This window comes from Amphibalanus amphitrite, unplaced genomic scaffold (assembly GCF_019059575.1).
Source record: "Amphibalanus amphitrite isolate SeventyFive unplaced genomic scaffold, NRLGWU_Aamphi_draft 000388F_arrow, whole genome shotgun sequence".
Lineage (NCBI taxonomy): Eukaryota > Metazoa > Arthropoda > Thecostraca > Balanomorpha > Balanidae > Amphibalanus > Amphibalanus amphitrite.
In genome coordinates this window covers 381,930-454,018 of record NW_024881882.1, presented here as the reverse complement: position 1 = coordinate 454,018, position 72,089 = coordinate 381,930, and the positions used below count along the sequence as shown (strand labels likewise).

The following is a 72,089-nucleotide window of genomic DNA, read 5'->3' as shown; positions in this document are numbered from 1 at the left end:
CAGTCACAGCAGAAAGCGGGTAGAAGATAGTGGACTGCGAACATTGGACAGCAGGCAGCGTGAGCGGACAGCAAACGTTGGATAAGGGATAGTAGACAACTGACGCCTGACAGTGGACAGCGGACATGTAGCTCGGACAACGGACAATTTAACAGTGGACAGTGGACAGCAGCTAGTGGACAACATGCATCGGAAAGTGGACAAGGCAGTGGATAATGGACAACGGACAGCCGACAGCGGGTAGCAGACGGTGGACAGCGGACAGCAAGCGTCGGACAGGGAACAGCTACCGTCGGACAGCGGACAGCTACCGTCAGACAGGGAACAGCAAGCGTCGGACAGCGACCGGCCGACTGCCGGCCGCCGCGTGCCGATACCATCTCGGCGTAACAAGGCGCCTTGTTAGGGGTCCGCGCCGCGCCGCGCCGGCTCGACTGTGCCGCACGACCCGCCCGTAATGAGCGATAATTTGTTTAGCGGTCGACAGCAGTGTTTCGGCGCCGACGGCGTGAATTATTCACCGGCCGACGACGCGGCGGCGACCGACACACGATAAGCCGGCGCTGCGGCCAGTGCGGCGCGCCGGTGACGATTGTGGCGCGGTAATGAACTGACACGCACCGGCCGCCGGCTGCAGCCGTGTGTGGCACTGCTGCACTGCCAGCCCTGCTGTCCCAAGTGATTGTTTGCGACTGAAAAGAAGCAATTATTTAGCGTGAAACTGTTAGAGGGACATTCGATACGGGGTGAAGTGGCGCTGTTTGGGGCGTTGTTTGCACTAAACACTCGATGTTTGCTCTTCAATAATGACGATTCAGATAATACCCACATACAATCACAATCAATGCTGAGTCATTATCTGTTTGTAGAAACCTTTTACCCTGTAATGCTGGCGTGATTTTTACTTACTCTTTCCAATTTTGTCACATTTATGTCGATTGCTGCACGGATTGCCAGCCATTCCTTTAGTCACTACCTCTCTACTTTTACTGAATGCTCGAAGAAGGAAACTCTGAAATTACCGTGTGTTATAGAAAAATTCCAGGTGCGCTGGCGATGCTGCTCGTAAGGCGGTTACTTAGCGCTCGCCGTATACAGGGTGTCCCATAAGTTTTAACACCTATTGTTTCACATCATTGGCCATTATTTCCATTTGGAGAACAGCGAGAAACATCGGATAGCGCTATTGGCATGAAGCTTAGTATGTCTCGTACAAGAGACAACCTTTTTTCGCCGCTATTTCAGAGACGTCCCAGGCTGGTCGATCTCACACCCATTTTCAGACAGGACACAACAGGAGAGGTATGCCGATTACAGACTACATTAAATTGGGCCAATAGTTGCAAAGACGTTCAATGTATCCCACTAACCACGGTTGATAATAGGAAGAAACGGGATTCTTGCATAACTGATCTTGAAAGAGAATGGCGGCCCGACCGGCCAATTGTGGTTGCGAACGTCATGAAAATTATATATTATAGGATTAAATTGGACTTACTCCACAAGAGAATCGTTTTCGGTCTCAGCACGGTGATTCCGAAAATCATGGTCTCTAGGGTGGAAATATTGACCGTTCTCGAACGTCATGAAAATGTCAAGTTGCGAACGTCATGAAAATTATATATTATAGGATTAAATTGGACTTACTCCACAAGAGAATCGTTTTCGGTCTCAGCACGGTGATTCCGAAAATCATGGCATCTTTGATGTACACCTGCTTAATGTAATGCGTACACATGCTTAATGTTAATGTACACCTGCTTTAGCATCTTTGTAGTTTTTAACTTTTGTGGTATTTATAGGTATATATAACGTTTTATATTTCTGTACCGAGATATAGTTCGTTTTTCTTAAGTTCGACCCTCACTGTAATCGTCTCTTTGAACATAGCACGAGAATTGCTAGCTGAATTACTTAGAAAACTGGCTGGCGCACATTGATTTCACAGACGATTAATTTTACTCAAAATTATTTCTTCCTGGCTCTTATTTCCCAGACTCCTAGATCGTATTCGCCTTTATATACAACCCCACAGAGACGGACATCTTGTCAGAAATTATAACTGAACTGATCAATAGATCGTACGGCGTTTAACAGAACGGTATATCATCGGTTTTTAAAACTTATTTGGAAAATATTATTCATGTCTGCAGTACAATGTGCGCTAACCAGTTTTCTTAGTAATTCAGCTAGCAATTCTCGTGCTATGTTCAAAAAGATGTTTACAGTGAGGGTCGAACTTAGGAAAAACGAACTATAGTAGGTATGTATTGATTTCTATATTTTTTAGGATTTTATTAGTGTGGTATGCGTTCGTGTTTTTTGGTAGACTTTCTCATTGAGTGTACTCTTATTGTCGTCACGTGTTTCAGGCTTGCTTATTTTATAATTCAAGCGGCCTGAAATAACTCTGCGCAGCTCACCGACATCTTGTGCGATTCGATTCGACCCGAACGTTTTATTTTCGCCCCGATTACCGACCTTCGCTGAAGAGGACATGTAATACATGTCGAAAGCTCCGACCGAAAACGATTCTCTTGTGGAGTAAGTCCAATTTAATCCTATAATATCTATTTGCTCTCCACACTAACATGTCTCTAAGTCATGAAAATTGTTAATTTGGAGGCTAAGGGCAAACGGAGACTCAGTGTGCGGAAATTTGCAATGCAGTTATCAAGGAAGGGATAATAAGAACCTAACTATCGAAGCTATACACATATAAATACAAGTTTTTATTATATTTCTTGCTTTTGGAACCGTGCACATGGTTCCATCAGCCACAAAAATAACAGAAAACTAACAGTACTTGCAGATTGTGAGCTCTGCAAAACAGTTATGACAGAACTTCATATAGTGCCAATAAAGCACTAAATAAGTTGATGTTAAAAAGAACGCCTCTCAAATACCGTGAAGGTCATTCTTTACAGCGATGAACTGTTTTACAGAACAACTGCGTACTACCAAGCTGAAAATGTTCGAAAGCAGTTCGGGGGCCCTGTTTGGTAGCACTGGGCGTCATCAGGCACGCGTCAAAACGATCCCTAAACTGGCACAAAGTACAAACACTACTTTCCTAGCAGTACTGGGACGAAGAGGCACAGCTTGAGGAAAAACCCAATTAAAACCCATAGCAAATTTACAATTTACCTTGGGGCACAGTCCGACTGATCGGGGGCTCGGCGCCCAGACTGGCCAAGCTTGCAGGGCGGCGTCGGCTAAAGTTCACATCGTCGGAGATTTTCGTTAAAGGGACCCTCCCACCTTCAAAAAAGTTAATGAATTGGCATGAAAGTGATGTCCCTTGGTTCAGAAAGAGCGAAAACGAATATCTACCAAATTTCACCGAAAAATATTCACTGGTTTTCAAGATATTAGGCTTTTACTTTTGTTTACTTTTTGGGATCTCCCCTGTTACTAGCGACTTTATTTGGAAGCAATAATTTGGCAGCCTTAAAGTGCGGCAGACGTTGCGCGCAAAGCAGCGTATACCACCACGTGTTAACGATGGTTTTAGTCTAAGATTTAAAAATCGTTAGATCTCCGCTGACGTCACAAATTCTAAGGGGCATTCCAATGCATTAGCCCCTTAGAATCCGAAAACTGCAAGTTTGAAATTCCATATCTTCGAATTAAAGCATTTTTCGATGTTGTGAGTGCCCAAACCGGTATTTGCAGGCCATGGCCACCAATTTGGCTATCTCAACTCAAAACTAATGTTAAGGTGGGAGTGTCCCTTTAATTGACTTCACTTTTTTTAATCTCGCTTTTTTGTGTTCGATGGTACAATAAATTTAACGACGATTCTTCAAGGTGTAAATAAACGACACCGGTCCCCAACACTCATGGATTTTATGGGATTTCAAAAGAGTGCAAAACAAATATGGAACACCGTATAGGTGCTTTTCCAGTCGCTAGCGTACATATGTATGGGGGGGGGGGGTCCGTTGGACCTCCCAGTGCCGGTCTGCGCCCCTGATCGATCTCGAGCTTCACTGAAAAAAGAGGCATGGGACAGTCCCTTTTAAAGGGACTGTCCCACCTTTGCATTAGTTCTGAGTTGAGATAGCCAAGTTGGCGGCTAGGTTCAGAAACCACTATATATCCTGGTCGCAATATCCTCAGTTTCGTGGTGTTAAAGAAATTCGTTCCCTTCATTTGAAAAGTGTGCCTTAGCTAAGGCCCTATCTCTTAACTATTAACGGCCATTTGATGACGTCATCAGCCGTTTCACGCGTTCGACCTGTTTTACGAATAAGTTGAAATCGGCGCCGGGGAAATCTTGTTACTTGTTATTGTATGAGCCGCGTCATATTTGAGAGCAAATACCTATATTTGCTGCCAAATTTCCTCCACATTGACATGGAGTAAATCCTTCATTACGTCAAAGATCCGATCTAAATGACGTCACGATGAAATATAAAAGTCGCAATATCTCAAAAAGTATACAATGAAAACGCGTAAAAACTTGCAGAATTCGTCACAATATCATGAGTAACAGTTCCGAATCCTAAATGGTACTTTTTTGAAGGTGGGATAGTCCCTTTAAGACAGGAAGCCGATGCTACCCAATTTTAAGGTCCTTGGTCATTGGTTGACCTTTGGGGTCAGGTCAATGACCCAAAAGTCTGGAAAATCGGGACCTGCTAGAACTTTGTTAACCCTCGCCCCGTTGGCGGGGCCATTTTGGCCCCCCCTGTGGTTTTTCCTGAATAGCAAGAAAACGGCGGCGCGCAGCGCCGCCAAATTTTCAGTACCTTCCCGGGCATCAATTTGACACCTTCACACCAAATTTCAAGTCTTAGGTCACCTTAGGTCAGGAGTTATTGAGGTCAAACTGAGGTCATGTTCGAGCAAAAATGAGCAAAAAACATGCAATCTTGAACCGCTCACCAAATCTACAATTATCAAGCAATTTCAAAGTTCTTTATATGGTCTAGTAGAAAAAAAAGCGGCGCTACAAAACTGCTATCTCGGATTTTCAAAATTTTGGGTTTTTGACCCAAAAAAATTCAAAAAATTGATTTTTTTTGAAAAACTAAAAAAAAATCCAAAATTTTTCCGAATTTCGAAAAAACCGGAATATATGTGATAGTCCTTGCGCTCTTCTATATACATACCAAATTTCAGATCGATATCTCTTTTTTTGGCCAAGTTATAGCGAAAAAACTGTTCAAAAATGATGACGTCAAATTTTTGAACTCAATTTTTAGCGATTCTAGACCTCGTACGGCAAAACAAAGACCACCATTGAACTCCCCGTGACGAGCTGCATCGATTCGATACCCATTTTATGCAAAAATATCAACTTTGAAATTTGACCTAATTTGACCTGACCTTGACCTGACCTTGACCTGACCTTGACCAAAACGTGACCTAAGCTGGCCCCAAAGGCTGCCTGACCCACATAATCGCATTTGTCATGTAAAATGGACCATAAAACATGTATCACACGACACTTTCATATTGTGACCCCCCAGTGACCTGACCTCTGTGACCTGACCTGGTATCAGTGACCTCAACTAGCAAAATATGTGTTTGAAGAACATTTCCCCATCGATGATTTTCAATGAAATGCATTTTACTCGATTGTACAACGCATTTCTTGATATGCCTGTAAACGGTGAAAATTGGACCTTTGACCTGACCTGTGACGTCATCGGTTTGACCTAGGTCAATAAAATTGGGTCACAAGGTAGTTCCCTGATAGGGCTATCTAACACCGTTTGCCGCTTGTCGCTACGTTGCGTGGTTCTCGAGATCTTAGGGGGGGCCAAAATGGCCCCCCCCATTGCGTTGCTCGGCAGAGCCCAACGGGGCGCGGGTTAATTGAAGTTGTTATATGGGTTTGTCGGGTCCTGATTAGTGATGCCAATTGCGGAAAATCGGAATACCGATACCAAACCAAATACCAGCCAAAACCACGGGGAAATACCTACCGAAACCAAGCCAATTTGGACAAATGAGGGAAATACCAGCTTTTACCGATTTCTTAGCCTCTTATACATTAGTGGGGGTTCATGATACTAACAAGATACCAAACACAATACGGTTGAAATACCAAATATCAAGTTGGTATCGGTTTGGTATCGGTATACCAAAAAGTTGGTATCCGATTGACATCTCTAGTCCTGAGTAGGGGAGAGTGGAGCAAAACGTCCACCCTAACGCTTGTCACGATGCCAACGCTTGATTTTTAAACTTGGAAAGATCTTTCTATACCAATGTGATCCCTATTAAGTTGCCTTTTATTTCAACTGCGTTTTATTTCCAAAGGCGTTCACATATGGACGATATTGACAAAAATTTAAGCCTATGCACATTGGCCACTTTGCCCCATACCCTGGGGCAAAGCGGCCACTGGCGTGTTCTCAAGTCCCGATATGAGAAACAAAATTGTTGCCTCATGTACGACTAGGGTATTTGATGGTGACAAAGTTTAAGCGAGGATGGATATTTACTTTATCATCTTCCACCTGTAGGTAAACAAAGAAAGGATTTTCATGAAAAAAAAAACATTTAATTGCATTATTTGGTAACTCATGCAACTGAAAAGTGGCCAAGATGAATGCCTGACGAAACATTTGAATATAAATAATGTTTTTATCCAGATGGAAACAACTTATGGCCAATTGGGGGGTGGCCACTTTGCCCCGGCCACTTTGCCCCGCGCATACCATCCGAGACAACAATATTCTAGCTTAGCTATTAGTGGGGTAAAAAACATTAAGATTGGTAGAATACATGTACGATAACCATGCAATGAATGGTCAAGAACGCTTATAAAAATTCCAAACGGTTATGGAATAACATAACATTTAAAAAATGTAAACATAGTTGGTAACCTGGCAAGAAATGCTTTTCCGTGTTTCACAGAACAATGGTGATGGGCCTGAAACCCCGGTCTGGCTAATTCGAACGACCGTAAAGAGAAGTATAATTGGAAACCATAAATTGGAACTGACGCCAGCTATGAAGGGCTAAAACGATGGGTGGCCGCTTTGCCCCGGGTGGCCGCTTTGCCCCACTCTCCCCTACGAATTTCATGTTAGTTTTGATGAAGGATGATCTATTGAGGCATCTGGGGTAGGCCGGGTCAGGTCAGGTCAGGTCAACCAATAGGCGTCCTGCCGGCTATCCATATAAGTGTCAACCACCACTGACTACGTAACATGTTACGGTACCAAAACTACTTCTCGAATGCTCAAATGTATGCCAAATTTAAAATTAGCTCCAAAAACTTCCCTGATAACATATACAACTTAGCAAAGATAACCTAGGTCATTTAAGGCAATGACCTTGACCTGAACGTCACGTGGCACCCACCTAATGCATGGGACCATTACTATTTCACATGTTGAACAAATGCAACCACAAAAAGACAGGAACCGCAAGGAAGGTGCGCTGACACGCCGAATCGCGTTGCCGGCCTGACATGATCTTGAGAAATTTTGGTAGAGGTCATGGATCTTCCAGGGTATGTGTAAAATTGGTTAACTCGAGGGTATTGAAAGTTTCGTCGCAACCAACGACATTTTTACGATTTACATATTCACGAAAAAAGGGGGCCCGGCCCACCCCCTCGAAGAACAATGGCTAAGCCGGTTTCCTGTGACCGAAATTAGCTCACCCTATGGATCCTCAGTAAGTCAGCCTCTCAGAGCACGAGCTTGGCTAACCATATCACTATTATATGCTGAGCTTTGTCGTACTTAAGTTCTAACCCACTGCAGATTAGGCTAAAGGAAGGGATACGCCGCGCCGAAGAGACGCCATGTCGGAATCGGTACAGTGATTTGAAGCGCTGGCTGACGCTTCGCGGGATCATTAGTGCTTTTTTTGTCCCGTAGTGTCCACTGGGCATCGCGCGAGTTGACTAGTGAATTGTGCATTGACTTATTAGTGATTGCATGCTTAACTATTCATTTGGCATGAATGGTTGCTTGCATGCCATTTAGTTTGCTGCTTCTCATTTCGTTTAGACATTTCAAAATTTAATATCGACCAATATATATGACCAATGTAATATGACCAATGTAATATCGACAAAAAAGCTCGCGCTGAACAGAACTTATGCACAGTTCATAACATCTTCTGTTTTATCGGAGCCTCCAGTAGTCGGATAGCTGTGGAGTGCAGTCTTATTGCGTAGCGTACCCACATGCTCGCCGGACGGGATCTGCCCTATGCTCATCGCTCACGTTCTTCAACTTACTGCGGATGCCCCGAGAATAACAGAAAATCCCTTTTATGCACAGACTGTTGTCACAGCGTTTAATTCTGAACACCGCGAGTACAGTGCTCAGCCCACCATGCGGTGCACGAGAGCAAGACAAACTGTACGTGCATAGGTATCTCTGAAACATGTGGACTGTGGAGTGTAGCAAACCAACTGCTGCACGTTTTTGCTTTTAGAGCTCATGTACACTGTTCGTACAGCCGCTTGGACAACCTCCATCATGACTGCGACTGCTGCTCTGACTGTAACTCTGCCTGTGACTCATGACTGTGACTGGTGTCTCACCTGGTGACTGGCGGGGCTGCAGCCGCTGGCTCAGTCCAAGTATCGCTGCGATGCTGTGTCGGTTTGTGCTGACCTCCGCTGGCGGCGGCTGGACCGGACTGCTGCTGCTACTACTGCTGCTGCCGCTGCTGAGCTGGGCAGGGGGACTGCCCAGTCGTGACGGAGCCGCCAGCGACTCCTGTCCCACCTCGACAGACATGCCCGCTTCAGCCGAGCACATGACACCCAACGGTCTAGTGGAGAGGGTCAGCCGTTCGTTCCGACGGGACTCACCCCTCGGCAGGGTCAGGGGTCCGGAGATTCCTGGTGCCCGATGGAGCAGGAGGGTACACCTGAGCCGCAGGAGTCTCAGAGGTTCCGTATCGAGTGTCTCACACGCCAGTCACTGAGTTCGCGAGTCTTTCACTGGTCACCCGATGGTCTATAAACTGCCGAAATGGCCCCTCGGATCGTTTACGATGATGGAGTGTCCAGCTAACTCACACACTCGCCTATTAAAGAGTTGTGGTGCGGCCTAACCGGCGGCCGTGGAGTGGGCCGACGGGCCGCCGCCGCCGTCAGCCGATGCCCCGCCCACCGGGCCGCCGCCGTCGCCCATTGGTCGCCGCCTCAATTATCACACCATTACCCGGCGGCCGCGTGACGTCAGCCGTCCAATTAACCAATCACCCGCGGCTTACGGACGTTCAAAGTGATTTCGCCGGCACTGAAGTAGGTTTTAATGAACTTCTGTCAAATTGAACAAGCAGCTGATAATGAAATCAATTTGGCGGCGGCCGCCTCCTCCAGTCTGACAGTGTGAAAACAAATGGCGACGGCGAGCGGCAGGAAGAAATTGCTCAACAGCCAGAAATGGCTCGGTGAATGAAAAATACTGTCTGGAAGAGAGGCCGAAGAATTAATGTTAGGTACCGGCGGATGACAGAAGTGCTAAATGGTTCTCATTTCATGGGCAGAGACAGAGTACGTGAAACGAAAATCTGCACTCATGCTTTGAAGTCGAACGCTTAGCTTACGCAAATAGCATTTACAGCAAAGGTTTGCAACGAAGCTTGTTCCTTGATTTATTACAAAACAACTTAGGTACATTTATCACGCATACGTACGTAAAAAACTGCTATTTCATTTATTAACCCGCGCCCTGCTGGGGGTCCTGGATTTCCACGCCCTGCTGGGGGGGGGGGGGGGTGTTTGAACACCCCCCCTTGTAACTCGGCTCCTGGGCCACGTAGCGATACGCGGAAGGCGGCGTTCGAAAGAGCGTAAAAAATAATGACGAAATCACTTCGGTCAATTTTTTGGTCAGGTCAAAGGTCAGGTCACCAGAGGTCATTGAAGGCAAAATTTCGCCGATTTCCAGGTCAAATGTCGAAAATTTCCAAGAAGCCAACGCATAACTCGGGAACCAATAGAGCTACAGCGCCGCGGAAAAGCGCATTCGATAGCCCTATTAACGCCCTTTCTGAGTAATTCTCTCAGATTTGACCTAACGTCAACGGTTTTGCCTGCAGGGGGCAAAAACTGCAAAAATAGCCGATTTTTTCGAAAACAGTTTTTCTGCAATAACTTTTGACCCAAGCATTGTACGAGCTTACTTTTACCGGCATCGTGTTCCTCTCGTCAAGACGCATCGAATGAACTATAACTTGACCTTGAAAGGTCAACTTGAAAATTTGACCTCAGGTCAAGGTCATGACCTGACCGGAAAGGGTCATGTTGCATATCAGTCGATCCGTATCGTCGAGCTGAACACATCTAAGGCGTTTTCATCGCTCTAGCATGCCTCTATCAAAAGTTATTTGCGAAAAACTGTTAGATACCATTCGTGACCTAAGATGACCTCAGGGCATAAACAAGGGTCACGGACACCATTTTCAAGTTCAGTGTGTCTAAACCACTTGTAATTCGGTGTTTGGGAGTGTTTATAACGTCTTTCATCCAAAAGAGGCGCATTTCAATTTTCTCCCATTGACTTATAATGGGGAGGTCGCAAAATTGACCTGACCTTAGGTCATCGATATCAAAATTCTGAGATATACATTTTGTACATGCTATTGCTCTTAGCAATCGCTGAAAGTTTCAAAGCGATCGGTCACTCGGTGTAGCTATGACAGACATTGAAAGTTTTTATGAGGTGAGGTCACTTCAAGTGACCTGGTGACCTGACCTTGAATGACCTTGGTCTGAAATTTTCACAACATGTGTAGAATTGATGTATGATAAGGTGTATCAAAAACGGCGGCGCTCCGCGCCGCCGTTTTTGAGATATTCGCGAAAAACCACAGGGGGGGGGGGGTGTTCAAACACCCCCCCCCCAGCAGGGCGCGGGTTAATAATATATTTTGGCCGAACCAGCTATACACGAACCAGCTGTAATATCTTTTGGTGAAGGGTGAGTAACCGAAGATTGGAAACAAAACAAAAACTGACCAAGAATGTGCGATGCGTTGATTTTAACCATTGAACAATCGGGCTATTTTTTTCTGACAGACATGTTCTTAAACAGATTATAAAGATGACTTGGGTCACATCTGATTTGGCATTGCCGACATGGACCCATTCTGAAATGACACTTTATGCATAAAAACTAACATGGACCCTTGACACCATGGACTAAGGTGAGCAAAGAAAATCGGACACTTTGTGAATCTAAATAAGCCTGTCTTCAGTAAAATGTGTTTCGTGAATCGTATACTTTTTAGGCTAGATACATGTTCATTATGCAACCTGCACCATGTGATGCTTATCTATAACTATAGATAGGCAGTAAAAACCTTGTGGGTTTCAGGGTGGAGAAAGTGGATGGCAAGCACCCGGGAAAATTAAAAACAGCATTGCAGACGAACACCAACGCACAATGGGACCGGAGCGAAAATTAGCGCGACATCGGTACCTTTTCGTATTTCGTGCCCGCTTTTCACATGAAAAGGATGGTAGAATCATAAAAATGGTAATCGGTGTACTTTCTAAGCAATTTCTGATTAATTTAATTAATTAATTAATCATTAATTAATTCATTAATTAATTGATTAACTAATCGGTTGACCTGCCCTGACCTCGACTCCGCTCGGTCACGTGATAAGACGGCAGCACCTGTCAGGCCAGGTCATGACGGCACCGGAAATTCCGATAAGCAAATAATGTAGCCACCAAAACCGTGAAGATGGGAATCTGATGGCCTACATGACTATATAACAAATTTATTACGGGTCAGAAAAGTGTATCTGAAGCTCCGATAGAAGGTACGGATATGTCCGGACAAAACTTTAAGATAGTTGGTACTTGGCAACCTTGTTCGATTCCTGAGGTTCTGTTACTCGCGGCTCCCGGCCGCCGCGACCTGGAGTAAAAAAATGCCCCTCATTTTCGCTGCCGCAGGCTGACGCAGCTAAATTATACATTTTCTGAAAGGCAATTGATTGGTAAACACCATATTGATAAAAGAACAGCGGGACCTAGCGGGACTTTTTATATCGGCATTCCAGAATAGCTATAACAGTAAAATTAACTCACAATTTTTAAAGCACCAAAAAAACTTAACATTTGAAGCGTATTTATATATTCCGCTGAGTTTTTTTTTCTTCCATCGTGTAGCCCATGGTCTAAACTATCAGGTTAGACGTCGAAAATATTGATAAAGCCGTCTAATATAAATATTTTTTACCTACATTAGCTGCTATTTTTCTCCGTACGAAAACGGGTCTACGATGCTTGGCACAAAACTTTGTGTTTGGGCTGATGTGGCGCGGACGCTGTACACTATGGACGAAAAATATTTGCAGATTCGTGGTCCATGGACATTTCTTAACTACGTGACACAGTTTAACTCAATTTGGGAAAGGTCGCCAAATCCACCAATGTCGCGCTAATTCCGGCCGCGGTCCTATCGTGCAACGGTGCTAAATTTTCACTTCTGCGATAGTTATGCAGGCTTTGTTCCTGGTACTGTTCTTAGTTACACTAACAAATGACAACCAGTGCCGGCCGGATAAACAATATTCTTACAGCATCTGCAATGTTGAAAAGCCTTTCAGGATACCGTAATTGTATAAAAATGTGAACTTTTCTAGCCTGCAACAATTTTTGGTCGGCTATTCACCTTGTTACTTATTGGTGATGTACTAAAGTTAAGCGATCCACCGACCATTTTACAACTCCTAACTGTGAGAGGTGCTAATGGAGCCGACGATGATAAGGTCGTTTGAACAATTAACGCGTTAAATGGAGTACATGCTAGCACTTTTGGGTAATGTAATTACATGTTTTATAAACAGCTCCCTAATTTGCCTAATGCGACGTTGAAAACATCGTGTGTAAACCACAGAATCCTCTTTAGGGAGTAAAAAATGAAAACAGATCAGGCAGTTTTCTGAAAACACAAGGCTGTTTCCTAAAAGTACGTGATAAGATAGTACATCTTTCTGCAACATTGTAAGAATTTCAAGGTACACACGACGTTAAAAGACCACATACAGTGATCGGCGGCGGAAATTATTGATGTATGGCGCTTTCACATTCATGGGCCCCATACCTAAGGGAAACTGGTGGCAGACGCCATGCCCTGTGCAGAAGACAGCGTGTCGCTTGAATTTTTGTCCATCAATCTGCCGTAACACTGAGCATCTCAAAATATTTCAAATATAACTATTCACTAACTGGTTATTGACTAAATAACAAAAACTACTTACAGTTAACATCTACCCTCGAAGCTGCTGTCATGTATTCTATTACCAGCTGCTACAACTGTCATATGTCAGTTGTCACACCCAGCTGTCACAGCCCAGGGCAGACCACCCTGCCAGGCCACCAGTGCACCACTTCACCTCCAGCTCACCCGGCTAAAACGCCTCCTCAAATATGCATCAAAGTGGCGGCGGGCACGCCGTCGGCACGGAGGGGTAGCGGATCCCCTACCCTGGCGCGTGACATCCCCTCACCCGTCCCCTCTGCCGGCGCCCCACAGCGCGGCGGGCCCCACAATTCCCTAATTAAGTCGGCAGGGATAATAGTTAATAGAGTCTCCTTATTTGCACGGGCGACATTCTGCCCGTAATTAGGTTCAGTTAGATTAATTTGTTTGTAATGTGTGTTAATTGCCATAAGTTGTGGGGTCGCAGCGCGTGGCTACACTGTTTAATTGCGTGCTGGCGCCCCGCAGCCAGAGACGGGGATCATACGGTACTCGCCGAGTGTCCTCAAAGGAGCGATCACTCGCGGCTGGCTGAGTGTCCTCAAAGGCAGGATCACCCGCGCCTTGTCGGGCGTTTGTGGAGGTGAGATCACGCTCGTGACTCCTTGAGTGCTTGTAGAGGTGAGATCACTCGCGGTCGCGAGTCATGACTAATCTGGCATTCGTAGAGACAAAATCACTCGACGAATGTCCTTATTTAGTAATAGTATCATCTGTCTCCTCATTGGCGTAGAGCCCTCGCCTAGAGCATCTACATTCTACATCCTACATATAGATCTGGACTGTTCACCGAGAAATCACTCACTGAGTATCCTCCAAGTGGCATCACTCACCGAATGTTTTTAAAGGCGAGATCGAGCGTCTCTAATTGCTTGCTACAAGCCGGCGAACTCTGGCTGGTTGTGTGCCATGCAATGTGTCAAGGCTGACTTCTAAACCTGGAAGTCTTATATGGAATTAAACTGAATTGAAGTTCGAGCATTAATCGAACTAAACTTTGAGAGCGAGAAGTTTAATGAGAGTAACTCGAGTGTCATTGATACGAAAAAGAAACTTAGCAATGAAATATAGCTGGTTAGTGGGATAAATTTCCGATCAATTTCAGCATATGAATGTTTGTAAATAGATGGACAGAAAGCTCATTTGATATGCATTTCACTCAATGCTACATCCATGATATCGCAAATCACACCGTGGCGAGTTCTCACGAAGTTTGTATGGCAGAGAAACCAAATCCTCCAGAGAGAAGAGGAGTGACGGCTGGAGAGCAGGAGGGGAGGGAAGACACCTCCCGTGTGAGTGGGGAGCCGCTAAGCCGCCGACGGGAGGCGGGCGTGACAACACGGACGGCCGAAAACAAGCGATTATCACATCTGTAAATAGGATGCCGACCGGAGGATAATCACCAGCACATGCTGGCTGTCATCTTGAGCCCGCCGCCGGCCGCCAGTGATGAGTGTGATGTTTGTTTGGGAGGGAGAATATTAGAGCGGCATTCATGGGAGCGTCGGGCGAGGTTGGAGCGTCACTGGCTGCGCGTGATTGTCCCAGGGGAGAGGAGGGAGAGAGGGAGGGGTGCCCCGTGCCCCGTGCGGCGTCGGGAACCGTTTGTCGCAGCCCCTCATCACCAGCTCCCAGCGGTGCTGATATGATTTAGCACGCCGGTTCAGAGTGTCCATTGTGGTCGCTTTTCCAAACGAGCGCTGATTTCCACCCTTCCAACTGTGTGTGCGCGATTTAACCGGCCGCGCTGTGAAAGGAGACGATCTCAGCTTACAGGCGATCAGCTGCCCACCAAAGACATGACAGTTCACAGATAGCTTATCGCAAACACAACCATACTGCTCATGTATCTAACTCAAACTTTCCCTTCGTTACAAAATGGCGTGGGGTTACTTTTTAACTTCTTTTTAAGAGGCTGTGGTTGGTAAAATAATTTGCGTTTTCTCATTTTAAGCATAAACAACAAACGAAATAACGACAAAATCAAACAATTCATTCCATGAGACGGCTTACATGACTGGTCTCTGCTGTAGTTTGTGAGTACTTTCCACCCACACCCTCATCGTTTTCCTTATCCGCGCATGTCTGTGAACTACATGCCACATGTCATTTCACTCGCCCGCACGGCTGCACCGACTATCCCTGCAGTGGTGATAACTGTCCACTATCCACTTTCCATTATCCTCACTGCATTATCCCAATGCCCACTCACCTCCACCCTCCCCCCCCCCCCCCCCCGTCTTCCTTAGCCAGTACCCTCCGACCGTTCATCAGTCCCGGCGGCGGCGGCGGCGGCGGCGGCGGCGGCACGGGTCAGCCAGGTACCGGCACGCGCTCTCCTCCAGATGCTATCTCGGACGGCTCCGTTTGTGGCGTGTGCGCGGCGTGATTGCGCCGCTAACACCTCAGACGCGCCGGTTCCGAGACAAATTAGTCAGCGGTCGGGCCTAATGCGGCGGAACGATGAGTGTGCGCGCGTCGCGATTGTGACGAGAGCGCCGCAATTGTGGCTAGAGCGCAGCTATTGTCACCGGCGGCTTATGGCGCCGACACAGAGGAGGGACAAACTCGGGACAGAGTCCAACCGAAGAGGTGATTGTTCTGCCGGTTCGGGCGCTGTACAGATGGGGATCTGGAGAGTGCGACCTGACGGACAGCGGTGTTGGAGCGGCACCACCGGACGGAGGCAGGAGGCGATTGAGCGGACAGCGTCAGGCAACGGAACTCCGTAGGTACAGCGTCCGGAAAAAGTTGGTCATCTGAGACGGAGTTTGGGACCCGCTCAGATGCAAACCAGTGTTGAGAGAACACAGAAATGCTGGCAGAGGATGTCGGAATGTCGTGAAGGGACGAAGAGATGCTGGAGGAAGTGCTAGAAAGATTATAGATACATATCCTCTTGATACACAGGTCCGCTATGGGAACACGAGATGATCGCAGTTGGTATGTCAATTTCAAGACAATGTGTGGACTGATCCGCATCATGCGGGAGCTGGGTCGAGTGCGGTTGACACCGAAACCCTCCTAGTCCTGCTGTGTAGGAGACTTGTGGAAGGTGAGAGGACCGTCCTCTGCTGAGGATAAGGCGGGCTCCGGAGTCCCGCTGCGGGCGGGGGCGGGCCGGGAGCGGAGTCCCGCTGCGGGCGGGGCGGGGCGTCAGCTCGTGAATGCCCGCTCAGACCGTGATCTCATCTGTCGCCCTCTCACGTCAGGGCGCTGCGTGGCTCGCCTCGGTTTACAGACACCCGCGATTTAACACCACGGCACCTGAATAGAGCGGCCGGGTAATTGGCAACAGTGTCGACCGCTTACACGCTCGTCGGGCATGTGTAGTTTGTTTTTCAATCGATAATCCTCTTTGGCCGGACATTTCCATGACAATGCCGCGCCGCCATGATCCCGACTGATGAACTAATTCAGAGAGGTGCGAGGGACGCGTCTATTTGCCGGCCGGCGGGGGGCCTTTCAGGCGGGCTCAGCCCACTCGCCGGCCGTATATCACATATTGATTGGGCCCCAATGATGAAAGGATCAAAACCACCCGCCGGATAATAGACCAGCGCCGCGCCGTCGCCTGGCTCGGGCAGAGCGAGACGGACCAGAGGAGAGGGAGAGAGGGACACGAGAGTGAATTGGAGGCAGCAAACCGTGAAACAGAGGGATGGCGATAATACTCTTTCTCGAAAACACAGATTAACACCTCTGCATGAGCTTCACAGACTGCAAATTGAGGTTAAAACGTTCAATGATTACTCTGAAAATATGGACTGTTTGACCATAAATTCGCAGTGTATCAAGTAATCGGTAAAGTGATCAGCAATCCAGGCGCGTAACCACGAGTCTGAAGTTACTGGGGACCACATGGAGGGCCGCAAAGACCAAATATTATATTTCAGGATCAGTCTTCGGGGGGATAGAGTAGGGAGAGAGGGTGGGATGGGGTGGGGGTGCGTTTTTGGCCATACCTGCCAGTTTTTTGTTGTTGTGCATGTTAGGAAAACCGCGACGCACACCGCCGCGAAACTTGGTATAGTATATGATTACTCAATTTCGCATCGTGTGTGAACATTTTGACCCCAGGTCACCTAAGGTCAGGTCACCAGGTCAATTAAAGTAACCATGCCTCTAAAAAAAAAACGGTTTGACTCTGTCATTCCTACAGTTTACATTCCAGAAATTTGAAACTCGAGCTTTTGCAGGAGGAAATCAGTATGAACAATTCGCATATCTCAAAGTTTTCATATCTGTGACCTAATGTCAGGTCGATTTTGCGCACAATTTTCGTGACACAGGTAAACATGACACACTGAACCGGAAAATTGGACCTGTGACCCCTTCTATGCCCCTGAGGTCATCTCAGGTCATAAAACATCTCCACGAGTTTTTACCATAACTTTGGGTAGAGACATGCTAGAGCGCTGAAAACACCATGCATGTGTTCAGCTCAACAATACCAATCGAATGACATGCAACATGACCTTTTCCGTGACCTTGAACAGAGGTCAAATTTTCAATTTCATTCGACGCGTCTCAACGAGAAAAGCGCGATGCCGGTAAAATCAGTGTCATACAAGTTTTGAGTCAAAGGTTATGATACAAAAACCTTTTCCGCAAAAACGCCAACCTGAAATCTAAACCGTTGACCTTAGGTCAAATCTGAGAACATTTCTCAGAAAGGCCTTTGAAAGAGCTATCGAATGCGCTTCCCCGCAGCACTGCAGCTCTATTGGCTCCTGACTTATGCGCCGATTTGTGAAAAGTTGTCGAAATTGGGAACAAAAGTTCGTGAAAATTTTACCTTTGGTGACCTCCAGTGGCCTCAGCGATGACCTGATCAAAAATGACATAGGTAATTCTGAACGGTACTGTAGCGAGCAATCTGTTGTTTTTTTCCGCGTCTTTCTAGCCTGCGTACTTTCCGAGATAATCTGTTGTGGCCAAAAAGCCCACCCCCACCATGGCTGTTTGCTGAGAGGCACACCCGGGCGCTAGCTAGACAAAACATCCATAGTTTTGTCTTCCGTTGACTACATAATACTTATTACTCTTCACGTTGATTTAGAGACAATATTTCGCTAATCAAGCAAATTGAGGAGGTCGTCGGTTTTACTGGGGACGGTCCCCAGTAACCCAAAAGTTACTGGGGACCGGTCCCCAGTGTCCCCAGTGGTGGTTACGCGCCTGCAGCAATCAATGACATGCTGAAATCTACGCATAGCCGTGCTTAATTATTTCCTTTCTTTAACCCGCGCCCTGCTGGGGGGGGTGTTTGAACACCCCCCCTTGTGGTTTTTTGCGAATATCTCAAAAACGGCGGCGCTCCGCGCCGCCGTTTTTGGTACACCTTATCATACATCAATTCTACACATGTTGTGAAAATTTCAGACCAAGGTCGTTCAAGGTCAGGTCACCAGGTCACTTGAAGTGACCTCACCTCATAAAAAGTTTCAATGTCTGCCATAGCTACACCGAGTGACCGATCGCTTTGAAACTTTCAGCGATTGATAAGGGTAACAGTATCTATCAAATGTATATCTTGGAATTTTGATATCGGTGACCTAAGGTCAGGTCAATTTTGCGACCTCCCCATTATAAGTCAATGGGAGAAAATTGAAATGCGCCTCTTTTGGACGAAAGACATTATAAACACTCCCAAACACTGAATTACAAGTGGTTTAGACACACTGAACATGAAAATGGTGTCCGTGACCCCTGTTTATGCCCTGAGGTCATCTTAGGTCACGAATGGTATCTAACAGTTTTTCGCAAATAACTTTTGATAGAGGCATGCTAGAGCGATGAAAACGCCTTAGATGTGTTCAGCTCGACGATACGGATCGACTGATATGCAACATGACCCTTTCCGGTCAGGTCATGACCTTGACCTGAGGTCAAATTTTCAAGTTGACCTTTCAAGGTCAAGTTATAGTTCATTCGATGCGTCTTGACGAGAGGAACACGATGCCGGTAAAAGTAAGCTCGTACAAGGCTTGGGTCCAAAGTTATTGCAGAAAAACTGTTTCCGAAAAAATCGGCTATTTTTGCAGTTTTTGCCCCCTGCAGGCAAAACCGTTGACGATAGGTCAAATCTGAGATAATTACTCAGAAAGGGCGTTAATAGGGCTATCGAATGCGCTTTTCCGCGGCGCTGTAGCTTTATTGGTTCCCGAGTTATGCGTTGGCTTCCTGGAAATTGTCGACATTCGACCTGAAAATCGGCGAAATTTTGCCTTCAATGACCTCTGGTGACCTGACCTTTGACCTGACCAAAAAAGTGACCGAAGTGATTTCGTCATTATTTTTGGCGCTCTTTCGAACGCCGCCTTCCGCGTTTCGCTACGTGGCCCAGGAGCCGAGTTAGAAGGGGGGGTGTTCAAACACCCCCCCCCCCCCAGCAGGGCGTGGAAATCCAGGACCCCCAGCCGGGCGCGGGTTAAGAGCTAAGAATGTATTAAATAAGCTTGAAATATTTGGAGATCCTATGATATAATGAATAATGAATGAAACATATATAATAAGCCACATTGGAGCGTGGGATGTTTTGGACCCACGCCCCGCTCGGGGGGGGGGGGGAGACTCCATGCCCTCACATGTTTTTCTCCAATAGCTTCTAAGCGCGTTGGGCCAGCAACGTCAAACTTTCAGTACCTTACTTTACATCAATAGCTATGCTCCTTGAAAATTGGAGCAAAATGTTGATTTTTTTCAGAAGGCGACGTTTTAGTGACGATATATCACGCCGCTTTCGCTTCAGCAACTGCAAAACTTCAAACGCCTCTATAATATTATATTTTCAGGCCTTAACCCTCGCCCGTAAACGGCGATCTGCCACCTTCGCCCATGCAGGGGGGGGGGTTGGTGCGACCCCCCCCCCCCCTTGGCGTTTGAAAACGGAGCGTCGTAGAGCTTAGCGAAAAAGACCAACGGATTGCTCTCGCCGAGATCTCGCGATTGGTGGTACTTTTTGGTCCTAGGTCAACATTTGACCTACTTTTGACCGGTCAAAGGTCAAATTTTCGGAAAAATAGACTTTTTTCAACTCTCCGCGGCGATTACGGCAAAACGGTGGGAGATATCGACTTGAAACCTTCACTATCGTGTTCCTTGATCAATTCTCTATCGTTTGGTATGTATTTCGTTTCCCTAGCTCTAAAAATGGCGCGTTGGGAGCGCCGGAAGTCGGCAAGGTCACAGTCGGCGGCAGAAATTCGAAAAATCAAAATTTAAATTTTTGAAATCTGATTGTATTTTTGGATTTCGGAGGTCCATTTGCTCCCTATAGAAGGTAATATTGCTGCATATTCCCATTGAGTTGACAAGAATTAGCAAAATAGTGGTTCGGGCGCTTTTCAAAAATAGTACCGGACGCTGTTCCTCTTGTGACGTCATAGCTCCGTGACCTGACCTGACCGGGTCAAGTTTCTTATACCATATGATAGCCAATACTTGCCCCAACATGCATGGGAAGTTTCATCACGATCCATCAACCGATGTCCGTACCACCGGCAGGAAACCTCGGGCGTTGGCACTCAGTTTGTGAAAATCCGGCCGGAGGCTGTTCCCTTTGTGACGTCATAACTCCGTGACCTGACATGACCCGGTCAATTTTTTTATCAAAAGATGCGCAAGGTTTGCCCCATAAGGTACCCAAAATTTGGCGGCGCTGCGCGCCGCCGTTTTTGCACTATTTCCGAAAAGCCTCAGGGGGGGTTGCACCAACCCCCCCCCCTACATGGGCGAGGGTTAAAGGGAGATAATGACCTTTTTCCACAAAATCTGAGTTAGGACCATTTTCTGACAAAACACAACAAGTTATAATGTAAATTAAAACCATTTTGCTCAATTCGGTACCTTGCCGCAAATATCTCAACTTGAAGTCACGTTAGCGGGGAGCACTGAAAATGACCGTTGAATAAGTACTTACATCACTTTTTGGTACTTGCATGTAATTTTGTAAAATGAGCATATTCCTTACATTTGATCTTCATCACATCTAGTTAGTTAATGGTCGTCTATAGTGCCTTCAAAAGATATTCATGGTTTGGGGGTGGTTTATGTCTAAATTTACGCAACTATTTTTCCTGTTCATCATCTGACGCCATATGCTGCTATTTTAGTAGCAACGACTCAATTTTGAATCGGTCCCGCCGACTGCACAATAAAAGAAGATAGATACAACACTTTTGCGGCATCACTGAAAAACTTATGCAGTACTGTTATCAAAATTCTCATAACACCGTTCGACAAACCTAAAGTCTTTTTGAAATAAATATGCTTGTATTTTTCGCTTCAGGCTCTGACGCCAAAATAATGAATTTCGTAGTCGCAATCGCAAGATTTGGCTGCGTTTCTGGCGCATGCCGTTCATTTGTGGCGCAAAATAATACTTGGAAACAAAGAAGAGTAGGCACTATGTACCCCCGAATTAGAATCTAATTAATTCTAAACCGAATTAACTCTAATTCAAATTAGAATCCTTACAACCAAGCAACGACAAGGCGATAACATAAACAAAAACCCAAGCGTCGCTGTTTGAAACAAAAGCGCCATATACTGCGACTTTTTATAGAGAAGGACAACGCATTTCGGTGGGTGTTACAAGTACTGCAAGTACTGCTTCTTTTTTGCAAAAATAAAAACCTTTTTCACATACGAAAATGTGCTAGGAAATTTTCATATTTTATAGAAACTACAGTAGAAATAGTATAGATGTCGAGTAATTTTTATCTAAGAAAAAAGAAAGCTCATTATCTCCCTTTAAGAAGTAACAAGAAGTTTATACGTGATTCCACTTTGTCTTTCAAATGGCTTGTTTTTTATTTTGGATTTGACCTAAAATATGAAAACTTATTTTTTGGATTTTTATCATCAAATCCAAAATTTGGGTTAATAAAACCGAAATAGGTCTGTCCAAGATTACTTTACTACTCGGTCTGTCTATGCACCTACATTCCATTTTTTAGAGGAAGCGGTTAAAAAATATAGGAGTTATTCATACGATGCACCAAGTTTTTACAAAATGATTTTTTGACAGTTCTAGGCAATTTGTACGGGAAGAAACATAGCACCATTCGACTCGCCGTGAAAACCTGCATCAGATGCAAACCTTTCTTAGTCTTTTAAATCAACTTACTAATTTGACCTCTCTTGAACTGATCTTCACTTGACTTGGATGTGGAGTTCATCCAAATATGATCCAAAACTAATAAATGCACATTGGGTTCTAGCTTCTAAGAATGAAATGTCCCATAAGCACGTGTCGCACATATCCTGTTCTATAGTTCGTAGTGACCTGGCCTGACCTTGATCTTGAACTTAGCGTAACATTGTATGCAATTCGGCTTGCCTTGGTAGCTTAAGAACGCGTTTTGGGTAATCAATCTCAGTCCATTATTCGCTAACCGCCTCTAAGGGTGATAATGTAGCAACTTGAATATTTTTCCTTGGCTTGACCTTGAATCTGCCTCCAACGCTGACGGGGCGCGTATAACTGAATACTGAATACTCCCCTGGGTGCGGGTTATCTGTTAGCATCCCTTTCCTTCACATGCATATACGAGTCAGTCTTCTTTCAATCCTCTTTCAATTCCCTTCCAATCATCTTTCATCCTCCTTGACCCAAGTTGTTACCACCTCATGCAAGTTTTCTACCAACGATTTCGTAGTTCGCTAAATAGGTTTTTCCCCTCCCAGTGTTCTCTGACTGTGTCCCTTTTTCGCACCTCTTCAGCCTAGCTGGAACGCTAGGTAGTACTTAGGGTACACGGTGCTCAGTACCCAGTACTGCACCATTTCCGTCCAACCACTGCGGCGGCGCGCAGGGGTGTCGTATTTCGCCCAGCCAACTACGCGGCCTCTGTTGGTGCGCGGGGCCACTTTGGACGACAAATTAAACCGGCTACTATCTGCACGCCGTGTATTAGTCAGGTCACGCGAGCGGTCCCCAACGGTGACAGGCGGGGCTGACGGCAGTAATTGGCGGGGTGACAGACAGTCGTGGTGTGTTGACGGGTCGCGGGAGGGGGTGGAGGGAGGAGAGGGGTGTAGAGGGGGGAAGTGGATGGTGAAACCCTCTCTGCCCTCTGGTCACGGACCGTGCCCGTTCTCCGAAAGATTGCGTTTGGTATTGAGAGCTTGGCAAATCTGTATATTTTTTAGACCATGCAGAGGCTTACATGTCTGTCGTCAGTACTTAAATACCTAATCTGATCTAATAGTACAAAAAGTAGGCATAAAGATGAGACAGAAATGTCAAAACGTCTGATTTGAGTAAAATGTTAGGCATCCTAAATATATGCTAAGCGTCGGTAATGCAGTAACGAGCAACACAAAGAATTGATCCTACTGGCTCCATATCGACCGCATGGTACATCCCAAAACAAAAACAACATAAACTGAACTTTGTTACACGATTGACACTAAATTCCCGTGAAATAATATTTCGCATATACATGTACATATACATATACGCATATACATGTACATGTATTTCGCATGTATGCATACATTATTGACTGCAAGACAGTAAGCGAGGATGCAGCTTCATAGCTCAGATTATTCAAAATTTTAAACAAAAAGAAAAACTGAATTATATAGTGCGAACACCTACTAAAACTACATAGAAACCTATACTGTTTATGCGCAAGAGCTTGGAATATATAGAGCCCCAGTTCCATCTTCCAGCCCTTTCCTAGTTTGTGGGTTTTCACGGCATCTGTCGCTCGACTGTGCTGACATTTTTAATCGATGCTCCCTCCGCGGCTAACAGTTCATTACTGACACTCCAGAGCCACGCCAGATGTGTATTCACACGCATGCAAATTGTGTTATTGAATAACCACTGGTCTACACAGCTCACCAAAGAATCCCTTTGTGGTGGTTTCCTATTCATCTGAAACAAGCAAACAGGCATCGCTCTGTACTGATCTAATGGTGCAAATCAGATTAGTTGCCCAACGATGCACAACTGTTGATGTTCCAAAGATATGATGATCCATTTGTCTCACATCGTAGACAATAATAGACCTGACAGTTTGGTGGAATTCGGTTACCCGACCAATTCTTGTCAGCCAGACTTAGCATTCACCACAATAGATTGCTTGTGTATTACATCAAGATGATCAATTCCAAATTAACATTTCACCGCATATTATTGAAAGAAGAGTAAAAGCATTGGCGTTAAACTCATTTAAGGTAATATTAAATTTGTCAGCTTTCACGAGAAAAACAATTTTATTCTTTATTGATATCTGTACGTTGTAACGCATCTAAGTGATTGCTGGTTGCATATATAACATAAGTCATGATAAATATGATGATGTAACCTATGAACACAATTTATGTTAACTATGCTGGTTGTTATTTTTCAGTGCAAAAATGATTTCCACACGACATCCTAATTGACGAGTAAATATTAGATGTAAAACGGTGATGCATATACGACACTATGTACTATATATTTAACATTTTTTTAACGAATCCCTCATTGTTTCTTTAGTTCTGCCTTTTTCTCTCTGGGGTATTTCAGACATTTGTCCCTGCGCAACAGGCCAGCCCCGTCGTGTCTCTATCAGCCCGTGACCTGGCCGGCAGCTGCGCGACCCTTACCCATCCCCATCCCCGGATCATCACACCTCTGCCGGAGCCACTCTCACGCGCCGGCGGCTCACCAGGGCAACCACTCGAGCCCGGCTCGGATTAGGCAGGTGGTGGCAGCAACAAAACAGCGCGGAGAGAGCTACCCGAGCCAGCCGCCATTAATAGCTCGTGCCGCGCGGCCATGTTTGCCGGCTGCGACCGCTCCTCTCATAGAGAGTGCGGCTTCCGGTGAATCGGTGAAGAGGCGAATGTGAACACAGTGTATCTTTACCAAAGGAGTGAGCCGTAAATCCTCTCCACTGTGCTGGTGTGGATGGGCTTAGTCTCACGCGGCTGGAGAGGTTATTTTAGGGGTGTCACCCACCTGGACTGGCCGGTTCGGTCATACGATAACATTCACCCGCTCCTGTACAAACTACAAGGACAGGTATCAGGTAGATCTGAGGCGGATCTCTCTCTCCCCTCTCTCCCTCTCTCCCTCCCTCTTTCTGTCTCTTTGAATGCCCTACCCAATGGTTAAGGCATGCAACCATGGCATTGGGGCATTCAAAGATCCTCCCGCATCGCAGATATATCTGCAAGATACAACACAGAGTTATCTTTGCAGCCCTCTGAGATGCAAAGATAAGGTCTCGAGGGTTGACAGCCAAAAATCAAGAGTTTAAGTTGTGAAGCGTCAAAACTGCAACATTTTTAACCCGCGCCGGGCCGGGGGGGGGGGGCAAACACCCCCTCCCTGCGGTTTTTCGTAGATATCTCAAAACCAGTGGCGCGGAGCGCCGCCGTTTTTGGCACACCTATTTATGCATCTTTTCCGCACATGTTGTTAGAATTTCAGACCCAGGTCGCCTTAAGTCAGGTCACCAGGTCACGCCAAGTGACCTCACCTAAGAAAAAAATAAGAATGCTCGTCATCGCTACACTGACTGAACGATTGCCTTGAAACTTTCAGCGATTGATTAGTGCAACATTATCTATAAAATGTATATCTCGGAATTTTGATATCGGTGACCTAAGGCCAGGTCAATTTTGCGGCCTCTTCATTATGATTGCCAATGGGAGAAAATTGAAAAGCGTCTGTTTTGCACGAACGCTATTTTAGACACTCCCAAACATCGAGATGTAGGTAAAATTTACACACTGAACTGGAAAATGGCAACTGTGACCCCTTGTTATGTCTCCGAGGTCATCTCAGGTCACGAACAGAATCTAACCGTTTTTCGCTAATAACTTCTGATAGAAGCGTGCTAGAGCGCTGAAAACGCCTTAGATGTGTTCGGCTCGACGTTGCGGATCGACTGATATGCAAGATGACCTTTAACGGTCAGGTCATGACCTTGACCTGAGGTCAAATTTTAAGGTTGACTTTTCAAGGTCAAATTATAGTTCATTCGACGCGTCTCGACGAGCGGAGCACGATGCTGGCAAAAGTAATGTCATTGCTCTTTTGAGTCAAAAGTTATTGCCGAAAAAAACGTTTTTCGTAAAAACGGCTATTTATGGAGTTTTTTCCCTCTGGAGGCTAAACGTTGACCTGTGGTCAAATCTGAGAACATTACTCAGAAAGCTCTGTAAAAGGGCTGTCGAATGCGCTTTTCCGCGGCGCTGTAGCTCTATCGGTTCCCGAGATGGCCGTCGGCAGTTTCCAAAATGTTGAAATAGTCAACATTTTACCTTTGGTAACCTCTGGTGACCTGACCTTTCACCTTACCCGAAAAATGACCAAAGTGTTTTGTCCTTATTTTGGACGTTCGTTCGATTGCCGCTTACCGCGTGTCGCTATACGTGGCCCAGGAGCCGAGTTAGAAGGGGGTGTTCAGACCACCCCCCCCCCCCCACCGGCCCGGCGCGGAATCTCCGAGCACCGGCCCGGCGCGGGTTAATATAACGGGTGGTACGTACATACACACAGTGTACATTGAACAATCAGAGATCTGCACAACAAACACTGTTTAGCGAGGACTTCTTTAGCATATTGGCGAGGGAGGGGGATGTCTCGGATGTCTCAGGTCAACCGGTGACCTCTGAGTTCACCGGTTGAGGTCAAGTGGCCATTGGCCAAGGCACGGATTCAGATTTTCATAAATAACTTCGCAAAAAAGGTCGCAGAGCCGCGATTTTGGGATAACTGTGTTTGCCTCGCTCAGACGCGTCGATAGCCATACTTTTTGTTCGGGTGAGGTCAACTGTTTAGTTTAGTTTAGTTTAGTTTATTGAGAGCATCATCAACGGGCATAGGAGGCCCAATTACAGATGAAGTCGAAGGTTAAAAATACACTTACATATGCCGACACACAGATAAATACACTTATAAAAAAAAAACAAATCAAAACATAGCAGTACCTACTTACGAACATGGGCAACTACATGAGAAACACGCAGTGCTGCTCGTCCACACGTCTATCTCACGGTTGCAGTCCAAGAAGCCATTGCAGAGCTTTGGCATGCGACAGAAAGGACTGTTCATCACTGTGTTCACCCGTGCGTACGGTACATGGAAGAGAACCCTTTTTCGCAGGGGGCGATGCGGCACGGCCAGCGGGAAACACTCCAGTAGATACGACGAATCCACAGCATTACGGTGAACATTGCAGATGAACATAATATCATGCTGCTGACACCGCACCTTGAGGGGTGACATGTGATGGTATTTGAGCAGGGCATCGTACTCGAAAGACACGCCCTGGACACCACACCTGCCAGATAACCATATTGAAAACTTATGCTGTACGCGCTCTATTCGAGTCATGTGCACCTCTGCGGCTCCTCCCCATACCACACTAGCGTACTCAAGAATGGAGCGTACATTGGCGCAGTAGGCAGCCAGCACAGCCTTGACATTGATACATCGTAGTGACTTGCCACCTTTGCCAGTTTGGAAGGACCTCATAAGTACGCCTAGCGCCCTATTCGCCTTACGAACAGCTGCATCTACATGTTCACCGAACGTGAGCTTCTCATCCAATAGGACCCCTAGATCGCGCATCACGCTCACTCTCTCAAGCTGTTGGCCTCCCACGCTGTAAATACTGATTGTTGGGTTGCGCCGTAAAGTTAGGGTAAATACTTTACATTTACAGGGTTCAACTGAAAGTGTTGACCTCGGGTCAAGGTCAGGTCAGCGCCCCCAGGTCACGAAGTTGGTCGAATGAGTCATGTCGCATATAATTCGATTCGGCAGGTCTTCCGAAGTCCATTGGTGACTTTCCCAACTCGATAACTCTATTTGATCGGGAGTTATTGACGAAAAACTAGTATGATCCTAGTGACGTCACAAATGACGTCACACAAGGTTAACAATGCAAACGTGAGGCATCGGACCTCGCTAGGAGTGCAAAAATCACGATTCCGTGTGCTGGAAATAGTTCGAGATCATTCCCGTCGCTAAAATAGCACTTTTCATTTTCCCCATTGACATGATGGTGAGGTCACTTGACCGCCCTGACTTCATGTGACCTATAGGAAAAATCCGAGATAGGTATACAATTGTGAGACCTCTGGAGGATACTAGCATCCTGTAGGCTCATCTCCCCGTGAAAGTTCCTCTGGCACAGAAGGCGTTGCGTTGCGAAGTTGCGACACCTGAGGACCAAGTAGAAGTTCACTTATGACGTCCCCGGCCCCCTCGGCTGGTGAGGGTTAACACGCGCCCCGCTGGGCTATTCAGCCATACGCGCCCTGCTGGGGGGGGGGGGGCAGATTCTGCCCCCCCCCCCCGTCTAACTTCCTAACCAATGGTCATAGAAAGACGGGGAAAACACGGCAATCGAAAGCTCTCAACAAGGCGGATCTTAAAAACCGATTTTTTTTTTGCTTAAGTAGGTCAGAGGTCAGGTCAAGGTCAGGTCAAGGGTAAGTACAAAATGCAAGTTTCTACAGTATCGGCTTTGCACCGTAGTTGCCGAAGAGTGAACTGAGAGTGATTGCCCAAAACGTGTTCTTAGGCTACCAAGGCTAGATTCGTTGCATACAATGTCATGTAAAGGTCAAGGTCAAGGTCAGGTCAGGTCACCAAATACGAAATATAGAAGAGGGCATGTGCGACACATTTTTTTATGGACCAATTTATTCATAGAATTCAATGGGCACACTCAGTTAATGATATGGACCACATCTAAATGATGTGTACCTACATTGGTCGAGGCCAGGTCAAGGTCAGGTCAAGTGAGGTCAAATTTTGAAATCAATTGTTAAGGCCTCAAATGGTGTCTACCTGATGCAGTTTTTCACGGCCAATCGAATGGTGCTATGCTTGTTTCCGTAGGAGGTCTAGAACTACCAACAAATTAATTTTACTAAAATTTTGATTGTTGTGACGTCATAAAAGTTTGAATAACTCCCACATTATTGAACCGATTCTTATACAAATTAGTATGTAGGTGCACATAGACAACGTCCCTATTTCTTATATCTATTCCGGTTTTATTAATAAACTCAAAATTTTGGATTATATTGATTTTCTAAAAAGTCAGTTAAAAAAAATTGGACCAAAATCCAAAATTTTCAAAAAACCGAGATAGCCATTTGATAGACATAGTAAAATAACGTCTAACCGTTTTGCTACGTCTTGATTCCTTTAAAAATGAAGATGTTAGCGGCGCTTGAAGTTTTGCAGTTCTTGAAGCGAAAATGGCGTGACATGACGTCACTTAAACGCCATTTTCTCAAAAAAGCTTCGGACGGATTTCGCTCCAATTTTCAGGAAACGTGTTAATTTGATGTATGATAAGGTTCTAAGAGTTTGACGTCGCTGGCGTAGCGCGTTTAGCAGTTATTGGCGAAAGACGGGAGGAGTGGCAGATTCTGTCCCACCCCCAGCGGGGCGCGGGTTAAAGGGACTATCCCACCTTCTAAAATGTTGTTAAAACCAGTTAAATTGTGCCCGACTTTATAGATTTGATGACCAGGAACACGGTTCTGGCATTGATTTTTCATTAAACATCTTAGGCTTCCCATATTCCAAACACAAACTTTCAAATATGTGACGTCACAGCCCAAAATTACCTCCTTCCCCAGGCCACATTACTGTCATAAAGCTGATTCTTTTTACTCTGTAGGCACCACAACAAAGCTCAGACCAAGTTTTAAGCGATTTTTCAACGAACAAACCCATTTAAATCAGAATGACTAAACGAGGTGACGTCACACTAACGGTCGCTCCATGCTGGAGATAGGGCCTTGCACAAGGCCCATTTTCAAATGAAGGGAACGAATTTCTTCAACACCAAGAGGCCGCGGGGGTTGCAACCTAGATAGATAGTGGTTTCTGAACCTCGCCGCAAACTTGGCTATCTCAACTCAAACCCCATGTTAAAGGTGGGATAGTCCCTTTAATGGCCATCGCCATTGCATTGGTTGGCCATTGGCCCTTTTCGTGATTAACACGGGACTGAATACATTGAAAGGTGATGTTCATTGATCATTCACCATTATCTAATTACCTACATCACCTATCTGATCAGCGCTCAATGCTCATGGCCAGCCGGCAGCCTGACTGACACTGGCTACTATCCTGACACCTACCGAGCATAGCTATTACCAGTAGTACGCTTTTTCACCGCCAGACGTAGCGGTGGCCGACTACCAGACTGCCGCCAAGTGGCGATGAACAATGAACTGAACAGGCCGGGATTGGCAGGAATGACGAATGAGGGAGTAAGGACCTTCGCCCGGGTGGGGGGGTGGCCACACCTGCCAGTTTTTGCGTGTGCAAAGAAAATCGCGGCGCGCAGCACCGCGGTACTTGGTATAGCTTATGCATCAATTTCGCATCGGATTCAGATTTATTAACCCGGCGGCCGCTGGGCCTCCGCGCCACCACCCGCCGGCCGCTGGGGGGGGGGGGGGGCATATACATAGTTGCGCCCCCCCCCTTTACTTCCGCGACGATATCGTCGCAACGCGAAGAGATAGAGAAGCGAAATTTTGCACACGTCTTTCTGAATACCTAGCCGCGGTTGTGTCCAAATTTGGTGTCGATCCCATTTGAAATGACGTCACAGTGACGTCATAAGCCAAATTATAGATTTGCGACTCTCAGTTTCCTCACGATACATCAGATGTATGGGACCGAATATAAAGAGCCGATTATTGGTCAGGAACTAGATGGAAGTGTGCTTAGATGTTTTAGGATGACAGCAGGTGCTGTCTAGTTCATTTACAGTTGAGTTTCATGCTCAGCGTCATCAGAAACGGTCCATATCGGAAAACGGAGACGTGATGCACTAATGAGTTTTAGTGGGGGAACGGCCGAAAAATTACCTTCCGCTCTCATAAATGGGAACGCCCGTTCCCATATTTGGGAACTCCGTTCCCAAAAATGGGAACGTTCCTATATTTGGGTACTCATGACCATAGTTCCACCTACTGATATGACTTTTATCAAATACACACTCCGGACATTCCATTTCTCTGGATTACAGTGCGTTACCAAATCACTTCAGGGTGCAGTCATTAGCTTCACGTCGAATTCAGTATGATCTGATTTTAATCAGAAACGTGTTTCATGGGAGACACGACTGCTGCCACATACTAACTAAACAGCTTTGGACTGCACATACCATTACCCACTCGGTCGACCCGCACACAAAAACTGTTTTATTAGCCCCGTGCACGCGTCAACAACGTGAAGCGGGGTTCATTCAACAGATGGTACCATGTCTAGTCAATTCGTTTTATGCAGTGTTCCAGGGGCAGACTTTTTTACCGATGCCACTGGGACTTTTCTTACAGGACGTAGTATCCTCCAGAGGTCTCACTTTTGCATCTCGGATTTTTTCTTAAGGTCACATGAGGTCAGGTCCGTCACGTGACCTCACCCAAGGCCCTAAATAACAAGGTTGCACGGACTTATTTCTACTAAACCTACCAGAATATAGTTTAACGGTTGAATATTTTAATAATTATTCAATCAAAATTTCTTTACAATTATATGGTAATTATTCATAAGCGATTTTATAGCCTAACTTTCAATTTGCTTGTCTTTTACTGGCAGAATAACTTTCTAGTATTGGGTCAACATAGTGGTAGCAGTAGGAACCATATCTGGCAAAACCGCAATGCCTACATAAGTACAGCCCACCGCTAAAGTAATGTAGGGTTTTACCAATCTCAACGGTTGGCTTTGACTGGCGATTGTTTAATGCAGAGTGATCGAAAAGAAGATGTAAATAGCTAAAGCTGCAGCTGCAAGGGTGACGATACATATAAGCTACATTCAAAGTTTCATTGTAGTCTGGCTAATCGTTCCTAAGCTTCATAAGCAGAACATACCCATGACTGAAACCCCACATTACTTCTGCTGTGGACTGTACATAGTACATACAAAAGAAAAGCAGTCACCAGGTGCGCCACAGTCGCCAGGCACGTAACCACCACTGGGGACACTGGGGACCGGTCCCCAGTAACTTTTGGGTTACTGGGGACCGTCCCCAGTAAAACCGACGACCTCCTCAATTTGCTTGATTAGCGAAATATTGTCTCTAAATCAACGTGAAGAGTAATCTGTAGTCAACGGGAGACAAAACTATCCATAGTTTTGTCTTCCGTTAACAAAACAAAACATCCATGGATGTTTTGTTTAGCCAGCGCCCGGGTGGGTCTCTCAGCCAACTTCGCCATGGTGGGGGGAGGCTTTTTGGCCACACCAGATAATCTCGGTAAGTAAGCAAGCTAGAAAGATGCGGTAAAAGCAACAGATAGCTTGCTACAGTATCTTTCAAAATTACCTATATCATTTTTATCAGGTCATCACTGAGGTCACTGGAGGTCATCAAATGTGAAATTTTCACGAACTTTTGTTCCTAATTTTGACAACTTTTCACAAAACAGCACGTAAGTCAGAAACCAATAGAGCTGCAGTGCTGCAGGAAAGCGCATTCGATAGCTCTTTCAAAGGTCTTTCTGAGAAGGTAATGTTCTCAGATTTGACCTAAGGTCAATGGTTTATCTTCCAGGCTGACGTTTTTGCGGACATGCTTTTTGTATCATAACTTTGGACTCAAAACTTGTATGACGCTGACGTTACCGGCATCGCGGTCGTCTCGTCGAGACGCGTCGAATGAAAGAAGAGCATTTCAATTTTCTCCCAATGACTTGCCTATAATGAAGAGGTCGTAAAAATGACCTGACATTAGGTCACCGATGTGAAAACCTTGAGATATAGAAATTGTTAATACTGATTTCCTCATGCAAAAGCTCGAGTTTCAAACTTCTGGGATGTAAACTGTATGATTTTTTAAAATTCTTTTAGTAAATTTAGTCCAATCAGTTATCCGAAAGGAATAACAGAGCCACATTTTTTTAGAGGCATGGTTACTTTACTGACCTGGTGAGTGGTGACCTGAACTTAGGTGACCTGGGGTCAAAATTTTCACACACTATGCAAAGTTGGGATATCATAAGCTATACCAAGTTTCGCGGCGGTGCGCGCCGCGGTTTTCCCTACACGCGCAACAAAAACAACTGGCAGAAGTGGCCAAAAACGCCCCCCGTCCTCTTCCCTCCCCGCACTCGGGCGAAGGCTGATCTTGAAATATGATATTTGGTCTTCGCGGCCCTTCATATGATCCCCAGTAACTTCAGACTCGTGGTTACGCGCCTGACAGTCGCCGCACAGAGGTCGCGCGCGTCGCCAATCGCCACACTACCGATTTCCATAAGGACGCACATGTACGGATATGTAACGGAAAGTCGCTCCTAAGGATTACACTTACATCCTTTGGTTATAAGGTCGATGGTTGGAAATTGGGAGGGGCTCGGCTGTTTTCGACCACGGATATGGCTTTATCACATGAGGAACATGCTGATAAGCGTTTTATGTGTCATTTAACAGCACAAAAGTATTCTTGATCATTTTTCAAAAATAGCCGTTCTGCCGTATCTTTCAGTGCAGGGTCCCGTCGGTCATCCCCGACGTTAAGTCACGCCAGGGATTGCCAGATTTTCCTACTAGACTTCGACGCCCCCTACCTTGTACCATCTTTCACGAAAACCCAGCCGATTGTCTACGGCGTACAGGTTAAACATCTCTGCACACCAGCAGCCGCGCCGCGCCACGCAACCGGACGGCGGTGCCCGGTCCCATGCAGCGCGGCCGGTAGCGTATCAAATTTCGGACCCGTGGGTCGTGATTTCGTGAGTTTACAACCCGGAAGCGCCGCATGTTTTTGACTTGACTTATAATTTCGACTGTGTTTACTGTTTATGTTCCAGAAATGTTAGAAATAGATGTCATGCGTGCGCTTTGACTGCCTACCATAAGTGCTACCATATTCTAGTTAAAACCGATTCTAGTTCTAGCCCCGACCAGGGCCCAATCTTACCAATGCCGTAAATATGATTTGGCAACACTGGCCGGAGTTAACGGCACTGATATCAAAGATATCCTTTTTATTTACCTCCAGCTAATTTTGTTCAATGATTTTGATAGCGTGAATGATAGTTCATGTTCATGAATGATAGTTCCAATGAATAGTTCTGAATGTTACCAAATGCCGTGAATGCGCATTCACGGCATTTGGTAACATTCAGAACTACTCCACAGTCACTTATTCATTCGTTCAGGCAACATTCGTTAATCATTCACGCTATCAAAATCATTTGACAGGATCAGCTGGATGTAATTAAAAAGGATATATTTGATATCAGTGCCATTAACTCAGGCCAGTGCTGCCAAATCCTATTTACGGCATTGCAATGCCGTACCAATGCATGCATTGCAATGTACCAGTGCATTGGTAAGATTGGGCCCAGGTGGGTGACACTGACGGCACGTGATCGTCTGAGGCGGTGGGGGTGAACATATTTTCGTCCTTTATTGCTCAATGCATTCGCTGCGACTCCACAAAACCTCGCCGCTATTTCTTGCTTTCAGCTGCTGGGATCCAGATGATGACTACCCTCACGCAAAATTAAATAAATGGAGCTAGTTAGCAAGTTAGCCCATAAAACATATTAAAAATGTTCGGAAAGTGAAAACACTTTCTTTGAATGATATGAAAGGAACAATTTAAGAGCCCCACAAAACATGCTTCAGAAATGACGCGGCACAAACTGATGCACAAACACTATGTTCCAGGATGTGATCAGCAGCTTCCCAAGCACTCGTTGACGAATGAAAAGCGTATATGCTTCCCAGTCACCATAGCAACAAGAAGGCACCCGGAATTTTGAACACAATCAATTGCGCCGAGCAGGTGGGTGACGGCAGCCGGCACGTGATCGCCTGAGGTGGTGGGGGGGGTAAAAATATTTTCATTTAATGCTCAATGCAATCGCTGCGACTCCTTACAAGACCTTCTCGTCGTTGTTTCTTGCTTTCAACGACTGGTCCCCGAGTAATGACTATCCTGACGCAAGATAGGATGAATGGAGCTATAGCAATTAAGCCCAAAAACATCGAAAATGTTACAAAACACTTCTTTTGAAGGAGATGAATTTAATGGTTTTGGAGCATCACGAAACATGTTTCAGATATGACGCGTCACAAAAACTGACGCATAAAGAAAGACTGTGTTCAAAAGTGTGAGCGGCAGCTCCGCAAGCACTTGTTGACGAATAAAAAGCGTAGGTACTGCCCAGTCGTCATAACAACAAGTAAGCGTCACAAACTTCGAACACTATCCTAGTGCGCCAAGTTCGACTACATCAAGGACGATGGGTGATGGTTGCCAGCTGATTAAATTAATGAAACGCGAATAAATTTCAACTTTTGTTTGAGATTGCGAGTAAAAATGTGTTTGTTAATTTCAAATATCATTGGATTAGCTTTTGTGAATAAATTAACTACAAACACCTCTGTGCAAAGTGTTTCAAGAATAAATCAAGGCTTATGAAACTCGTGAGTAGGGTTGGGAAAGCAGGAAAAGGATCGCGTGACTAGCGTCCCAACCTCATCTGTAAGAATCTTGGCACCGAGATCGACGACAGCGAGGACGGTAGGTAATTGTTGCCAGCTGATTAAAAATATCCAGGGATGAACTTTGGCTAGTTTGTGTGTAAAGCCTATGGTGAATGGAAAACTTCACGCCCAGCTGTCACAGACCTCGGCTACCAAATCGTGTCCGGCGGGGGTCGCTCAAAACCTTTCGCAAGAGGACGAGGCAGAGAAAAACAGAGAGATTTAGCTGATTATTTTTAAAATACATCGATCAGAAATAACATACTGACCTCAGTTAAAAACTAAGTACAAAGCTAGTTGAAAAGCGTGTAGTTGATACTAAGATGGAAGAGATTGCTACGTGGAAGTGCCGCAGCTGTTACATTTCTGAAACGTGCTCTTAAGCAAGATTTACGTGATACTAGCGACATCTCATAATGTAAGCTCGAATGCTGATTTGAGCCGAGTTGGATGAGTCCGAGGGCAGTATCACTCACCTTTCCCCACCAACAATCGCTTCAGCTTTTTGCCCAATGATTTATGTGACGCTCGTCTGAGAGTGAAAAAGGTCGATTTAACGTGGGAACCCAATTGGGTAGTAGTTTTTGACCGCCCATTTGGCCTAAGCTACCAACTGTTACTGGCTGCCCCCGATTGCACACGGCCTTGATGCGCGGCGAAAGGATGCGACTCTTGCCTGGAATCGTGTCTTGTGAATTGTGCTAATCCCGGTCGTTGAGATGACAACAGACGCGCAATCGCTGTCACCCCTACTGCGGTGCAGTGGAAGATAGTCGCCAAATGAAATCGCTCCTGTCTGAGCAAGCTACCGCCCTTCACGAGCAGGCCCTCGACTAAGGCGCCATACGCTCGTATATTAACACGTTTATAGCTGAACGCCTTCTCGAAGACGAGCAAGCACTACGGAGCTCTGAACGCTGCCGATTGCTCAGCTCAGGTCTCGCGGGTTTTAAAGGGACTATCCCACCTTTAATATGGGGTTTGAGTTGAGATAGCCAAGTTTGCGGCGAGGTTCAGAAACCACTATCTATCTATAGGTTGCAAACCCCGCGGCCTCTTGGTGTTGAAGAAATTCGTTCCCTTCATTTGAAAATGGGCCTTGTACAGTAGGTCTACTAAAAAAGTCCCCCGCTCCAGAGGCGGCCGGCCGGCCGAACCCCCGGATTCCAGCCCCGACTCTATTGTGCAGGCCGCGGCAGCGACACGGGTCAGGTCGCGGCGCCCGGCGAGTGCAAGCGAGTGGGTCAGTTGGCGGCGGCCGGCCGTGGAGTGAGGACGCCATGTGTGGGGCGCAGAGATGCCGCAGTGCAGAGGAGAGGAAGATAATGACTCGCCACGATGCCGGAAATGATGCCTTTGTGATATAAATTAAACACCTGCAGTGCTTATCCTCCCTTGCCCCATTCCTATTTTATCATAATCCTTCAATAATCCGTAATGGCCATTCAACGCAAGCAAGCAAACAAAACAACTCGTTTAGCGGCGACATCATCTCGGATAAAAAAGCGACAGTGATGACTGATTAGAATAGACTTAGCGCGAGGGCAAATCGAGGGGTATATATGTATCACATACCGAGTATTTTATTCTCATCTAGCGAATTAATATTGGGGATCTTGTCCAACAAGTCAGCGGCCGTTCTAGACAAAGATAAATGCTTTGTTTTCCGTCGCATCATTATCTGCAATAATTCGAAGCGAGGTTTAACCCTCGCCGGCCGAGAAGAAGGGGTGGATGCTGCCACCATGTATTTTTTGCGGTAGCTCAAAGCACACTGATGATAGAAGGCTGACATTTCATATGCCTTGCATTTGATTCAAGCCGTATCATTTGACATCAACCACGTTTTCAGGTCAGGTCACTTAACTATGACGTCTTAAGTAAACCTCTGCACGGTTGTCGGTTGTAAAATGATGCAAATCCGCAATGTGCACTTAGTATCATATAAGCATAATGGGGAAATATGGAAACTGTTAATTTGGCGTCGGAAATGATCTGAAACTATACCTCAAGCACATGAAATCGTGACTTCATACATTCTTGGTAAGGTCTAATGCTTCACTTTTGCATTATTCACCTTGCGTGACGTCATTTATGACGTCATTAGGGACATAGGAGTGCTTCGTCAATAATTCCCGAGCAAAATGAGCTAGCCAGTCGTGACAGCCATCAATGGACTTTGCAAGACTTGCCGAATCAAATGTTAATATGCATCATGTCCTCCTTTCAACAGCTTCGTGGCCTGTGTTGCCCTAACATGACATTGACCTGGGGTAAACATCCTAAATTGCTTCACCTAAACAAAAAAGCATATAAATCGACGCGTCTGAGAACAGAAAACACGATTGTATCGAAATGACGATAATGCGACCATTTTTGCGAAGTTATTTACCAAAAACCGATCACATGCCTTGGGGCCCTTGACCTGCCCTAAGAGGTCACTGATAATTTAAAATGGGGTACCAGCCGCTGCGTCACGTAACGACGCCATCGCTCGTTTTTTTTCCGCGAGGCTCTAGCAGCTAGCTCAATTATAGGAGCTAAACATGGAGTTGGGGAATCGCTCCCTTCTCACTCACTATTTGGCCGGGATAGTGTTTGCAATTATTGTTAAAATCTAGCATTTTAAGATTTCAAATGACCCATTTTTGTCACGCCCAAGTCTTTCAATTCAAGGTCATAACGCCAGATCACGTCAAGTGACCTTACCTCAAGGAAAGTTCCTGTGCTCATCATATCTAAATACACCGACTAACCGATCCCCTTAGAACTTTCAGAGATTTCAATGGGCAACAGTATATGTATTTGAAACGCTTACTTTGGAAGTTTGACATTGTTGACAGAAAGGTTGGGTCAATTTTGAGATCGCTCAAGTCAATGGGAGAAAATTGAACTGCGCTTTTTTGGACGGAACGCATAATAACACTATGAAACATGTGGTGCTTGATGAGATACAATACTGAATGAGAAAATTGTTTGTTTTGTTGGGAGCCATCTTTTTCAGTCTGAAAAGGCCCTTGTGGAGATATGACATAACTATGCTCATGGTGTAGTAATTGGGTTGTGCGACCCAGCGACAGTGATCTGCGGAAGCGAGACTGTTCCCGTGGGACGATTGCCAGCTGTCGGGACGGTCCAGCCGTCTCCCAAACGGTCACCCGAAGAGGATTATGTGTCCTGGAATGGATCCGACATCAACTACAGGTTGGCTGGTGGGGTGACCTCCAGTCCAGAAAGGGAAGCATGAAGACTAGGGGCGATGCGGATTGGTTTTTCCTAAGGATAGCGAGGACGGAAGGAATCTAGCACCCTTGACCCTTCCTTATACTGAATGTATCTCAGGCTGTTAAATCTCCTGAGCGTTTTTTTTTCTCGACATCGTCAAGGTGTCATTAATAAAAATATGAAATCCGGGAGGATAAATTAAATATAGAAATTGTGGCCGACAGAACATTTCAGTTGCGTTCAACATATAACTCGTAAGTAATAACATATTCGCCATGTAATAATTATTTTTGATAGACATGCTCAAGTTATGCAATCATCTGAAGTGTTTGTAAAGTTCCACGATACGGATCTAACATCCTGCTATGCATCATAACCATTTCTGGTCAGGTCATGTCTTTGAACATAGACCATTTTTTTTCAAATGGCCTTTAAAGATCAACTTTTGATTCGTTCGAAGCGTTTTGAGGAAGAGGAACACGAGGCTGGTAAAATTAATTTCATGCAAGTTTTAAGCTAAAAACTTTTAAGGGTTGGTGGAAAAGTAATTGGTTTTCTCATAATACCGATGGTGGCAGTTGTTGTTATTTACATGCTAAGCCGTTGACCTTAATTAAATCTGACAATATTATTCAGACATAGCGGTAAACGAGCTGATTGTTGTGTTAGGTTAGGTTCTTTCGGTCGATTTCAGAGTGGGAAGGATGACAGGAATTAGGGGGAGACAGGGGGCCTGGGCGGGAGTCCTGGACCTCATGCTCCGCTGGGGCCGAGCCCATCACATGGTGGGTTGGATTGCCCTGACACATGGATAGCCCTGATGGGTGGTTCACGGCCACGCGCTGCAGCTGCATTATTGCGGCGGTTGTAATGAATTCGGCTCCACGCTAGCGTTGCGAGCTTCCGAGTCTGTTGATGTTTCCATGAAAATTGGAAACCCAATGCACAGGTGTGCGCAAGGCACCCTGTCCAAGCAAAATTTTACTATCGATGACCTCTGGTGACATTACCTCTGGCTCTAACCCGATCCAAAATTGGCTAAGGTATTTTTTCTTCTTTTTGCTACGTTTGACGCTACTTCGAATACCACTTAAATGCCCAAAGCTGAGTTAAAAGAATGATGCTCAATCCCCATCTCCCCTCCAACAGGGCGTGCGAGTCTAGGCATTCCTGTGGGGCACGGGCTAACAATGACTATCTCATAATCATTGTGGCCATGAACATCTACTGCCATACTTTAACACCGGTTTCGCTGCGCTGAGCGGTGGCCGTCCCGTTTGTTGGATTCTACAGCTGACTGGCGGAAAGCGTTACCGGCCGCCCGTCCACCGCCCGCGGGCCGGACCGAGCGGTCCCGCTGACCCTACCTGACCTGAGCCCGGCGCGATATGGGACAGGCAGACGGGGGTTCGGCTCAGCGAATGCAGCGCCCACTGGTGCTGGGGACTTTTTTAATAGACCTACTGTACAAGGCCCTATCTTCAACATGGAGCGACCGTTAGTGTGACGTCACCTCGTTTAGTCATTCTGATTTAAATGGGTTTGTTCGTTGAAAAATTGCTTAAAACTTGGTCTGAACTTTGTTGTGGTGCCTACAGAGTAAAAAGAATCAGCTTTATGACAGTAATGTGGCCTGGGGAAGGAGGTAATTTTGGGCTGTGACGTCACATATTTGAAAGTTTGTGTTTGGAATATGGGAAGCCTAAGATGTTCAATGAAAAATAAATGCCAGAACCGTGTTCCTGGTCATCCAATCTAATATAGTCGGGCACAATTTAACTGGTTTTAACAACATTTTAGAAGGTGGGTGTGACGGACCAGATACGTTTATATATCGATAAATATCTTCCAGTGGAAGAGCTGATGATGAATCAAATATTTCGCCACATTGGAAGAACCTTTAAACGTGTATTTGTCTCGCGGATTTATATTTAGTTGTTTGGTGCGACCGCTGAACTTTGCAAAACAGGCGATCGATTTTCATTCTTTATTATTATCAGTATAAATTTGCATACATTTGGTTTAAAACGAATAAACAGATGTGTTGCGCAATTTTGCTGGTATGATGAATAGAAGAAGATCGCCTCGGTGGACAAACGAGTCCGCTACATCATGAAAATCGATCATGAATTGCCAACTAACTCATGACCTCAAGATGGATGCCAACGATGCCAACAAGACTAATGACGAAACTTCGAGCTGCAAGTCTCACCGATCGAGCTATACGACGGTATCACGAGCGTCTGCGAGATCGGTCAGAGCTGCTAGTACACGACTGCGGCAGCTAGAAGAGCAGCAACGGCTTGAAGCAGCAGCCGAGGAATCTAGAAGACAGCTGGCGGAAACGAAACGACAGCTGGAACTAGCCAGAGCAAGACACGCGCTGGAACTTGCCGAGATCGACGAACAAGATCAGGTAGAAATGGATGAATGTGCACGATCCCTCCGTCATTCTTCTCAAGACGTGACACGGTGTGACCTGACGAATGCCATTGAATCCCAGCCAGAGAACGACAGTCGCCGGATATCAACTCGGCTGGAACCTGAGCAGGTCTCGCACTGGCCTGAGCCAGTCTCGCACCGGCTAGAGCCACCCTCGCACCAACCTGGACCAGACTCACACGTACTTGAACCAGTCTCACACCGTCCTGATTCAATCTTCATCGTGAGAGAAACCCCCAAACTGGACATTCTGCCCTTCGATGGAAAGTACAGCCGCTATCCATTTTTCAAGCTTCAAGTCGATGAAGCCATGAGATCCGGCCAGTTCACCGACCTGCAGATAATTCGTCATCTGCGGGACAGACTCAAGGGGCCGGCCTTTGAAGCGGTACATGGAGCTCTCCTGTCTGGGTGTCCTCTGCTGAGGATTATGCACGCGCTCGAGTCTCGCTTCGGGAACCGCCTGCAAGTGACGAACGCCGTAACGACTCAGCTCCTGAACTTCGACACGATACGATCGAGCAGGGCTGGTAAAAAGCGCCGATCCGCTGATAATATCGGAGCCAGAACAATAGCTGTACAAGCTATTTAGGGAGCCAGAAATAAGCGTTTCAACGCAAGTATGCATGTGCAGGATTACTGTCAAGTTTTGTTTCATATTTTCATTTTATTTCTACGACAAACCTTTAAATACAAGATGCCTGAGCACCAATATTAAATTAGTAGCAGCATTCAATTTCCCAATGAGATCTTATGCGCAATGTTTGTCTACAAAGTACAAAGCTGGTAGCCTATTCAGAATAGCTGTAAATGCTTACCGCGAACAGCGTTAGCATTCATCAGTCGAAGAGCCATCAGTCGATTTCCAGCTTTAACACTACGGAGAATAGGGCTCCGTAACTTTTATCAGTTGATGAGGACCTAGTGTTGAGGGAACGGGGAGCCACAGAGCCTTCTGCCATTGGCGGTTCACTGTATTACCGACTAGTTTAGAACACAAATAATGATATTCAAGTGGCCTTTTCATTTTTATCAATGCAGGGCATGCAGGGTTGCGGCTGGTTGCGGCACGGGCAAACTGTACATTTCATGGTATGTTGGTTGTTGTTCGTTTGGATTTGAAGTTGCTCCTTTTCTGTATAGTACATCTCATAGCAATCTCATAGACCACCTACCTCAATATTTTAAGCTGGTCAAGCTGTGGAGCTAGACATAAATATGGCGCTTGTTTTTATTTTGAAGATGCATACGGATACCTAACTCAAGTGGCTAAAGATACTCATTTATTTGCCAACCAACCCAGTAATGGTTAGCATATTTGTTACCAAATCAAATTAAATTTTGAAGATTAAGATATGTTCCTCTTCTGCATGTTTTTCTTTTTGGTACGTCATACTCAAAATATGCTTATATAAGCAATCCTTATTTATATTTCAGGCATTTTGTAACTAAAATTAATATTAGACATTAGACTTTCACTTATAGTGCCTTTGTGTTTCAGTTCTCAGCCTAGGACATCATCAATCATGTGTATCTCAGATGATGCAGACAATGACCAGCCTGCGGAAGATCTATGCTAGTGGGTGAGATGATGAAATTTCCTCTGTTGGTGAGTCAGTATTATTTTTTTTGTCAACAACATTCATTGCCTTACATGCATTTGTGCCTTACATTTCTGTCACCAACCAGCTTAAACAAAAGTAGAAGAAATTATATACCTACCTACATTCTTTTGCTGTGTTTGACACCAGGCGATGTCCTAAAATCAGGATACATCAGTGAGCTATAAGTAAAACTAAAATAGTTACTGATGATGTTTAAGGTGTCTGGTGTTCCTGAAAAAGGACGTTGTTCACCGCACTTTCAAGCCTCTTCTGTTACGCGTGTTAGGAGCCACTTTTCATGGCCGAAAATTTGGTCAGAGCCACCAAAACCATTTTTACCAGCCCTGCGATCGAGCGACACAGAACTGCTCTCTCAGTTCGGCACGGCAGTGTATAACGCTATATCAACTCTTCAAGCAGTCGGCTTTGAGAGCGAGTTGGACAACTTGCGCACGCTGCAGTTGTTGACGGGAAAGCTGCCACTGGAGAGCAAGCAAGCTTGGGGCGCCTACGCTCGGCGCCGATGTGAAGACGGGAGGAAGCTGTCGTGCGGTCTTTTCCACGAGTTTCTGGAAGAGCACATAAAGGATCGACAGTATGGCGTCATCGGCAGCAGCCTGTAATGCCATCCGTCACATGATGTCAAGAACCGCTCCGGCAGTCGCGGACGCACGAGCAGACGCGACCGTCACGAGCACCAACGAGAACGCCATGGCTACCATGGGGCCGGCAGGACGAGCCGCCCACCTGCCGAGCCTCCCACCTCTGTGTACGCAGCCAACGGATCTGCCCAGGGAACCCAGGGAGCCACAGCGCGTCGACCAGTGGCCTGTTTCTACTGTGGCCAAAATCACTATATAGCTCGCTGCGAACAGTTCCAGAGACTGACACCGAAAGACAGACTGTCGTGGGTTAATACGAAGAAAGCCTGCGTCCGCTGTCTCAACACATCCCACCAGTCATCTGACTGTCACCGAACAGGACCGTGTGGCATAGAAAACTGCACGCAACATCATCATCGACTTCTACACCCGGCTCAAGGAAGCACGACTGTGATCAACGCGGCGAAGGATGGACACACGTCCATTCTGATGAAAACGGTCGTCATCGAAGTCTCCGGCTCCACAAAACGAAGGTGTGTCGCCTTCCTGGACGAGGGAAGCTCAGTCACGCTCATGACTGATAAGCTGGCACAGGAACTGGGACTTCACGGGAAGCGTCAAAATCTGCGCATCAAGACAATGTCTGGACTGACTTCAGTCAACTCGTGTGAACTCACCCAGGTGACCATCGAGAACATCCATACCGGTTCAACACACCTGCTGGATAAGGTGGCTACTGTTCCCGAGCTGCAAATAGACAAGAATCCCGTGACGGCAAAACAGCTGAAGCGCATGTTTCCCGAGATCGAAGAAATTGGGATCAAACAGCTGGATGAGCCGCCTCAGATGCTGATTGGCCTTGACCACGCGGAGCTCATCGCCACTCAGAAGATCATCAAGACGTCGAAGAATGGTCCTCTGCTCCAGGAAACGAAACTGGGATGGACCATAACTGGGCGCGTCATCGCTACGGAAGACACCGAGACAGAGTGCGTAAACTTTCTGAACAAATCTCTGAACATGTATCGGGACGACAGCGCTGGCAGCGCCGCCTACTCAACCGACAGCGACTGCAGCGACATCTGCACGGCTGGGAGTGCTGGCGATCTGAGCGACATCTGGAGAACAGAGCACTTTGGCTGCAAGTATGGCTTCAGTAAGCCGCACAGCCCAGATGACAGGAAAGCGGAAACGATGCTACAAGAAGGGGCAAAATACGACGGAACAAGATGGACAGCCCCGCTTCTGCTAAAAAACGAAGATGAGAAGATGCCTGAAAGCCGAACGATGGCAGAACAGAGAGCCATTGCCTTGGAAAAACGACTGGATCGCTCTCAGCAAAAGAAAAACGGCAAAACACCAAGTCTCGCCGAGCTGGTGTACGAAAAAATGGAGAGAATGGTATCAGACGGCCATTTTCGAAAGCTGAGTGAAAATGAAGCCCAAGAAGGACACAAGAATGTCTGGTATCTCCCACTGCTCGCGGTGCAAAATCAGAAGAAGCCGAACAAGGTGCGCCTAGTGCTAGACGCTGCCGCGAAGAGCAATGGCAAGAGCTTGAATGACTTTCTTCTCCAAGGGCCAGACCACATGAACTCTATACCGGGGATTCTGTGCCGCTGGCGGGAGAAAAGAGTAGCAGTGACCTCTGACGTCATAGCTATGTTCAGTCAGATCAAAGTGCGAGAAGAAGACCGACCACTTCTGAGATTTCTGTGGCGGGGCTCACGTCGCACGGGCCGATTTGATGTGTACGAGTCTCCGGTGGTTATTTTCGGTGCCACCTGCTCACCAAGTATCGCTGAGCACTGCTTCCGGCGCACGGCGGACGAATTCACCGAAGACGAGGCAGTGAAGACAGCCGTACGAGAGGACACCTACGTGGACGATATTGTCACCGGTACAGACACCGAACACGAGGCAGTGAAACTGATTGACAGCGTCACAGAAACACTCAAGAAAGGAGGCTTCAAGCTGGGCCCGTGGGCCTCAAACTCTGAAGAAGTCCTCCACACCGTCCAACAGGAGCAAGAACAGCAAGACAGTCGGCTGCAAAGAACGTTAGGAGTCGGCTGGGAAGCTCGCCTCGACACTCTAACCTATGAGCCAATGGCTCCGCCGGAACAGCTAACGAAGAGAACACTTCATCGACAATGATGTCGGTGTACGATCCGATTGGATTCTTGACAGGATTCCTCCTGAGTGCGAAGGAGCTGTTGCAAGTCCTGTGGAAGTCAAGCGTCAAATGGGACCAAGAACTACCGAGTGAAGTCCAGCAGAAGATGAAGATGTGGATGGATGAGCTGACGCAGACGAGAGATCTACACATCCCACGTCACATCTTTCGTCAGGAGGCCGGCATCTCTTCTGTCGATCTGCACGCGTTCTGCGACGCAAGCGAGATGGGGTTCTGTGCAGTGCTATACTATCGATGGATCGACTCGACTGGCTGCATTCAAGTGAGCTTTATCTCTGCTCATTCTCGCGTTGCTCCCGTGAAGAAAATGTCTATCCCAAGACTCGAGCTTCAAGCTGCCGTCCTGGCCAGCAGAATGATAGCCTTCATCAGAAAAGAAACACGGACCGGCATCAAGTCGACAACATGTTGGTCGGATTCGAAGAACGTGCTTGCTTGGCTGCGCAGCACGAACGGAAGATACAGTGTATTTGTCGCAAATCGTATTGCGGAAATACATGACGTCACGGGGCCGGCTGACTGGCGTTACGTGCCGACGGCGATGAACGCCGCAGACTCTGGCTCCAGAGGCCACAAAATCGAAGATTTGTGTCCTGACAAGGAGTGGATTCGAGGGCTAGAGTTCCTCTACAAACCGGAGACAGACTGGCCAGATGACTGCTCAGATGCAGGCATCGGTAAAATCCTTTTTGAAAGGATTGCATTCCCAATCCACATTCCTAGTTCCGAAGTGGATTGTATTTGTATTTGTATTTGTATTTATTTTGAAGAGCACTCCACAGCAACAGTGGCTTTTCAAGCTCCGAGTCAGAGAATAGGGTAGATACCAGATGTGTACAAAACAATTAGTCATCCAACCGAAACATACCAAGTCACACACACACACGCACACACACTGAGTCAGACGACCTTACTTCAGTTTAAAGACAGCGTCCGGCTCCGCATCTGTCGCTTCAGGGCTCGTTGGAAGCGTTTCCCTCTGAGGGAAACGGTCTCAGGTGGCAGCTGGTTGTGAAGCCTCGGGGCTCTCGCACAGAAACGCCGTTTCCCCGCCTCGGTTCTTGACCGTGGTACATGAAGATGACTGTCCTGCCTGGTCGTGCGCTCACGTACGTCCGAGTTCGAGCGGAGGACGGCCGCGAGGGAGACTGGCTCGCCACTCGAGAGCAGTTTCTGCGTGAGGCAGAGCGTACTGTACTCAGCGAGTTGCTGAGCCCCCAGCCAGCCCAGGTTCTCCAGCAGGTCACTCGCATGGTCAAATTTTCTCCGGCCGAAAATAACTTTTGCTGCAAAGTTAAGGATTTTTTGGATTCTAGCTGTGTTCTTTTTTGAGCCGTTGCCATAAACTGATATGCAATAGCGAACCTGCGAGAGAACCAGGGCTGTCACAAGAGAGACGAATATGCCCCGGGGCACGACGTGTCGTACCTGTGAGAGACCGATGAGGGTCCCAGTGCAGCGGCGGCTGACGGCACCCACGTGACAGTCCCAGGACATGTTTGAGTCGAAAGTCACACCCAGATTTTTCACCTCGTTACAAGGCACGAGATTTGTGTCACGGAAGGCGACTGTGAAATTTGGTAGTTTGCGCAAATTTTGACGGTTTCCAAGAGCAATGAGTTGAGTTTTGTTCGCGTTGACCTTGAGGGCGTTCGCGCAGAACCAGTTATCCAAAGATGCGAGGGAATTTTCCATTCGAGAGATGAGCGCCGAAAGTTCGCTCTTTTTGCCTGAGACCATCACCTGGGTGTCGTCAGCGTACTGCAGAACCTTGGCATCGTTTGCATGGAGTGACAGGTCGTTTGAGAACACCGTAAACAGCAATGGCCCCAGGGCAGAGCCCTGGAACACGCCCATAGAGTTGGGGAGCGGGGGCGAGACACGCTGGGCGCCGGCGCAGTCACGCAGAGTCACGCTCTGAGTGTGACCGCTCAGGTAGGCCGCAAACCATGCAGTGTCCTCCGCATTCCTACCCGCAATCCCCTTTTTTCACTTGGATTGTGATCAAATCCGCAATCCTTTTTTGCAATCCTGTTGTATAATTATGTGCACTAGTGGACCTGGGGGAAGGAGGGGGGCATGGGCCGTGCCTCCATCCCCAAATCACCCATTTCTAGTACCTAGTCTTGCGAGTAATTCCTATCTAAGGCACAGGTATTTTATGGGAAATATTTTTTTGCCTCAAACACCCCCACATTTAACCCTCGCATGTGTAGGGGGGGGGGTCGGATGGACCCCCCCCATGGTTTTTCGCGAATAACTCGCGTAAAAAGCGGCCGATCGCGACGAAACTTTCAGTACCCTCGCATTGATCAATTTTACACCTACCCTGAAAATTTCATGACCCTGACCCAAATGACCTTTGACCTGTGACCTCTTTTCCGAGACCATGTTTGGCCGGAATCGCGATTTCGCGTATGTCGGCTCGCACTAGCCGCGTGTTTGCAAGCTTTTCGTGGTTTCAAACGTTCAAACATGTGATTTGATGTTACTCCCGTGTGTGTCAAGGTCACCTGAAGGTCAGGTCAGGTCATTGACCTTTGGTGACCTCGGGTGACCTCGGGTCACTTTTTTGAGTTTTACATGTTTCTAGGCTAGTTTTTGGAGCTGAATTCGAATTTAGCAACCATTTGAACATTTACGAAGTAGTTTTGGTGACTTCGTAACATGTTACGAAGCTGTCAGAGGCGGTTGACACGTACTACGAATACCCGTCACGACGCCTACTGGTTGACCTGACCTGACCTGACCCGACCTGGTCTAAATGCTTCAAGACATCATCTGTGATCAAAACTAACACGATATTCGTGATCAGCACCCCGAAAAACCCCTTAGCAGCCACACTTTACGACTTTCTAACAGGTCCCGATTTTCCCGACTTTGGGTCATTGACCTGACCTGGAAGGTCAACCAATGACCTAGGACCTTAAAATTGGGTATCATCGGCTTCCTCTCGTCACGGGCAACACGCTCGTTTTTTCCGCGAAGCTCTAGCTCGATCAGGGGCCAAACGGCAAGGGGGGGGTCCAACCGACCCCCCCCCCCCTACACATTAGAAGCTGGCAAACGCCGCACACATGCGAGGGTTAAACCTCTACCCAACCAGTGTTTTATATTTTTAAAACTCGCCCTCAAATAGGTAATTTTGCCCTTCCTATGTAGTTCATCAGCGTATATTATTTTGAGCTTAAATTAAAAGCGTTTAAATTATTTCAAGTTTCGATGTAAAGCCCTTGATAGCAAAGTACATTAAGCCGATGAAGCCGATCTCATAATTTTCAATCGCAACAAACCATTTCAAAGCACTAATCAAACACAATCCGGATTGGATTGCAAAAATTGGAAGTATGATGCAATCCAATCCGCAATCAAATCCTGTTTTTTGGAATGGATTTCAAATCCAGGTGCAATCCACCAAAAAGGAATGCAATCAGGATTTTGCAATCCTGCAATCACAATCCTACTGATGCCTGCTCAGATGCAACCGGCATTCTCGAGACGGACATGGAATCCAAACCGGTGGTGCTCGCTACAACAGTGAAGATCGAGCCCAATTTTCGAGAAAGCACGCCAGATCTTTCCCGATTCTCGCGCTGGACAGTGGCGGTGCGCACTGTGGCCAGAATACGAAGATGGCTCAAACTTGTCCGAGAAAGAAAACGCGGACCACTCACGGCTGATGAACTACGTGAAGCGGAAGAAATATGGACGAGAAGGGTCCAGGGTGATTCTTACCGTGATGAACTCATATGTCTTCAACAAGGACATCCGATCAAAAACAAGAGCCAGCTCTCAGGCATGACCGTTGGGTTGTTGGACGGCATCATTTGCCTCGACTCTCGCGTGAAGCGGTCTCCAGAGCTGTCACCGACTGCGAGAAATCCGCCGGTGCTAGCCCGTGACCACAAATACACGGAGCTACTGATCGAGCACCTGCACCAGAAAATGGGACACCGAGCGCACGACGCAGTTCTGGTGAGCCTCCGACAGAAGTGTTGGGTGCCGCAAGCCGCTCGCAAGATTCGCTCGCTTGTGGCAAGATGTCAGACCTGTAGGGTGCGGAAGGGGAAGCCACAGACGACAAGAATGGCTCCGCTTCCGTTGGCCCGAGTCACTATGCTCGAAGGCGCCTTTCGGGCGACTGGTATGGACTATTTCGGCCCGATGAAGGTGAAACGGGGGAAGACAGTGTCGAAGATCTGGGGCGTACTGTTTAGGTGTCTAGCCACGCGTGCCGTGCACATAGAGCTGACGGACAGCCTGGACACTGACGCGGCCCTGATGGTGATATCAAGATTCCAGGCGCGACGAGGAAACGTGCAAGAACTATGGTCAGATAATGGCAAGAATCTCACCTCGGCAAACAAGGCTCTGAACAAGCAACTCAGAGCGCTGAACCAAGACCAGATGATGGCAAAGCTGTCTCTGGAGGGAATCAAGTGGCGATTCATCCCGCCGTCCGATCCTGAGGCAGGTGGCGCTTGGGAGCGCGCCATTCGTACGGTGAAAGACACGCTAAAGATCGTCTTGAAGGAGCAGACCCCGCGGTTCGAGGTGCTACAGACGGTCATGGCAGAAGTGGAGAAAATCATCAATTCGACGCCGCTGTTCCACGTCCCAGTGGATGCAGCTGATGACGATGTGCTCACGCCGTTCCACTTCCTCATCGGCCGCGCTACCCCTGCTTACCCGGTGGGCTCGCAGGTGCAAAGCAGTGAGTGTCTCCGTCGAAGATGGAAGCACGCTCAGGTGCTAGCCGACCATTTCTGGAGAAGATGGGCACGAGAATATCTCCCTACGCTAGCAAACAGATCGAAGTGGATCCAGTCGTCTCGCAACGTGGAGGAGGGAGACGTGGTGATCGTTGCAGATCCTCAGCATCCCCGTGGACTGTGGGTCAGAGGAGTGGTCACGGACACTGTGCGTGGCCCTGATGGAGTGGTGCGATCGGCTCGCGTGCGGACGGTGCATGGAGTGCTGCACCGCCCCGTTCGCAAACTCGTAGTGCTACAAGTACTTCGCTGTACATAAGATGTGCCTATCGCGAGCCATCCGTGCCGCGAGTGAAGTAATAGAACATGCCAGCCGTCACATATTGTCTCAACATGCATTGTTGAGAGAGGCCGGGGTGTGACGGACCAGATACGTTTATATATCGATAAATATCTTCCAGTGGAAGAGCTGATGATGAATCAAATATTTCGCCACATTGGAAGAACCTTTAAACGTGTATTTGTCTCGCGGATTTTATTTTTAGTTGTTTGGTGCGACCGCTGAACTTTGCAAAACAGGCGATCGATTTTCATTCTTTATTATTATCAGTATAAATTTGCATACATTTGGTTTAAAACGAATAAACAGATGTGTTGCGCAATTTTGCTGGTATGATGAATAGAAGAAGATCGCCTCGGTGGACAAACGAGTCCGCTACAGTGGGATAGTCCCTTTAACCGCGTGTGTTTTGCCTTTCCTGCTGTATGTTTTGAATGTTTTCGCCTTACGCTTTTTAGGAATGAAGGTGAAATGGACCGACGCAACGGCGGGGATGAAACAGACTGACCGGGGTGTAACATCGGATACACCAACTACTTGGAAAGCTTTGGATGAGCTACGGGGTACGGTCCATATTTGTTGCATATGGAAAAAATTAGGGTATTGAATCGTGAGGATTTACCTGATGTCAGTGGATGCCAGTGGTGTCTTGGGATGTAAACTGGGACACTGGTTGTTACAGTCCATGAGCGGCAATAACCTACTGAAGTACAATTTTGCGGTAATATGGCACAGAAACTTGCGCCCCCATGGAGGGGCTTTGGGAACATCGGGCAACGCCCAAAGCTTTTGGACCTGTTTTGGCCTCCACATCGAAAAACGCCACATAGAGACTATGGGGAAAGCTTGAGGCTAACTTTCCCCACAATCGGTTTAGCATTTTCTCTTACGGAAAACGCGTGAGGCTTGTTTGAAAAGGTCAATTCAATATGGGAACCCTGTGGGGGAATCAGTTTTTTTAGCCCGTTTGGTACAGCGCTGCGAAGTGTTACTCGCTTCCCCTGGTTTTTACTGCTTGCAAACTTATTTACAAACATGTTTTCAACAGGAGGTGCTGCTGGCAGCGCATTCTCGTTACAGCGATTTTTACTTTTTTCTTCAAAAATACTAATGAATGGTTAACCTCAAACACTCGACTTTTTCTTCGTGAACACTCCAAAAATCAAATCCTCCAGAAAAAGCGGGAATGTGAGCATAGAGTGGAGAGGAGGAACAATATAGAGGAGCTATCAGCCATTGTAATTTGAATGCATTTCTGCTGACGAACGGGTCACCCCAAAGTTTCACTATCTTTTACACTACCACAATCAAATTCGAAGACACGGTGCACTTATTCACATCATAACCTTACGATTTGAAAGCAAGAACAGTCAGTTGAAGAGCTTCGCAAAGCCAAAAAATTCCGGAACATCAGCAAAACTTCCGAAAAAGCACCAGCGATGGATGTCTTTAAGGATTAGCTGTAAAATGCTGACTTCTCTTGGAAAGTCGATCAGGCTCACGAGCTCAGCAAGGCTGGAGGAACGATCGAACGAGATAAGTGGTGATTCAAGGCGCTAACTATATATGCCTAAGGTGCTGATAACTGGCGTTATCTTTTGTTAACCCTGTAACGCTGTCGGCATCGTATGCTACCTACTGAAGTGTTAGCTGTCTATCGGCCGGCCGTCGCTCTCTTTCCCTGATATCCTTCCAGGCGATCGTTTAAAGAGAGACGGTCAACAAGGTAAGGAATTACAGACAATTAAAAAGCAACGCAGATGGTTGGAGGGGTGGGTGGAGGAAAACGTGCTCGGCAGCGACCGCCGCTGGTCCGCTCCACTCGCCCGGGCCGCGTTGAGTGAACCTCAGCCGTCTCGCTCGCGGCCGGCCTACCTGTGACGTCACGACCCCTCCGGCGAGGTCAGGTTGGGTCACCGCGCGCCAATGCCGGCTGGCGTGGCTCTTGAGGCCCAAGGCCAGCCGCGAGTACACGTTTGAGTAAGGTAGGCAAGAGGTAGGCGGGATTTGAAACGGACAGACGTATTTTACCTTGCTATGAATAATGACAAAATCTAAGCGTACAGTAAGGCTATTGTTGGATACGTTACAAAGATTGAAAAGAAAACGATGCCTTTGAAGCACCATACTTTAGGACGTGATATATTTATGATGTGATATAGGCGGTGCGAATTCGATGGAGCCCGTGCACCAATTTAAATTGGGGCACGCGCGCGCCGTGCTGAAATTTTTTACTGAAATATTTGAAAGGTCATTGCAGGTCGTCGGCTCAGTTCCTGGGCTCAGTTAACTCACAGCTTGCCACTATGGTCTTCAACTTATAGTTTTAGCGCCTTACCCTTCAGCTCTGCAACATTTATGAACATTGAATCACCAGCAGCGTCTCAGTCGTCATGGACGACGAGGCGCTCGATGAGCTGAAGCGAGAGGCTCATCCAAGGAACACAGCCAAGGCTACCCCCAATGGGCAATGACTAGACTGAGGGAATGGCTCAAGAAACGTCATCTGAACATTGACCTCAAGGTCATTACCGCCAAAGAGCTGGCCCCACTACTGAGGCGCTTCTATGGTGAAATTTAGACATTTGGAGGCAAGCCGCTGACACCAAGCGGCTTGGTGGGTATCAGAACGGGGATCCAACGGGCTCTGACACTTGAGCTTAGTTGTTCGCATTTTAGTTCGATGCATTGACCGGTGACCTCTAGGTACGGTCACGTGACCCGGCGCCGGCTGACCTGCCACGTCACCTTCCGGGTCAGCGGAGGGGCGGCCGGTGAGGGCAACGCCATTCTTGGTTGGTCTATCGCGGCGGCTTTGGCGTGCCGCTGCTACGGTTGGCTTTGAATGATTTGGTGGCTTGGTTCAGCCGTTCGACGTTTTGGAGGGCAAAGGCGTTTTGGAGGTGTAGGCGAGTGAGTGATATTAGCTTCGGAGTTTTGAAATTGGTGAAATTGTTTTGCCGATTATGTTATCTTTGCTTCGTTGCGTCTGTGTATTCGCTTAGTTGGTGTTCATTAGGTCATGTGTTAAGTTTGGTTTATTTTCGATTCCAGAATCCGTTTCGCTCTGTTCCGCTCTGTTTACTGCGATTGAATATAAAGTCAGCATCTATGGAGCGAGCGCGTTTATCTCAACTCAACTCAACTCATTTATTTTAACAAACCAGACAAAGAAAAGACACACAAAACATACAAATAGGACAAAAAGGATATCTGCCGGTCGGCGCACGATCCGGAGGCCCTAAAGGTCGGCGGCGGCTACAGGAAGGTTCAGCCATTGCAATTGGCTGCCTTTGTTCACTGTGCACGAATCTTGTAGTGCACGATGCGTGTGCGGCGTCCAGATCTATCGCAAAGTCCCTACAGAACGTGAATGAACTGTGTTCTATTCAAGGACTCCATGCACTTAAGGAAAAAGTTCCAGGCCGTCTGTGATGGAACAGCAGAGGCGCCCATGGCGAAGCTTAGGCCACTCTACCCAACAAGGTGGACAACCAAGCTGGAAGCCACGATCGAAATGTACGGTGAAATCGCCAAAACTCGGGAAGAAATGTCGCAGGGTCGCGGACACGTGGCTACGCGCGTTGGTGGCCTGCTAGAACAGATGAGGTCGGGGAACATGTACATACGTGTCGCAGCGTCGCTAGTAATGGCGCGTACGATGCTGGCGCCATTGGACCACTTGAGCCGTCGCATACAAAGAAAAACCTGCACGGTGTCAGATCTCTCAGAGGGCGCCAGAGCCACTCGTGACTTCATGGCGGTTGTGCGAGAGTGTGCTGACGAGACAATCGGCCGCGCGCTGCAGGCTGTTGAAGAATCGCCGCTGGAGTTTGAGTCACCCACTGTCCCAAGGCAGATCTGCCAACCAAAACGTCTCACAGGCAACGCACCCGGCCACAAAGTGACCGGACCCCGATTATTTTTCCGGATGGATGGAGCTGAAGGTGCTGGACACCGCCTGTATGCAGATCTCGGAACGTTTTGAGGGCGCTGGCGTGCTAGAGCAGGAGAAGCTCAGGAGACTTCTTTTCGGAGCAGCTGACCTGACTCACCTGGAAACTGCATGAAAAAGAGCATGAATGTGTGGCCAAGTGATCTGGACTGCATGAACTGTTTCCCCTGCTTAATGTTTTTAAAGCCGCTTGCAGCTGCCTTGCAGAAGCCGCAGCTAAATACAAGAATATGTCTGAAAACTCGCGGATGCTATGCTCCTACCTCAGGTGAAAACCTTGCTAATGCTCCTACTGCTTCCTCCTGCCAGCATAGCTACAGCAGAGCACAACAGCTTCAGTGCTCTGCGGAGGCTATAATCGTGGCTCAAGTCAACTACGGGTCAAACGCGCCTCAACGCCGTGGCCCTATACCACGTACATAAGGATCGCCTATCGCCTCGAAACGGTCGACATTCGCGCCTTGGCGGGAAATTCTCTAATAGGAGTGATTCCCATCAGTGGCGGATCCAGGGGGGGGGGGGCAAAATGGGCATTTCCCCCCCCAAACGGCATAATTTTAACATCACGCCTATGGACGAGGCATGGAAAGAATCGATAAATTGTTATGGTTTGCCCCCCCCCAAAAAAAAACTCTGAGCTGGATCCGACACTGATTCCCATCGGATGATCTTCGGGAAGTTTTGAGGAGCTGATGTCCTCATACTGAACGATACGTAAGCGAATGCAGATGTCTGGGCATCGCTCCGAGCGGCGAAGAGCTAAATCCGATGGGAAAATAGGATATGGGGGGTACCCTAGATTTGGAGGAGACACAGGGCGATGGGCGAAGGATCCCCCCCCCCCAACCAGAAGTCCGTGGCGGAGCCTCAGCCCCTATTAGTGGCAGGCTACTGGCTACCCCTATTAGTGGCAGGGGGGCTGTTTACGACCCCCCTCCCCCTGATATCTCGAGATCTAACGGGCTGATTTTCAAAATTCAAACGGCATTCGATTTCGCTCAACGTGATCTACATTTCTAAAAAATAAAAATTAAAAAATGTCAATCGGGGGTAGAGGGGGGGGTAAAAACGGGCAAATTGCAGATACATTTTAGACTGTTTATCACGGCCAGGTTTCTGAACCAATCTTAACGCAACTGTTGCCGATCGATAGAGAATGAACTAGGAATTCACATGGATCCTAAAAATATGCATTTTCAAAAATCATAGGCGGATACAGATCATTGAGATTGGGGGTACACAAAAAGTATAGTAAATAAGGTTTTTGTTGGTACTGTTTCTAAAAAGGGTGGTAATGGTCTTGTTATGTTACAATTTTCTTATGAGAGAACGACTACAATTGTATTGGTCATGCATAGGCGGTGTCAGGGCACCTATGTTGGGAGGTAAAGCATAACTCCCCCTCCCCTTATGGACGCCTGGATTCGCCTATTATAGCAAAAACGTGTCAAAAGAGGATGCACAATAACTTTGTATATGTTATCACATGATACCTTTCATTCACTGTTCGTAAAACTGGTGCATACAGTTATAATACATCAGCATCGTGATCTTCGCCCAAATGACTCGCTTCACGAATAGGACCCCCCAATTCCCAGTGCTCTGGAGCCGCCCCTGGTAAAGTTACGAACTTGAAATTTTCAGGGAATGTGCCCAATTTAGTTTTAGGAAAAGTCAGAAAATTTCAGCATCGTAGCTTCAGCGGTTTCGGAGATATTCCCGAAAAACCTGAGGGGTGGATGAAAACAACCCCTCCCCTGCCACTAATAGGGTTAATGGGGTAACTAAATAGGTACTCACTGGTCAATACTCACATTGAGTGTCCGGTTATTCTGAGACATTACAATATATACTTGCATAAAATTCTGTCAGAAGAAAGTAAATGAATGTTAACAATAACATATGTATGTATGTATGTATTGGTGTAAAATCCCTCCACTGGGTGGCTTTTCGGGATTTGCGTCCTTACAGCAGTACAACATTGAACGAGACAAAACAATGTAAATGTGATACAATAGAAGATAAGGAAGATAAAACGACAAGATTCTAAAACACAGAGTTCGAAAATGTATACCGTTTAAAACAGAGACTAACGCATAGCGCGCTTAAACTCTTGGATGGATCGCATTTCAGTGACTCCGACTGGCAGATCGTTCCAGGTGACAGCGGCTCGATACCTGAACAATGAACATACGTTGGGTAGATGTCAGTCTTCACGGCGGCAGCTCGAGCTGGCCGGCCTCTGTGGAGCGGATGGAGCGACTCGAGATCGCCGATCTCGCTACAAACATGGAACGGATGGTAGAAGGTCCAAGTTCTTGCACCAAAAGCTTGTGCACTTTGATAGCGTCCTTTATCTCGACCAGCCGCTCCACCCGCTCCCATCCCAGAGCCCGGAGTGTCGGGCCGATCCTGTTCATCTTCCGTGCCCCTGTCACGATGCGGGCCGCAAAGTTGATGACCTTTTGGACTCGCGCAAGCTGAGTTTTATTGGCTCCACCCCAGACCGAAATGCAGTAAAAGACGAATGGAAAAACATGAATGTTTATCAGACTTCGTAAAATGTCATGAGAAAAATTATGCCGAAAACTGTAAAGAGAGATAAGGAGTGAGTTGCATTTTTTAACCACGTGACTGATGTGATCCTCCCAGGACAGAGTGGGGTCGAGCACGACACCCAATACTCGAATGGAGCCGGCTGGTGTCACTCGGACCTCGTGGATGGCCAGATGAAAACCCTCTGTCTTTTTAATGTTTTAACAAGATCCAATCAAAATGAATTTGGTTTTCTGGGGGTTCATTTTTATCGAGTTAAAGCGATACCAGTTCTGCAAAATGGATATTGTCTTTTCGATGCGCATTTTAAGAGCTACTAGACTTTGAGGTTCGGGCTTCGCTCGGTCCAGCAAATGGGTGCCATCGGCGTAAATAATTGGGTCTACGTCCAAAGAGCACGGGAGATCATTACAGAAAAGAGTGAACAGGATCGGCCCGACAATCGACCCGTGTGGGACGCCATGGGTGACAACCGTGGGAGAGTCACTACCGCCGCGAACCACGTGACTGCGGCCGCCCAGGTAGCTGGCGAACCACCAGGGGTCGATACTCGATTCCATAACACCCCAGTTTGCACTGGACACCGTGGTCAACGCCGTCGAACGCTTTGCTTAAGTCGGCGGCGACGATGGAAGATACAAAGCCGCAGTCATGTTCTGGGAAAGCCAGTCGACAGCGTCAAGCACGGCGTCCTCAGTGGAGTGGCAGTGCCGGTAGGCATACTGTCGTTTGTACAGCACATTTCTCTCTGAGATGTAGGCCGAAAGCTGATTAAATACCACTCTCTCAGTAACTTTGGAAAAATGTGACAGCAAGGTGATAGGCCGGAAGTTAAATGGGACACTCACACTAGGGTCGCCAGACTGTAAATAGGGACGACAGTACCCAACCGCCAAGACTCTGGGAAACGACACGTCACAAGTGATTTGTTAACAATTTTCAACAGATGAGGTGATATCACCGACATGTGGCAGTTCTTATTGCTAAGTGCTTCCTCCACTTCATATTTCACTCCACTTCCACTCTAAAGAAAATGGTTTTATGGTTTAAAATGGTCTAAAGAAAATGGCCGTAAAAGAGTAAATCTTTTCCAAATTTTCCAACCTTTGCGAGTTCTCGAAGAAGCGAACTCCTGAAAAGAAGTGTCTCTGCATGGGGCTGGCCCACCAGCATCTGAGCGGCCGCGCCCCCATCATCAATCTCACAATAAACACCATTTTCCGGAATTGGACACGTTTTATTAGCGATACCAAAGAAACCACCGGGTCGTAATCGCTGTCGCCAGCGGGACCGGATTTGAGTCTGTATCCAGCTGTATCTTCATTCAGACCGACCACCGTGTCGGCTCTATGCCGGCCAATTTTCCAACTAACCTTATTTACCGGCACGGCGCTATTAGATTTCAATAATCCTCCCATTTTGAATTTCCATTGAGCGCCGGCCGGGTGGCGCGTCCGGCGCGCCGTGCGCCACAATGAGTCGCAAATCGAGTGTGGGCGTGCGGCGTGGCTCGCCGGTGCGCCACATTGTGTGGCGTTGTGTTTGTGAAGGCGCCTGACAGCGGCCACCGCCGCGCCGGCCGCCAGCCGCGTCACCAGTGAGCTCTATTTTCCGCTACTTTGTCAAAATGGATAAAAGGCGAACCCGCTCCTCGTGGGTGGCTCCTCGTGGGTCGAACGGCGGGCGATGGAGCGTCCTGGCGACTGGACCACCGTCTCGGAGGGGAGTCCAGAGGGGAGGGTCACTCTCCGAGTCTCTGGCGAGCTGGCCACGCCAGCTCTCTGCAAGGTTCGATACGCGGACCTTTTGATCGCAATGAAAATTCCTGTTACGCTGAAGGCTTGGAGGCTGCTAGGTGACCAGTGCAGCCTGATTCTAGAAACAAAAGCGTTATGCGTTTCGGGACCTGATAAGAGTGGCTTACACAAATACACAAGTCACCTGAGGTCTCGCTTGGCCGTGCGCACCTGCAGAACCCGCTTCTTCATTTAAAACCGGCTGCTAACTATGTTGTTTTGAGTGAAGCCGAAGCATCTCTCTGTAACAGTTTTATTTAAATAACCGAGCGAACACAATCATTCACAGCAGCTGGCCTCATGACTAGCCTTCTATAGCACAGTTCTGCTATCGATCTGCCAGTATATGCAGCAAGCATCACTTACCGACAAGCATGCCAGATAACCTGCAATCGGTTGACAGTTTGCAGACCGAGCTCATGAACATCGCACACAACAGAATCGACAAATTCTACACATATCTCACGGACATTATCCAAACTACACGCTTAGAATGTACCGGACCGGCGAATCGTGAGTCCATGACCATCCTTTATAGCCCACGAAATTCACCTCCCCACCTGGCTTCCCTCAGTCTTGGCGAGTCGCGGCGGCACGTTCGAGCCCCTCCCTCCACACCAGTTCTGCCCTGTCGCGTCCCGACCTCACCACGGACATATCCAGTGCCGGGGGCGACGGCCGGCCCCCTGCGGCCCCCTCTGAGACGGGCGGTGACGGAGACAGGCCGGCGGTCAGCGACGGTGACCCCAGCGCCGCCTCAGGGCAGGCGGGTCGGGTCAGCGCCAGCGCCGGCATCCTCAGGGAGCTCATGAACAGCGAGGGGAGCAGCAGCGGCACGGGTCGGCACAGAGACACGGCGCCGCCGGTGTGAGGCCCGAACCGTGCCGACGCCAGCGGCGGACCTGACGGCACACGCGGGAACACAGTGAGGGTTAGTGTTGGCGTATAGGACCTCGGCGGGGTGAGAAGTCCCGGATTAGATTATTGAAGACACAGAAGGCAAACTCCAACTTCGTGGATTCTGTTTTGACTTCTTCGTTTCTCATATTTGTGCTTCGCTAAATATCCCTAGACTATTTCAGCTCCTATTTCGGTAGGTTACAAACTGGCCATCACGTTCAAAAAATATCTCACCTGGCATGAAGCAGTTCATCAGATACATGGCCGGGTGCTCGCCGTCCCCTGTCTTTTCCCGTTTTCGCCATTTGGCGCGCCGATTTTGAAACCAAACCTGCAAGAACAGAGTCAGAAGTCAGCCAGATCATTCAGATTAGTGGGTAGACGATTCTGTAGTGGTGAATGGTATGATTGCTAGGATTAATTCTCCTGAACTGAGCGCCACAATTTATTGCTTTTATTTGATGGGTATTATGCATCGGCTGAATATTTCATATAATCAGTCATCCACTTGACTCATCACTGCAATCAAGATTGACATGCACTCGAACAAACTATAGTGTAATCAAACGTCTATACTCGTATTATTCTGCTCACTTCATCTTAGCTCGCAGCCCACTTGGACATCCACTTATTCCGCTGAATTCTGAGTGAGGACCGGTTCTTCTCTCTGCGAAGAACCCTCATCGCCAGTTCCCCGCCCTCTATGCCGGCAATTGGCGCTACCATATAGTCCGCGTCGCCCGGAACGCATTAGATGATTGGCCGACATCGGACGCTGAAAGGACTCTAATCGCGGCGCACTTCTTGTCGCACTGCGCCACTGATTGCCTCGATTATGATCCATTACCGGGAGGAAGTGGCGCAGATTGATCGGCGGCTCCTATAGCTGAACAGCTCGGGGCAATGACGACATTATAGTATGAACAGCACTTCACATATGACGTGACATCAGTAAAAAAAAAAATGCATAGCTTTGGGAAATTTTGTGCAGATGTGCTTCGAGTAAAAATCGTGAGAGCTGGTACGCATGCGAGATGACGTCCCGTTCCGGCTCAGTTCAGTGCGACAGCACCCTGCGTCTATTGTGACGCATGTTCTCAAACTAACCCATGTCATGGGAGCTGGTCCTGCGACTACAAATTTGATATCGGCCAAGCATCATCAAAAGGGCTTGTATGACATCATCCCAGAAGAATTAATTGAAGATCTAAAGCTGTATGCCACCGGAAAGCGATCAAGAGTAGCGCGAGACCATAACATCATCGGACGTCTCGGAAAGTCTCACATTAACCCCTATTCATCATATGATGATTCGATCCATATTTCCTCTTTTTTGCGTACCCTATAGCGCCTTGTTCTGCATGTTCATGATGCTTCTGCAATAGACCATCATTAAAGTCACTCAGTAGAAATTCTGGCTCGCTTCGAGTCTGCTGTTTTACTTCTCCACTGCATCCATGGTGTGCACTTTTGATCCGTAACGACTACACTGCCTCCGATCAATGACCGTGCCGTCCGCTCCACACTGCGGCACGAGTACCGACCCTCCGCAGCTGCCCTGTCTCCGCTCTCATGGCGTCCCATTCAGGCCCTCTGTCCGACGCCGGCCGATACGATCGTGGCGCTTTGACGCGCTCTCCGGCGCGGTCTCGGGCCTTTGTGACACCCGAATGAGCTACACTGTATCCGCTTGCTAAACAGGTAAGCGATGGGGTGTGGCGAATTCGGGGCCTAACCACCGGTTGTCAACGCCGAGACGGGCAATCAGTGGTAGAGGACGCATGGGGAAGAGAAGAAGGGGAGGGGAGAGAGGACCGATGGAAATGGGATTTCAGAAGATCAGCTACTGCAAAAATAAACTATAGGGAACCTTAGTGAGCTGCAGCGGGACTCTATTTCCCTGGACTCGCCTGGACAGTGGACTCTGGACTCAGTGAGCTCCAGTTGGACTCACCCGGACTGAGTTAGACTCTACATACATAGGATCCGTGAGCTGCAGTTGACTCTCACTGGATGGACCCACCTGGACTCTGGCCTCAGTCAGCTGCAGCTGGACGGCCAGCTCCTCCCGGGTAAACACGTCTGGGTACTGCGACTTCTCGAAGGCCCTCTCCAGCGCGTGCAGCTGGTACGTGGTGAAAGTGGTCCGCGAGCGACGAAACTTCTTCCTGTAAAACGGGCAAGGCGGTGTTGGAAAAGAAGCTACCATGCTTAAGAGATTGAGGACTGTTTACTCTGACTGCTGGACTGCACGAGTGAGTCTGAGTGATTTGTTTTCAGTGTTGATTTGGCTAGGAGTGATCGTCGTTACGGTTGACCCGATCGCTTACTTTGCATCACAACCTCTTCAGAAGGAGGGCCCCGAAACACTGTGACATCTCATCTATAAATTAAACGTCGTTCTGGTGTCGGGTGGGGATCATCGCATCTCACTGTGAAATGTGGGTAACTTACCCTTGCTTTCGTGATGTATCATCAAAACAGCTTCCGTCATAACTGTCTGATTTTTTCTCCGCTTCACTGACTGTAGAGTCCAGAGCTGATTGTGGATCTGAAACAGAAGAAATAACTGTTACCTATTTGCTGCAGAAAAAATCCCGAAATTAGGCTCCCGATCTTTATTTTCTTATTTTTGATAAATCAACGATTGGTAACAAGCCCATGCTGTCAAAGTAATTGTCTATCATATCCGTCGATTTTGCCTGTCTGCCTTTGACGGATATGACGAAGTGCGTGTGACGGTTGCGTCGCCCGCCGCGCGGCACCCGTGCTGTGCCGGGGACGCCGACCTCCCCTCGACGCTGGGTTCCCTGCTGGGAGGCCTCCCGCTCACCTCCCCACTCAGCCCGCTCCCCTCCCCCACTCGGGCGGTCGAGCCGGGGGACAATGCGGCGAAATTAATTCCAGTTTATTGCCGACTGGATGGCATGCAAGAGTGGCACGTTCATTCGGCTCTCGACTCGCCGGGCGGGCTCTCGACTTCGTCCGACACTCGGGCAGCTGCTGCGCCCCTCCGCGACAGCCCGATGGAACTCCGCGACGCAACGCCCCTGACGCCCGATGACTTTTAAACACCGAACGGCTTGAACCCAAATCTCAGACAGACCGACGGACCGGCTACGATGCCCGGTGGCCCGAGCGATGTCGTCCAACGATGTCGAGCGATGCACGGAAGCTAAGCTATAGCTAAGAACGAAAGCTACATATAGCCTTAGCCCAACATATGGCAATCAAACGGACTAAGACTGACCGATGGACCGATGGACCAGCTGCGACGAATCGGCAAACCAAGACCCAGCCTCCCTCCCCCCCCCTCACTGGACAGAGAAGCGAGCATCCCATTACTCGGTGGCGGTGGTATCTGACAGTCACATTTTCACATTAGTTATCGCACTTCTTGCCCCTCCAGAAACATTGGCCATTGGCCTGCATTTTCACGACCATTTTACCGACTCGTTTTACATAAATCAATCTGTTTCGCCCGAGTTCTCGTCCCGCTGCTTACATCGTTATCGGCAATTGACGACCTCTCCGGTACTGCCGCCCCCTCCCCCCTCCCTCCCCGTGTCGGAGGGACACCCGCTGGGTGACAGCAGACAGCCACTCGTCGCTCGCTGGTGCCGCTAATACCACCTAATTACTTTGCTGTTCGGCCAAATCACACCTAAACTGGCGCAATTAGCCGCGGAGCGGGACCGCTGCCGGCCGACTGCGCGCTCTGAACAGACCTGACGGAGCGGACGGAGGGGCGGGGAGGGGCGCCGAGCCGTCCCCGGGACACTCACACCAAACACTCGGACAGCCGACCGAACACCGATACCCGATTAGGATCAGCGTGCGACAGCTATGCGGCCCGGCGCGGTTTCCTGGGATGTGGCGCTCATGTGGCCAGGTGTATCGGGGAGTCTGACCGAATCGGCGCACATTATTGATTGATTTGCTCGGCACGATTACATTTGGTATCAAAGCATGACAGTTCGTGTCAGATACCTAAAGACATGATATGATAGTTAAAAGCTCAACTTAGACCGAATTTCATTTTTGTCGTTGATGTAAAGCTTGCTAAGGGGCATTGGGAGTTCAAATAATAAAGCATTTTCAATTTATTGTTCCAAAGAAGTTTATTGCCAACTGTAGGCTCAAGCGAATCGATAATACCTGCATCATTTGACACAAAATGAGGCAAGAATGAGAGCACACATTTGGGTTTACCCATAATGCTAGCTGACATATTTGATAGTTGATCTTTGTGTGAATTTAGATAAAACTCGCGTAAGATGATAAGAGCATCACCTGTGATGTTTCTAAATTCCAAAATCAAAGTACTTGCTTGTTAATTACAGCACTGCAGTATCTAACTGAAAAATCGGTTGACATAGGTGTCATTGGTGAGCCTCGCTTGCCAACGCGTGTCGCGTAAAATGGTCACTTGGTGACCTGATGTGTCGCTTGAGTACCTAATGTCACACACGCTTGAGTACCTTATATGACACCAGGGTACCTGGTGTGACGCCATGGTCCCTGATGTGACGCCTGCCTTCCTGATGTGACACGCCGTACCCGATGTGACACCTGGGTACCTGACATGACACAATGGTACCTGATAGTGATGTCAATCACAGAAAATCGGAATACAGATACCAAACCAAATACCAACCAAAACCGGTAGGAAATACTAAAACCGAACCAACTTTAGAACAGGAGGGAAATACCAACTTTTTATCGATTGACGATTTCTTAACCTCTTATACATTAGTGAGGGTTGATAATACCAACAAAATACCAAAAAAATTCAGATTGAAATACCAAATACCAAGTTGGTATCGGTTTGGTATCGGTATACCAAAAAGTTGCTATCCGATTGACATCTCTAGTACCTGACGTGACACGCCGTACCTGATATGACGCGCTGTACCTGATGTGACACGTTGTATCTGATGTGACGCCATGGTACCTGATGTGACGCCTGGGTACCTGATGTGACACGTTGTACCTGATGTGACACGCCGTACCTGATGTCACATTACCCGGTGAACAGTGCGCCACCTTGCCGGCTGCTGCGGCCCTATAGAGCGCCAGGCGAGCGTGAGTGACAGGATTAGAGTCACCCGCGGAGCGAGGGGAGGAAGATGTGAGGTAAAAACGACAAGCTTCTCTGCCTGTAACGTGGCAGAAGTAACGCCCGTACCGAGCAACAGAACAGCGTGGAGCATTGAGTGATGCGCAGGAGTGCATGTTTCGAGCAAAGCACAGATAAAGTTACGTTACCCTGGGGACTTGTATGCAGGTTTTGTCAAAGTGATAAGAATGAAGAGAAACAGTTCCTACTTACTTCATCATATGCGTGCGAAGTGAGATTCAATTTAACAGAACGTTAGAAGCCAAGCATGCACGATGAATCGGTTTATCTGCGTGTGTCGAAATCCCGTTGCTTTCAATTTTTTACACTAATTCAAACCAGAAAATGCAACAATCTGGTCAAATACCAGCAGTACTGACCGGATATATTTCAATATTCCATTGAGCTTAGAGCAGGTTTTGATGAACGGGAACTGCAATGCGGCGTTAGCTTCTGCGGAGAGTTAGACTGTGCCGCCAAACACTTGGTCACTGCGGCGCAGTCTAGCTTCCCGCTCAATGTTCACGCACGCATACTGCGTCGAATGCATGCGAAACGCATTGTGGGTTGTAAAAGCTGCACAATGTGCTTGCATCATAATACAAACACATTGCACATATACGCTTTCACCTTGCAATTACGGCTATACATAGACAGTGTATTTATTTGTTGTATCTTCTCTATTTTTTTCAAAGTTCCCGTTCTCCTGATCGTCAATATAGCCTTGACTAAATGGCATCAAACGGTAAAGACAATGCTATATTACAATTATTTCACCAAAATATGCCATAAAACGAGTGCCACGGTGACCCACAACTCGCTAGGAAGTTTGCAAACTCCCTGACCCGTCAGTGAGTTAGCAAACTCACTAGGGAGGTTGCAAATTTACCAGGGAGTCTACAAAATCACTGACCGGTCAAGGATAAATAAAAACAAGTGTGTAGCATATGGGTGGCATACGTGCCGTCCGTGATGTTAAACAAAGGCGGCTAGTTGTATGGCCTATTTAACCGTCGCACGCGGACAAAAAGCTTATAGATCATATGCACACCATAAATGCCTACTTTTTTATATTAACCCTCGCCCTGGCAGGGGGGGGGGTCGATGCGACCCCCCCTAAGGTTTTTCGAGGATAGCGTAAAAACGGCGGCGCGCAGCGCCGCCAAATTTGGCACAGCCTATGGGGCAACCTTTTTCCATGTGACCTGAAAATTTCAGGTCCGGGTGACCTTGGGTCAGGTCACCAGGTCAGAAAAACCGGTACAAGGTCATGGTCAAATTTCAATTTTCTTTTTGCACCTGTCCAACTCACAGTTTTGCACTGATTTCCTTCAAACTTTCAGGATGTGCTAAGTTCACCGAGTTGTATAACATATAGTTCGGTTTTTTTGAGGTCACTGACCTGAGGTCAGTTAGAGGTCATGACGTCGTAATGTTAAGCCTATGGGAAAATACTAAATTCGGAAAATACTGGAGATATCCGCTTTGTTCTATCACTTTTGTGCTTTGAAACCACAGTACTTAACATCAGGTCACTTGGTGCTTCTTTGTTTGGTGTACTTATCCATGGGTCAGGTCAAATGAGGTCAACTGAGGTCAAATGACGTTTTTGCTAATAACTTGGCACATAATGACGCTAGAGCTTAGAAAATGGTATCATTGTGTTCCTGATGATCAGCCGAATCGAATGATATGCGATATGATGCCATTTGCTTAACTTTAACTTAATTTATTAATTTAAGTTTACTTAAAATTTAAGAAAAACTTTAAGTACACTTAAGCAAGTTAAAAAGTATACCATTCGACGCGCCTTGACGTGCTGAGTTCACTGGTGCTTTTCTTTTTGCTCTATCTTTATTAGATCAAAAGTTATAAGCGAAAAACTTTTGACCTGTTTTTAGCGAAATTTTTACATTTATACCCCCCAAAACCCCCTAAATATTGACCTAGAGCAACCAAATTTGCACAGGGGCGAGAACTCCAGGGGGCCCACCTACCTACCAAATTTGGTGTTTCTAGGTGCCATAGGAGCCAATCGCGAGGGGGGGGGGTCGCATCGACCCCCCCCCCCCCTGCCAGGCCGTGTTATGAAAAATGCCCTGCCAGGGCGAGGGTTAAACTGTTCAGTGATGTAGCCCAAACATGTACCGCACCTTAATTTAGTCATACATTTATTTCGTTCACGTCCCGATTATAGGTCCGTTCCACACAAGCAATCCACACGTGTGCCTATACTTCAGCATATGTGACCAACTGAGCTGTTTGTACTTTATATTGAGCCTGGCTCTGGAATAGCCGCACTTGTGTGGAACGGATTTAATTTGGACGTGAACTTAATAAATGTATGACTAACTAAAGCGGCGGTACATACGTATTGGGGCTAGATCACTGGACAGTTTAAGATCAAAAATAGGTATCAATGGTGTGCATTTGATCTAAAAGCTTTTTGTCAGCGTGCAACGGTTAAATGGGCCGTACAACTAGCAGCCTTTGTTTTAACATCACGAACGGCACGTATGCCACCCACATGCTACACACTTGTTTTCATTTGCCCCAATCGCTCTGGAGGTTTTCAAACTCCCTGACCGGTCAGTGAGTTTGCAAACTCTCTAGTGAATTTCCAAACTCCCTAATGAGTTTGTACACTCACGGACGGGTCAGACTTTCTAGGGAGCTATCAAACTCACCTATTTCTCAAACTACCTGTAACAGATACACCAGCAAGTGTCGAACGACTATAGTATGCTGGGAACTACGGTTCTGCAGTCCTGGGATATCGGCTCGAGACTTTGTGTTCGCTCATAACGCAATACATTTCATATTACACAGTCTCTCCTATAAACATTATCCATTGTTCCCTTATATTCCGTAGAACTGGAAACAGCATGCATCTTTTCAGTTTTGTGATATAACCCTCGCCCGTAAACGGTGTTTTGCCACCTTCGCCCATGCAGGGGTGCGACCCCCCCCCCCTGGCGTTTGAAAACGGAGCGTCGTAGAGCTTAGCGAAAAATACCAACGGATTGCTCTCAACAAGATCTCGCGATTGGTGGTATATTTTTTGGTCCTAGGTCAACATTTGACCTACTTATGACCGGTCAAAGGTCAAATTTTCGGGAAAAAACTAACTTTTTGCTTTCCGCGCCGATTGCGGCAAAACGGTGAAAGATATCGACTTGAAACCTTCACTATCGTGATCCTTGATCAATTCTCTATCGTTTGGTGTGTATTTCGATGTCATAGGACATCGATGTTCGATGTCCTAACTCTAAAAATGATGCGTTGGGAGCATGGGAAGTCTGCAAGGTCATTTGTGCATTGGGTCACGTCAGGCGTGTGACGTCACTGACCTGACCCTGACCCAAAATGAACTACAAGAAACAACCGACGATGCCTGAAATGGATAGCAAATTCGAATTAAGGGCATCAAAATACCCCGAAAAGGCATAAAAGTGCAAGAAGTAATTACAGGTCAACCGAGGTCACTGACCTTACCTTGACCTTTAGTAACCTTCAAAATGTCAACGGACATTGTGCCAATGTCAAATCAGCCATTTGTGATTCTAAAACAATCCATCAGTGTATCAGGTCAGTCGGCATTTATACCAATGTGAAGCAATCTCCAATTTAGCGTAAATCTGACCGGAGGTTGTTCCCTTTATGACGTCATAACTCCGTGACCTGACATGACCTTGACAAAAAAATACCAAAAGTTGCGCAAAGGATGCCCCAGAGCGTACTGGAAATTTGAGTAGGCTACCTGAAACGGTTCGGCGTGTAGCTAAGAAAAACCTCGGGGGGGGGGGGGGGTTGCACCAACCCCCCCTACATGGGCGAGGGATAACTTAGTTGTTATTATCATTATTCGTGATAAACCTTATTTTGGTACGTGATTGAACGGTTCTTTGCAGCTTTTATCGATTTATAAGGATGTACATCTGTGCCAAAGTTAATGAATTTCAATGATTTTAGGTATCCATGAATTAGGGCCCTCCAGGTAAATTTGGAGGTCTTTTCACTTTATGTTACTAGGAAATATGAAACTGTCTCTCTCGCCTACGCAAGTCACAATAATCATATTCCAACACAATCGTTAATAAGGCATCTAGCTAAAAAATGAATCGGAAAAGTGCACTATTTTGTTTCTTAAATAGCAACAAAATCGCTCTATGCCTATAAAATAAAATTGCTCTATGCCTATAAAATCGTTCTATGCCAGACTATAGTTTTACTTAGATTTATGCCTAAAAATCCGAACAAGCTGAGGTTGTTGAACAACCTTAGCGCAATACAACAGTTCGGTGTGTCATGTGTTAACCATCCCCCTCCGCACTTTTCCAAACAGAAAACCAAAATTAATTAGGAGCAACGTGTCACCAAATGCAATGACGCAACGTACAATGTAGAGCACTTCACGGATAGGCTTTTTAGGATTCGGCCCGGCCCATATCCGGCAAGTCATATCCAGATCCGCCCATTATCCGCCTTTCTTTGAATATCAGAATCCGGCCCACCCATGGCCCGTATTGCAGCCAAACTTCCAAAAAATATCCGTAATAATCCGTTTCACCAATAACTGGTTTCACCCAAAACTGGACTAACAAATTCAATCTAAGGGACCAGACAGCCATACATCTCACAGACCATCATGGTTCCAAAAACCATGCTTATAAACCTAAAACCACATGAAAATTACCACATTGGTAAACTAGGTATCATCCTGCCGCTTAACACATTAGGTTAATTTTTAACTTCAATGTTGAATGTTAAAATTTTGATCCGTTTTGATCCGGGTTCAACCTTCAATTCCCAAATCCGGCCCGCCCATATCCGTTCTTTTTTAACAAATTTAGAATCCAATCCTATCCGGTCCGCGGATTTATCCGTGGATAACGGATTTATCCGGCCCATGAAGTGCTCTAGTACAATGTACATACATGCACGCACGACAAATGTAACGGACACATGTCCTCAGCAGAAGCTCTCATCTGTTTTACTAAAACTAAAAACATCTCATAAAGATTGTTTCATTCCGTTTCTGAATTTAAATTCTGCTTGTCGAAGAACGCCCACCAAAGTAAAACGCATGAAGGAACATTGCTGAAGAAGCACATGCGGAAACATGAAGTTTCTTGCGAATCTATGCATAAGTCTCTGATACGACCACTGATATCTATTATCATAGAAACATGGCATTAGCTGACCACGTCTTGTAAGGAGGCATAACACAGCAGTTGCACGTTTTTGTCTTTCTCTCCCCGTCCCGAAAAACTAGCCGGCTCGGCGCTCGCTAGTCTGCAGCGTCTCGCGCTGGTCCGGTGACCTGCCCTCACCTGGTGCACTTTCCGCGTTTCCGTCGCCGTCTGGTGCGGCGCCACGCCCCAGGATTCGCTCGATGCTGTGAATCTCCGGCTTCCTCTGATGTCGGGTCATCGCGTCCGTCCGTCTGCACTCGCCGGCGCGCGTGCCACGCTGCCGCCAGTGCCACCCACCAACTCTTTCTGGTCGGCCCGACAGAGGCGTCTGTTTGATCTCTATCCAATACCAACGGCAATTAACTGCCAATGAATAGAATCTTGATGTAATCTGTCAACACGGCCGGTCGGCACACACTGTTCGGTGTCGGTCGCCAATCAGCGTCGTGATTTCATCAGGCGTCACCAATGGCGGCGGCCGTCACACGGGGTAGGCGGGGCCTGCGGCGGCCAGCTCATAATGCGGCAGATCGGCCGCTGCCCCGGGGGCTTTCTGTGAGCATTAGCGGCTCCGGGCGACGCCGCTGTAACGCCTGATTCGGCGGAAATTTGCCGTAAACTAGCCAATAATGTCGGCGTGCTCCATGTTTATCAGCGTCGCCCTACCTGACAGCTCATTGCTGGCCAAGTTCCTCGGCCCCTACACAACATGTTTTTAATTATTGACAGCGTTTATAACATAGGTAGATTATATTTTCTTGTGTTCCTCGTATTGTTTTATGCCCCTCTCCGATGACGTTTATGATTTATGAAGTTTTGTCGTTCTTTTTTTTGCACGTCAACGAGATAGCCGACGATGGGTAAGTTTTTTGCTTGTAAACGGCCGCTGCACGCCATTGGCCTTCCAAAACCGACGCGTACATAGCGCCAGCATTTTGGCATAGGTGCCTTACTACTTTTCTTCTTGCGTTTCTTTGTCTTTGAAATATAAGTCATTCAAAGTCAGGTCAACAGATCACATCAAATGAACTATGGATTTCCACGCACTGTTGGGGAGGGAACCCTCCTTCTAACTCGGCTCCTGGAACATGTAGTGACAACTGACATCACTGGCGGATCCAGACTTGCGTTTTGGGGGGGGGGGCAACTCATGCAGGAGCCAAACCTAGGGTACCCCCAAATCCTGTTTTCTCATCGGATTTAGGCCACTTATTTTTCGTCACAGCCCTGACACTATGAACATTTTTTTTAACTAAAAATAAAAATATATAAATGGTAGCCCACCCGACCCATGCCTTTATATTACTTTGTAAACACTTCCTATTGCTTTTGTCGACCAGTTAACCCGCTTCGAGTCAGTGCTTGGGTCCCTTTGCGGGCCGGGAGGTGGTAAAACGGGAGGTGGTCTAACTCGGCTCCTGGGCCAGGCACTGATTGAACTGTGCTTCATTATCGCTTGGGGGAGGGGGCAAACGGGCCACTTTAGGCCTCTGGGAAGGGGGCATGGCCCTAAATGCCCCCTCCCTGGATCCGCCAGTGTAAGAGACCATTGGAGCTGCAGTTGAGTACCTCAGACGTCAGGGTACGTCCTCAGATGTATAGGTAGGACTCGCATGGAGACCTCTTATGCTATAGTGGACTGAAAGGACCCAAAGGAGCCTGTCTAGGGCTCCCGGAGATAGACGTGGGCCCTCAGGAGCCCGCCAGAGCCCCCAATGAGGGATAAGTGAGGGA

At 47.3% G+C, this 72,089-nt stretch overlaps 3 protein-coding genes and 1 long non-coding RNA gene across 4 annotated transcripts in view; 1 reads left to right on the top strand and 3 right to left on the bottom strand.

Moving 5' to 3' along the window:
- LOC122390246 (retina and anterior neural fold homeobox protein 2-like) overlaps nucleotides 1-9,023 on the bottom strand; it is a 19,694-nt gene extending 10,671 nt beyond the window's left edge. Inside the window, exon 1 of the mRNA XM_043382980.1 lies at nucleotides 8,522-9,023. Within this exon, the coding sequence (XP_043238915.1) occupies nucleotides 8,522-8,741 (220 nt within the window). The 5' untranslated portion in view covers nucleotides 8,742-9,023. The remainder of the gene's footprint in view (nucleotides 1-8,521) is intronic.
- Nucleotides 9,024-41,375: 32,352 nt separating this feature from the next.
- LOC122390244 lies at nucleotides 41,376-47,796 on the top strand. The gene is made up of 2 exons (XM_043382978.1): nucleotides 41,376-42,471; nucleotides 42,881-47,796. Exon 2 carries the CDS (start codon nucleotides 44,075-44,077, stop codon nucleotides 45,740-45,742), a length of 1,668 nt encoding a protein of 555 aa, XP_043238913.1. The 5' UTR covers nucleotides 41,376-42,471; nucleotides 42,881-44,074; the 3' UTR covers nucleotides 45,743-47,796.
- Nucleotides 47,797-52,372: 4,576 nt separating this feature from the next.
- Nucleotides 52,373-56,654, bottom strand: LOC122390247. Its single transcript, XR_006258116.1, has 2 exons — nucleotides 56,604-56,654; nucleotides 52,373-54,896 (listed from the first exon to the last, which is right to left on the bottom strand). It is a non-coding gene; the product is annotated as an uncharacterized LOC122390247 (long non-coding RNA).
- Nucleotides 56,655-59,380: 2,726 nt separating this feature from the next.
- Nucleotides 59,381-70,737, bottom strand: LOC122390245 (retinal homeobox protein Rx-A-like). Its single transcript, XM_043382979.1, has 5 exons — nucleotides 70,494-70,737; nucleotides 62,496-62,592; nucleotides 62,065-62,209; nucleotides 60,276-60,372; nucleotides 59,381-60,043 (listed from the first exon to the last, which is right to left on the bottom strand). The coding sequence occupies exons 1-5, from the start codon at nucleotides 70,591-70,593 to the stop codon at nucleotides 59,712-59,714; spliced, it is 771 nt and encodes a 256-aa protein (XP_043238914.1). The 5' UTR covers nucleotides 70,594-70,737; the 3' UTR covers nucleotides 59,381-59,711.
- Nucleotides 70,738-72,089: the final 1,352 nt, after the last annotated feature.

Coding starts and splice junctions, on each gene's coding strand:
- LOC122390244 (XM_043382978.1), top strand. CDS start 44,075: ATGAAAACGGTCGTCATCGAAGTCTCCGGCTCCACAAAACGAAGGTGT.
- LOC122390245 (XM_043382979.1), bottom strand. CDS start 70,593: ATGACCCGACATCAGAGGAAGCCGGAGATTCACAGCATCGAGCGAATC. Junction 62,593..70,493: donor AAACGCGGAAAGTGCACCAG/GTGAGGGCAGGT, acceptor CTTCTGTTTCAG/ATCCACAATCAGCTCTGGAC. Junction 60,373..62,064: donor TGACTGAGGCCAGAGTCCAG/GTGGGTCCATCC, acceptor CTGTTCTTGCAG/GTTTGGTTTCAAAATCGGCG.